At 47.9% G+C, this 60,948-nt stretch overlaps 2 protein-coding genes across 3 annotated transcripts; one reads left to right on the forward strand and one right to left on the reverse strand.

The window, feature by feature from the left end:
• Positions 1 to 20,637: 20,637 nt before the first annotated feature.
• Positions 20,638 to 59,767, forward strand: RSPO4 (R-spondin 4). Of its 2 annotated transcripts, XM_053574038.1 has the most exons (5): positions 20,638 to 20,746; positions 50,303 to 50,491; positions 51,118 to 51,258; positions 54,812 to 54,997; positions 58,029 to 59,767. In XM_053574038.1, exons 1-5 carry the CDS (start codon positions 20,668 to 20,670, stop codon positions 58,136 to 58,138), a joined length of 705 nt encoding a protein of 234 aa, XP_053430013.1. In that variant the 5' UTR covers positions 20,638 to 20,667; the 3' UTR covers positions 58,139 to 59,767. The 2 variants fall into 2 exon arrangements, with proteins under 2 accessions (XP_053430013.1, XP_053430014.1); XM_053574039.1 differs by lacking the exon at positions 54,812 to 54,997.
• On the reverse strand, positions 27,790 to 28,106 carry LOC128573681 (metallothionein-1E-like). The gene has a single exon (XM_053574040.1). The coding sequence runs from the start codon at positions 28,038 to 28,040 to the stop codon at positions 27,855 to 27,857; it is 186 nt and encodes a 61-aa protein (XP_053430015.1). The 5' UTR covers positions 28,041 to 28,106; the 3' UTR covers positions 27,790 to 27,854.
• Positions 59,768 to 60,948: the final 1,181 nt, after the last annotated feature.

The following is a 60,948-nucleotide window of genomic DNA, read 5'->3' on the forward strand; positions in this document are numbered from 1 at the left end:
ATAGGAAGAGATCAAGAGGTACCATTGTCCTAAGAGACATCTGATTTGACCTAAAATACCATTTTATAGGAGTGGCTTAAGGGGCTTCGGGGAGGCTCTTGTTCATTCTGAAAAAAACAAACCACACAATTACATAGTCCCCCAGGTCGTTTGGGAGACTCAGTGTGCAGAGAGATGAGAAGGGAAGGTGGCGAATATCTATTATCTATGTTCCAGCACTGGCAAGGTTTTTATGTGCATGATCTAGGTTAGACTTCTCCAAATCCCTCAGGTAAAGACTAATTTACAGACCAGGGCACTGGTGCTCAGAGAGGTAAAGTAGCTCACGCAAGGTCACACAGCCAGTCACTTGAGAATCAGGATTTGAATTGTCCAACTGTCCTGTCCTCTGTCTGCCCATTCCCTAATAAACACCCCCATTATTAAGTGATGATTCACACTACAGAAATGTCTCCTAATTAAATCTGAAAACAGGAAAAGCATCTGGAATGTACTCTGAGGAGGCTAGCCTTAGTAGAATTACTTCCATACCAAGAATTTGTTCCCCAGTTATGTGGCAGCTGGATTTCTTTGTTCATGTCTTGATGTTCCCAATGAGCAGAATGTAAGATGACCAGTCTCCACACTTCCTTTCCTTCCCAGGCTGCCTCAAACCTTTTGTCCAATTGGGACACAGAAATCAATCGATCGATCCATTAAGAAATAAAATTAATCTTAACCATCCAACATTTGGATTTAGCAGACATCTACAGAGCATTTCATCCCAACAAAACTGAATACACATACTTCTCATCAGCCCATGGAACTTACTCCAAAATCGATCACATCTTAGGTCACAAGTCTAACCTTAGTAAATTTAAAGGAATAGAAATTATTCCATGCATCTTCTCGGACCACCATGGAATAAAACTTGAGCTGAGTAACAACAGGAATCTGCATACTCATACAAAAACATGGAAGTTAAATAACCTTATGTTGAATGATAGCTGGGTCAGAGATGAAATTAAGAAAGAAATCGCCAATTTTTTGGAACAAAACAACAATGAAGACACGAACTATCAGAACCTCTGGGACACCGCAAAGGCAGTTCTAAGAGGGAAATTTATTGCACTACAAGCCTTCCTCAAGAGAACGGAAAGAGAGGAAGTTAACAACTTAATGGGACACCTCAAGCAACTGGAAAAGGAAGAACATTCCAACCCCAAACCCAGTAGAAGAAAAGAAATAACCAAAATTAGAGCAGAACTAAATGAAATTGAAAACAAAAGAATAATACAACAGATCAATAAATCAAAAAGCTGGTTTTTTGAAAAGGTCAATAAAATAGATAAACCTTTGGCCAACCTAATCAGGAAAAAAAGAGTAAAATCTCTAATTTCATCAATCAGAAACAACAAAGATGAAATAACAACAGACTCCTCAGAAATCAAAAAAATCCTTAATGAATATTACAAGAAACTTTATTCTCAGAAATATGAAAATCTGAAGGAAATTGACCAATACTTGGAAGCACGTCACCTTCCAAGACTTAGCCAGAATCAAGTGGAAATGTTGAACAAGCCCATATCAAGTTCGGAAATAGCATCAACCATACAAAACCTGCCTAAAAAAAAAAAGCCCGGGACCAGATGGTTTCACGTCTGAATTCTACCAAACCTTTAAAGAGGAATTAGTACCTATACTACTCAACCTATTCCAAAAGGTAGAAAAAGAAGGAAGACTACCCAACACGTTCTATGAAGCAAACATCACCCTGATCCCCAAACCAGGAAAAGACCCAACAAGAAAAGAAAATTATAGACAGATATCACTAATGAATATAGATGCAAAAATATTCAACAAGATCCTAACAAACAGAATCCAGCAACACATCAAACAAATTATACATCATGACCAAGTTGGTTTTATCCCAGGATCTCAAGGCTGGTTCAATATACGTAAATCTATAAATGTAATCCAGCACATAAACAAATTAAAAAACAAAGACCATATGATTCTCTCAATCGATGCAGAAAAAGCTTTTGATAATATCCAGCATCCCTTCATGATCAGAACACTCAAGAAAATCGGTATAGAAGGGACATTTCTTAAAGTGATAGAGGCCATCTACAGCAAACCCACAGCCAATATCATATTGAATGGAGTTAAATTAGAATCATTTCCACTCAGATCAGGAACCAGACAAGGCTGCCCATTGTCTCCATTGCTTTTTAACATTGTAATGGAAGTTTTAGCCACTGCAATTAGGGAAGAACAGGCGATCAAGGGTATCCATATAGGGTCAGAAGAGATCAAACTTTCGCTCTTCGCAGATGATATGATAGTATATCTGGAAAACACTAGGGACTCTACTACAAAACTTTTAGAAGTGATCAAGGAATACAGCAGCGTCTCAGGTTACAAAATCAACATTCGTAAATCGGTAGCCTTTATATATACCAACAACAGTCAAGTTGAAAAAACAGTTAAGAACTCTATCCCATTCACAGTAGTACCAAAGAAGATGAAATATTTGGGAATTTATTTAACAAAGGACGTGAAAGATCTCTATAAAGAGAACTATGAAACTCTAAGAAAAGAAATAGCTGAAAATATTAACAAATGGAAAAACATACCATGCTCATGGCTGGGAAGAATCAATATTGTTAAAATGTCTATACCACCCAAAGCAATATATAATTTCAATGCAATCCCTATTAAAGCTCCACTGTCATACTTTAAAGATCTTGAAAAAACAATACTTCGTTTTATATGGAATCAGAAAAAACCTTGAATAGCCAAGACATTACTGAGCAATAAAAACAAAGCAGGAGGAATTACGCTACCAGACCTCAGACTATACTACAAATAGATAGTGATCAAAACAGCATGGTATTGGCACAAAAACAGAGAAGTAGATGTCTGGAACAGAATAGAGAACCAAGAGATGAATCCAGCTACTTACCGTTATTTAATCTTTGACAAGCCAATTAAAAACATTCAGTGGGGAAAAGATTCCTTATTTAACAAATGGTGCTGGGTGAACTGGCTGGCAACCTGTAGAAGACTGAAAGTGGACCCACACCTTTCACCATTAACTAAGATAGACTCTCACTGGATCAAAGATTTGAACTTAAGACATGAAACTATAAAAATACTAGAAGAGAGTGCAGGGAAAACCCTTGAAGAAATCGGGCTGGGCGAGTATTTTATGAGGAGGACCCCCCAGGCAATTGAAGCAGCTTCAAAAATACACTACTGGGACTTGATCAAACTAAAAAGCTTCTGCACAGCCAAGAACACAGTAAGTAAAGCAAGCAAACAGCCCTCAGAATGGGAGAAGATATTTGCAGGTTATGTCTCTGACAAAGGTTTAATAACCAGAATCCACAGAGAACTCAAACGCATTAGCAAGAATAGAACAAGGGATCCCATCGCAGGCTGGGCAAGGGATTTGAAGAGAAACTTCTCTGAAGAAGACAGGTATGTGGCCTTCAGACATATGAAAAAATGCTCATCATCTTTAATCATCAGAGAAATGCAAATCAAAACTACTTTGAGATACCATCTAACTCCAGTGAGACTAGCCTATATCACAAAATCCCAAGACCAGAGATGTTGGCGCGGATGTGGAGAAAAGGGAACACTTTTGCACTGCTGGTGGGAATGCAAATTAATACATTCCTTTTGGAAAGAGATATGGAGAACACTTAGAGATCTAAAAATAGATCTGCCATTCAATCCTGTAATCCCTCTACTGGGCATATACCCAGAAGACCAAAAAGCACATCATAACAAAGATATTTGTACCAGAATGCTTATTGCAGCTCAATTCATAATTGCTAAGTCATGGAAGAAGCCCAAGTGCCCATCGATCCATGAATGGATTAATAAATTGTGGTACATGTACACCATGGAATATTATGCAGCCTTAAAGAAAGATGGAGACTTTATCTCTTTCATGTTTACATGGATGGAGCTGGAACATATTCTTCTTAGTAAAGTATCTCAAGAATGAAAGAAAAAGTACCCAATGTACTCAGACCTACTATGAAACTAATTTAGGGTTTGCACATGAAAGCTATAACCCAGTTACAACCTAAGAATAGGGGGAAGGGGGAAAGGGGGGGGGAGTGGGTAGAGGGAAGGGGATTGGTGGGATTACACCAGCGGTGCATCTTACAAGGGTATATGTGAAACTTGGTAAACGGTCTGTAAAGCTAGTGAATGATGCCCCATGATCATATCAATGTACACAGCTATGATTAAAAAAAAAAAAAAAAAAGAGGGTGGCGCCTGTGGCTCAAGGAGTAGGGCGCCAGTCCCATATGCCAGAGGTGGCGGGTTCAAACCTAGCCCCGGCCAAAAATCCAAAAAAAAAAAAAAAAAAAAGAAATAAAATTAATGCAAACCCACTTGTTTGGGGTTAGATATTGACCCACAGTGGACACAGCAAAATCTCAGGCTCCATCTCCACAAACACAGTGACAATCAGAGGGGAAAGTTGATTTGCTTTATAGTCTGAGAACACATCTGTCGTCAGGCCCCACGTCAAGCTACTACAATCCGGGGAGAAAATGTGGGCTCTTTTCCCTTCCCTCTCGTGTAGACTTGTAGCGAAATAAACCGGGCCTAAATATCTCGTCCCCTCTGAGCTGCGTGACCTGAAGGACTCTGCTCCCCTACAGATGGAGCGAGGGGCTGTGAGGGGTGATTGGGATTGTGAAGCCCCCTCTAAAACTGTCCAGGAGTGAATCTGCAACTGCCTCCCATTCTGCGTCCGGCACCTAGCAGGCACGCAAATCACTGTTTGGAAGATTCAATCAGAGCGGATTGAAAAGATAAGGCTGAGTGACTAGAGAGTTGGGTGAATCTGGCGCCACCCCCTGGCCATGGGGCCTCAAGCTGCACCATCTCTCTGAGCCTTAGCTCGCTCTTCTGTGAGATGGACCGGGGATGCCACGGTTGTAGGTGGACTGAGATGATCTGGGCTAAGGTGTGTGACAGGCTTCTTCGTCTGTAACCGCTGGTACACAGGCCTCAGCCTTCTAAACCCCCACCCCAGACCCAGTTTCAATTGCAGTTGTGAAAGCCGCTGGGTGGTTGAAGAAGGAGCAGCCAGGAAGCCCTGCTGTCTGTCTCTCCACTGCTGTCTGGAGCTCTCTAGAGTCACTAGCTCTCTAGAAGTCATTCTACCTCTGGGAGAGACTTTCAGCCAACTCACTTGAAGTATAAACCTGTTACGGTGCCAGACAAAGCCAGTTGTGGTGTGGCCCTGGCTGGCCTCTTCACGTCCTGTCTCCTCCCCACTCTGTCTCATCCATACAGGCCCCCTTATTAATCCTCAGGCCCATCAAGTTGTTTCCACCTCAGGGCCTTTGCACAGCTGTTCTCTCTGCCTGGAATGCTCTTCTCCCAGGTTGTCACAGGGCTCTCTCCTTTACTTCCTTCTGGCTTCTGTTCAAATGTCACCTTGATAGAGAGGACTTTCCTGAGTTACTCCTGAATCATCCTCTGCTTTATTTTTCATTGTAGCACTTATGTCTCACGTATAATGTATATTTATTTGTGTACCGTCTGCCTTCCACAGCCAGAATGTGAGCAACACGGGGTAAGACTCATCTAGCTCAAAGTTATACTTCAGTTCCTAAAATAGTGATTGGTGGATGGCAGGCTCTCAGCAACTGTTGGGTAAATGGGTTGATAGGAGAATAGTGGGTGGGAGGGTTGGTAGACGAGTGGATGGGGAGATGGGAGGGTGGAAGGATGGGAGGGTAGGAGGCTGGCTGGGTAGGTGAGAGGATGGGTCAGTGTGCCGAGTAGAAAGAGTACTGGGTTTTCATTCCAGTGCTGGACTGAACACTTCTTTGCATCATGGTTCTAGCAACTATTATGTACAAAATGTGATGCCAAGTACTTTCCAATACAATGTCTTTGAAGTCTCTCAAGCAATCCTGAGAGGAGGAGGCTGAGGGCAAAGACAGACTGTGACCTGCCCGTAGACATGCGTAAGCAAAGACTAAGCAAGAACTTAAACCAGTTCACTTGACTCCAAGGTCCAGGCATTTGTAAATGTAGCGAGCTAACAAAGCAAATTGTATTATTATTAATTAGCAACAGGGCTTGATCAGAATTGCCATTTGCAGAACTTTGGGTTATGTTTGGGGCCTTCCTATAGCTTTGGGGTCCTCCTTTGCGTGTCCACCTCCCAAGAAGATGGGCAGAGGAGGACTGAGAGTGCACTGGGGGTGCAAAAAAAAATCAAGGCACATCAGCACAAAGCATCACCTCCTCTGTCTCCAGATGGGAGCCCAGATGGCCCAAGGTAAGACTGAAGCAGTGGGCTGGGAAAGAGGAAAAAAGTGGATGGCAGAGCTACTGGGAAGGTGGGCTGGACAGGGCCATTGACTTATTGAGCGAGGATCTGGGAGAATGTGGAGCCCACACATGGAGCTGGGGGGAAAGCAGGACCATGCCCCCAGCAAGGGAAGATCTGAGTCAAACAAAAATGATCCTGGATCCCAGCCACATATCATTTTCAGGTACTCTGTGAAGATTTAGAAGGACAGCCCCATGGTTAGGAGGAGGGCTTTGGAACCTGAGCCACTTGAAGTCCAGACCTAGCTCTGTCCCTGACTTGGGCAAGCTCTCTCCAAGCTCTGGTTTCCTCAGCTGGGAAATGTAGATAATAATCACATCTGTCCCTTAAGGATGTTTGTGAGGATTAAAAGAGGCTGTATACAAAGTGCATAGCATGGAAGCCTTCACTGGGGAAACCAGCTGCTGTGTGGTGATGGGACCCAGACACCCCCTTGGAGAGGCCCACATAGGGAGGAACCGAGACCCCAACAACCAGCACTGGCCTTGCTGGCTGTGTGAGTCACCTTAGAGGCACACCTTCTAGTTCCAGCAATACCTGGACTGAAACATCCTGAGACACCTTGAGTCTGGAGGACCTGGCTAAGCCACGCCCAAATTCCTGGCCCTCCAAATCTGTGTGAAATAACAGACCATGATGGTGTTTTAAGCCAGGGGTCAGTGAACTTTTCCTACAAAGGTCCAGATAACAAATATATTGGTGTTTGCATCCCACAGAGTCTCTTTCACAATTTCTCTGCCATTGTGGTACAAAACCAGCCATAGGTGATACATAAATTAATATGTCTGTGTTCCAGTAAAACTTTATCTATAACAACAGTAATTCAGGCAGGCTGAACTCAGTCTCCGGTTCATAGTTTGCTAACCTCTGTTTAACACTACTAAAATACAGGATTCACGCCTTTCTCATAGTGTACAAAAAAAAAGTTTCTTTCCTCATGGAGTGGACGGTCTTGCCTGGAATGTCCAACTCCACCTCCTGTGGGTTTCTCCCTTGGATGGCTCAGGCCTCAGGGCAGGGTCTGTGTTGACTCATCCCCATGTCCCCAGCTCTCCCAGCTCTCAGTGCCATACACAGAGAAAATGCTAACCTAACCACTTGCTGAGGAACAAACTAAGTTAAAACTCAAGGCACTATCTGCGCCATGGAGAGCAGATTTATGGGGCTATGGGAATTCTCCCAGGATTAATGAAGTCTGGAAGGCTTCCTGCAGGAGGTGAATGTGAGCTGAGTCTTAAAGAGTCGGTACACCTCAGACAAGCATTGCACAAAAGCATAATCATCTCAGGCCAGAGGGAAGGGCACGAACAAGCAAAGCATAAAAAGGTAGAATCTTGATGGGGAGGTCAGTGGTGAGCTAGGGGACTTGCATTCCAGGTAGGAGGCTTGGATGTCATCCTGGGAAATAGGAGTCATAGATGAGCTCTAAGGAGAGCACTGGTGACTTTCATAAAATTCAGTGGCCCAGAGACAATGAGGACACCACAGTAAGACACTGAAACCAAGGATTCGGGCCACTGGGAGATCAACACCCCCCACCCCTGATCCCCTGGAGACAGTGAGGACACATGTTTACCCACCAGTCACTGCCAAGGCTGCTCCAGTACCTCCAGCCTCAGGACTAAAGAGACAGGTATTTGCAAAAAGCTCCTTGGGGCATGGAAAGGTGAGAGCTGAGGGGATGTGGGCAGGACAGTGACAGCATGTGCAAGGGTGGGTTGAAGCAAAACGAGTGACTTAGGAATAGCAACTGAGCAGCTGTATAGGTGGTATGTCGGGGTGGGGAGTGAGGTTGCTGGGGTAAGGAAGGGGGTGTACCCTGGGAGCAAAGCCAGTCTCCACAGACCCAGGGAGGAGGTGTGTGGGTCCTTCCAGAGTCAGAAGCCAGGGGTGGAAATGGCTGAGTTTGGTTCCAATACCCTGGGTGTGAGATGCCCAAAGGACCTGGAGAGACCCTGTCCGGCCAGGTGGACAAAACGTGGTGACGTGTCAGAGCTGGGAAAGAATTTGGGAGAGCTGCAGAGATGCAGGAGGGAGAACAGAGCCACAGATGCCTCAGGAATGCAGCAAAGAGGGGGAGGGGAAAGCAGCTGGCGTGGGAGGAGCAGCAGCACTGAGCTGATGCCTGCGAAGAGATCAGCATTTGATAAGAGCTTAGCACTCCGCGGGAGTATCATTGACTTGGGAGTACTGATTGTGTTACCATTGCTTTTGGAACTGTTTACACAGGTTTACTTAAATGTCTGGTATGTCACAGCTGCAGATAAAACATTTGTTTAATTACTTAGTGGATGTTTTCAATCCCATTTTACAGATTCGGGAATTGAGGCTCAGAGAAGTAAAGCATCCTCATTCCTGCAGGACAGAGGCCCACAGGGAGGCTGGAGAGATATAGAGAGGGCCTGGCCCCTGTTGTGTATGCTACATAACAGAGCAAGGTGTAGAGGCGAGGACAGACTTCAAAGGAGACAGAGAGAAAAGGGCAGAACTTCCAGAATGTTCCTTGATGAGAGGAAGAATTGGAGGGACAACTGGGGCAGGAAGGGCTGGAGAGAATAGATCCTGTAGGAGACAAGAGAGTGGAGATGAGGAGGGAAGGCAGGAACTAACAGAGGGCGTGGGGTCAGGCCCATTCAGGACAGAGGGCAGCCATCTCTCCCTCCACCTTATAAGAAAGGCCCAAGAAATGAATGTGCAGGGGACAGGGGACTGGGGGCTGGTGTTTTTCTGCTAGTGCTTGTGGCTAGCACCTCCAGGCCTATCCCCATATCCAATCTCTCTTTCTCTTGGTTAATATTTCCCTGATTTTTATCTAACCACATGGCTGCACTGTGGAATATTACATTTCCCAACCTCCCTTGCAATTGGGCATGGCAGTGCAGCTGCCACCACCACCACCACCAGCTGGACTATGCGGTGTTGGGAGCATCCTTGGGCAGCTTCCTCGGAGCCATGGAGACATTTCCCCCAAACTGCATGGCTTACCTCTGGGCTGCTGTGGAAGAGAACACACCTACACCTGCACCATATTTCAATCATTCTCACCCCAGGTTGACTCTATGCCAAACCTACCCACCCTAGGGAATGGCACTCCTGCTGCTGCCCATGACCAGGTACCCCGTCTCCCAGTTCTCTTCCTTTGTGGCATTTTCCACTATCTGTCTTCCTTCTTCAGCCCCTGTCCAAATGGACAGTCAACTCCGGGAGGGCAGCCTACCAAAGACCTGATGTCCCCTCATTATGAAAAATCTGTCTTTGTCCTTCCCCCTTCACCCCCAGCCCATTACCAAACGACTAACTTGATTGTGAACATATTTTGGAAGTATTTTCATTGTTGTTTTAAAATTTTTTGCCTTTGTTTGAGAGAGTGTTACAACTCCATCCTCAGGGAGAAGAAAAACCTTACCCCAGCTGACCAAGGCTGCTAATGTAAGACCAGCAACCACTGCATTAAATAATAAAATCTGAAAACCACCCGAACAATAGAACTCCTCAGAGTTCTGGCGTCAGGAGGACTTGGGTCTTTGAGGCTGGCCATACTGGGGAGGGCTTGATGGGGGCAGTTGCAAACACAGGGGCTGAGATGAGGGTCTTGCTTCCTGCAGTGAGTTGTAAATTCTGCTCTTATGCTTAGACCTTCTTCAAAGAGTGCTGAAAGTTTTCTTTTCTACTATTTCCCAGGTGGATGGACTAAAGCCTGGGGACTATGGACAATTGGATTTATATAACAGATCCAGAGTAGGGCTAGAGGCTAACTTTCCAAGTTAGAGGCTCACACAGTTGGCTCAGTCTGAGGCCAAAGTTAGGGCTCAATATGGAGTCAGGATCATGATCAATACGAGGCAAGGATTAGGATTCAGTCTATAACAAGGATCAGTCTGAGACTGGAGTCAGGAGCCTAGTATGAAACAAGATTCAGGGTTCTGCCTGAAACCAAAATTGAAGTTTAGTCTGGGCTTCAGTTTATGATCAAGAATGGAGTCAGAATGGAACCCAGCAGAGACCAGGGTTATTGAACTGGTCTGAGATCACTGGGATCAGTTCAGGTTTTAGGATGTCATGCAGGATCAGGGCTCTGACCTGGTTTCTGTGTGTGACGAGGATCAGGATTCATCCTGTGCCCTCAAGCTACCAAAATGGAGTCCTGGCTCCACCACTTCCCGAGACCATGGGCCAGTCAGTTCACTCACTAGGCCTTAGTTTCCTCTTCTATAAACTGGGGATACTTGGGATAATCATAACCCCTATCCTGAATCCTTCCATAGTTAAAGGTTACATCAAATGAGATAGCAGATGTCAGCAAGCTTTGCAAACTGCAGTCTTGGGCAGACATTTATGTAAACACCCTGGAGGAAACTTCAAAGAAGGCTCATTGTGGGAAAGTCCAAATGTCACCAAGCCTCCTACTGTATCTTCTAGTTTCTCTTCTGCCTGTGAAAGTAATAATACCTAACTCGCAATTATACAGAATGGCTTCGCACCGTGTTCTGAGAGTTTCATGTATATTTAACTAATTTAATCCTCAAACAATCCCATCAAGTAGGTAGGTATCTCTATTTTCAATGAGAGAAACTGAGGCAGTAATAAGTTAACTATCTTGCTTAATTAAAATAACAACAAATAAGTTGAAAATCTCTGATTCAAATCCAGGCTGTTTTGCTCCCAAGTCCATGCTGAGTGTAGAAACTAGGGCAAGGGGACAGAGGATGAGTCTGGGGGATTCTTCATGGAACAGAGAGTCAGGGATGACAAGCACAAGTCAGTCCAAAGGTTTAAGGGGGACTTGTGGCCCCCAGCAGCCTTCCTTTCCCCAGGAAGCCAAATCTTCCAGCCGACCCCACTCCCACATGGGGACATAAAAGGGTTAGGGAGGAATTGGCGGGTGGCATTAAGGCATCTCTTTAAACTTGTTTGTTTATGGAAAGAAACTTCAGGCCAGCTGCTGAAAACCTGTATTTTATGGGTAATTTTTCAATTTATTTCACACTGGTATTAAAGAAAGAACAACCACCCAACCCACCGTGGAGGCTGTGATTCCACGGGGGCTGTGAGGGTGGGGCGGCTGGCTTGAAGCAGCTCCTTTGTCTGCCTGAACATCCCACAGGGACAAGGCTGTTCTCCTTCCCTTGGGAAAAACTAGATGAAATGGAGAATGAAGGTGGAGGTTGCAGGGATTTTGATTTAAGAGGCAAACAGGATCAAGTCCAGAGGAGGAGGGCAGGGGGTTCAATGCCTCTGTTTTATAGATGATAAAACTGGGGCACAGACAATGAAAGTTATTAGTGCGAACTCACTCTGGGTTATGTACTGTTCCATTTCACCTGCACTACCTTAAAGGCAGGAGAATTAGTATGATACTGTCTTGGTTTGGAGTTGCCAGAAGCGGACCCTGAGTCAAAGATTGGAGTTCAAGAAGTTTGGGGGGAAATTGACCCCAAGAAACATGGCATGGAGCATGAGTGAAACAGGGAGGGAAGTCAGCCCGTTAAGGGTGGGTTATCTAGATAGTTAACATCAGAGGCAACTGAAGCTCAGTCCCTGCAGGGAGTTCTGGGAGACATCATAGAACATGCCTTGGGATGTTTATCCATCATCGGACATTCTGCTGTACTCTTGAGTCCATAAGCAAGTCCCCCCTCATTTGTAGCATTTTTCAGTTCTATAATTTCTATTTCATTCCTTTTTTTTATAATTTCTGTTTTCATTTATTTCAAAAGAGCTCATAATTTCTCACTGAAGCATTTCTATAATGGCCACGACAACATCCTTGTTAGGCAATTTCAATATCTGAGTCATCTTGGTATTAGCATTAGCATTAGTTAATTGTCTTTTCTCCTTAAAATTGTGATTTTTCTGATTCTCAGCATGGCAGGTAATTTTCTATTATATCTTGGACATTTTGGCTTTTATATTAGGAAACTTTAGATCCTATTTACTCTTTCATTTTAGAAGGTAATATCAATGTTTAGGTGTGGTATATAGGTTCTCATTGACTCGTGTGGGCTATAGTTCCAATGACAGTTTAGTTGTATTCTGTTCAATTGTATTCTGGTTTGCCTTGATCTTCTGTTGCTATTGAGGCTAGTATTATCCTAATATCAAAACCAGATAAAGGCAGAACAAGAAAGAAATGTAGATCAATATTCTTCATGAATATAGACACAATTAGCAAAATACTAGCAAATAGAATTCAGTAATATAAAAAGAATGGTACACCATGACCAAGTGGTGTTTGTTCCTTCAGAGGAAGGCTGGTTCAATATTTGAAAGTCAAGAAATGTACTACCGGCTCAGTGCCCATAGCTCAGTGAGTAGGACGCCAGCCACATACACCAAAGCTGGCTGGTTTGAGCCCATCCCCGGCCTGCTAAACAACAATGATAACTGCAACCAAAAAATAGCTGGGCGTTGTGGTGGGCACCTATAGTCCCAGCTACTTGGGAGGCTGAGGCAAGAGAACTGCTTAAGCCCAAGAGTTTGAGGTTGCTGTGAGCTGTGATGCCACAGCACTCTACCCAGAGTGATATGGTGAGACTCTGTCTCAAAGAAAAAAAAAGGAAAGAAATATACTACCCTATATCAACTGGCTGAAGAAGAAAAGTTAAGTGGTTGCATCAACATATAGAAAAAAATTAACAAAATTCAACATCCATTCATAATAAAAACTCCCCCAAAAATAGCAACAGAGAGGACCTTTCTCAACTTAATAAAGAGTATCTACAAAAAACCTATAGCTAATATAATACTTAATGATGAAAGACTGCTTTCCTACTAAAACTAAAAACCAGGTATGGATGTCCACTCATATCACTCTTATTCAGCATACTACTGAAAGTTCTGGCTAGTTCGATGAGCAGGAAAAGAAAGGCACAAAGACTAGAAAGAAATAAACTTGTCCCTCCCTATTTGTAGCTGACATGATTGTCTATATTAAGAAACCCAAGTAATCTACAAAAATACTCCTATAATTAATAAGTGAGTTTATCAAGGTGGCAAGATACAATATCCACATACAAAAATTGATCATATTTCTATATAGTAGCAATAAACACATGGACAGCAAAATTAAAGATACAATACCATTTACAATGTCTAAAAGAGAAAAACTAAGTAAATACTTAGGTTTAAATCTAACAAAATGTGTATAGGATTTGTATGATAAAACTGACAAAGCACATTTTAAAATCAAAGAACATCTAAAAGGGAAATATGTTCATTGATTAGAAGACTTGACCTAGTAAAGATGTCAATTCTTCCCAAATTGGTATATTACATACATTTAATGCAATTTGAATCAAATTCCCAGTAGATATAAAAAAGACTATTCTAAAATATATATGGACAGGCAAAGGAACTAGACAAGCTGAAATAATTTTGACAAAGAATGCAATGGGAGGGATAAGTCTACCTAGTTTCAAAACAGTATGATATTGTCAGACAGAAAGGCACCAAGATAACCCCAAAATAAATCCACACAAATATACCCAATTGACAAAGGAGCGAAATCAATTCATTGGAGGTAGAACAACTTTTACATCAAATCATACTACAGCAACTGGACATTTCCAGGCTATAATAAAATAAAATAAAACGAAACTTGACCTTTAATCTCACATCTTACACAAAAATTAATTCTAAATGGAATATGGAGTTAAATGTAAAATGCAAAACTATATAACTTTCAGAAAAAATGGGAGAACATTTTTGAGAGTTGGGTCTATATAATGTTCTTATACTTGACTCCAAAAGCATGATCCATAACAAGAAAAAAATGGATAACGTGGACCTAATCAAAATTATAAAATACCCTAGTAAGATGAAAAGACAGATTACAGGTCAGGAGAAACGACAGTAGAATTCCTATAAGTTGACTGCCCAGCAGACTGTCACGAACTGGTCAACCTATGGAGGCGGTCAACATAAGGAACTAGGTCTACTGTATACTGAATACATGTGGTGCATGTCCAGTCTATGAAAATTAGGTCAAGTTAAGGAGATGGCCAGTGTAGGGAGGTGGTCAGCTATGTAAGTTCTACCGTATTTGCAAATCACATATCCAACACAGAATTTCTATCTAGAGACTCCTGTATATAGAACACTTAAGATACAACATTAACCCCTCCAAAATAACAACCAAAAATATGCAAAAGATATGCGTAGACATTTCACCAAAAAGAATATACAGAAACTTAGACACGAATGTACATAGTAGCTTTATTTCTTAATAATCAAAGCTTGGAAATTGCCCAAGGGTCCTTAAGTGGGTATATGGCCAAACTATCATATATCCATACCATGAAACACCATGCAGTAAAAAGCAACTAATACATGCAAAAACTAGAATGAATCTCAAGAAAAAAAATCTCTGAATGAAGCAAGCCAGTCTCAAAAGGATACAGACTGCAGGATTCAATCTATATGATTTGTGTAACACGTAATTATAGAGATGGAGAACAAATTGGTGATTGCTAGAGGTTAGAGCTGGAAGTGGAGAGGGAGATTGGAGCCATAAAAGAGTAGCACAAGGGAGTCTTGTGATGATGGTATAGTAAATACATTGAGTGTGGTTGTGGTTAGACCTAGCTATACATGAGCTAACATTGCATTCCAGGAAACCCTCAATTCCTGGCAAAGCAGACAGTTGGTCACCATAGTAGATGGTCCCCTAGCAGGGGCCATAATGCAGCCCCATGTCTCTAAGAAGTTTGGGCTTCACTTGGTCAAAAATCCAGGTCCTCTGGCTGCTTAAGAAGAAAACTTACAGGGGCCAGAGCAGATACAAGCTAGAGGTACTGTTCCACTAGGGCAAGGAAGAAAGGTGGCCTGATGTGGTCAATGGGCCAAATGTTCACCAAACTCTTGCTTTTCCTCCAATATGTAGCACAGGCTAGACTACATTCCCCAGCCACTCTTGCAGGAAGGTGGGGCATGTGACCAAATTTTGGCCAATGGGACATGAGGAGACATGCTGTGTCCTTCCCATAAGCCCCACCCCTTCTCGAGAATTTTAAACCACAGAGGGCAGAACACAAGCTGGAAGGATCCTGTATCTTTTTTTTTTTTCACAGACCATTAGCAGTTTATTTATTTATTTTTTTATTGTTAAATCATAGCTGTGTACATTAGTGCAATCGCCTATACCCATTCTAAGATGCACCATAGATGTGGCCCCACCTATTACCCTCCCTCCACCAAAACCTCCCCCCTCCCTTCCCCTTCCTTGGCCCTTTCCCCATAGTCTTGTGCTATAGTTGGGTTATAGTCTCCATGTGAAAGCTATAATTTAGCTTCATAGTAGGGCTGAGTACATTGGATACTTTTTCTTCCATTTCTGAGATACTTTGCTAAGAAGAATATGTTCCAGCTCCATCCATGTAAACATGAAAGAGGTAAAGTCTCCATCTTTCTTTAAGGCTGCATAATATTCCATGGTATACATGTACCACAATTGGCTAGTCTATTCGTGGGTCGATGGGCACTTGGGCTTCTTCCATGACTTAGCAATTATGAATTGGGCTGCAATAAACATTCTGGTACAGATGTCTTTGTTATATTGTGACTTTTGGTCTTCTGGGTATAAACCTAGTAAAGGAATTATAGGATCGAATGGCAGGTCTATTTTTAGGTCTCTAAGTATTCTCCAAACATCCTTCCAGAAGGAACGTATTAGTGTGCATTCCCACCAGCAGTGTAGAAGTGTGCCCTTTCCTCCACATCCACGCCAACATTTCTGGTTTTGTGATTTTGTTATGTGGGCTACTCTTACTGGGGTTAGGTGATATCTCAGACTAGTTTTGATTTGCATTTCTCTGATGATTAAGGATGATGATCTTTTTTTCATGTGTTTGTAGATTGTGCGTCGGTCTTCTTTAGAGAAGTTTCTCTTCAAGTCCCTTGCCCACCCTGAGATGGGGTCACGTGTTCTTTTCTTGTTAATACGTTTGAGTTCTCTGTGGATTCTGGTTATTAGACCTTTATCGGAGGTATAACCTGCAAATATTTTCTCCCATTCTGAGGGCTGTCTGCTTGCTTTACTCACTATGTTCTTGGCTGTGCAGAAGCTTTTTAGTTTGATCAGGTCCCAGTAGTGTATTTTTGATACTGCTTCAATTGCCTGGGGAGTCCTCCTCATAAAATATTCACCCAGGCCGATTCCTTCAAGAGTTTTCCCTGCACTTTCTTTAAGTATTTTTATAGTTTCATGTCTTAAATCTTTTATCCAGTGAGAGTCTATCTTAGTTAATGGTGAAGTGTGTGGGTCCAGTTTCAATCTTCTACAGGTTGCCAGCCAGTTTACCCAGCACCATTTGTTAAACAGGGAATCTTTTCCCCACTGAATGTTTTTAATTGGCTTGTCAAAGATCAAATAACGGTAAGTAGCTGCATCCATTTCTTGGTTCTCTATTCTGTTCCAGACATCGACTTCTCTGCTTTTGTGCCAGTACCATGCTGTTTTGATCACTATGGATTTATAGTATAGTCTCAGGTCTGGTAGCGTGATTCCTCCTGCTTTGTTTTTATTGCTCAGTAATGTTTTGGCTATTCGAGGTTTTTTCTGATTCCATATAAAACAAAGTATTATTTTTTCAAGATCTTTAAAGTATGACAATGGAGCTTTAATAGGAATTGCATTAAAATTATATATTGCTTTGGGCAGTATGGACATTTTAACAATGTTGATTCTTCCCAGCCATGAGCATGGTATGTTTTTCCATCTGTTAACATCTTTGGCTATTTCTTTTCTTAGAGTTTCATAATTCTCTTTGTAGAGATCTTTCACATCCTTTGTTAGACATACTCCCAAATATTTCATCTTCTTTGGCACTACTGTGAAAGGAATAGAGTCCTTGACTGTTTGTTCGGCTTGCTTATTGTTGGTATATATAAAGGCTACAGATTTATGGGTGTTGATTTTGTGGCCTGAGACATTGCTATATTCCTTGATCACTTCTAAAAGTTTTGTAGTAGAATCCCTAGTGTTTTCCAGATATACGATCATATCATCTGCGAAGAGTGAAAGGGATCCTGTACCCTTGCTATACTGTGGAGGATTTTCTGATCAGGAACACATGCTTAGTATGTTGCGGCCATTATGACCTATCTTCATCTATTTATAACAGCATTTCCTTAAGTGACACCCTGGGGTACACAGCTCCTGGGCATACCATCACCATCACTAGCCTTGATGTCCTCCCTTGGACACCCGTGTTGGGGTAAGGGGCTGGATGGCAGACTGAGATGCCTGCGCAGCCCCCTACAGCCTCAAAGAACCCAAGAACTTCTGAGCATCTCAGGGTGGGGAGGGGCCTTCTGTACCTTAGTGAGAGTGGAAATATGGGTCCTTAAGAGAAGAGTCATATCTTGATGTGCTTACATTACTGGAAATAATGATTTAATAAGCTTAAAACCAATATTCAAATGTTTATTATGAGTAGGTTAGGAATTGAATTAAGAAAATAATTATAGGCGGTGCCGGTGGCTCAGTGGGTAGGACTCCAGCCATATACACCAAGGCCGGCAGGTTCGAGCACAGCCTGGACCAGCTAAAGCAACAATGACAATTGAAACAACAACAACAACAACAAAAAATAGCCAGGCATTGTAGCAGGCACCTGCAGTCCCAGCTACCCGGGAGGCTGAGGCAAGAGGATTACATAAGCCCAGGAGTTTAAGGCTGCTGTGAGCTGTGATGCCACTGCACTCTATCCAGGGTGACAGCTTGAGACTCTGCCTCAAAAAAAAAGAAGAAGAAGAAGAAGAAAGAAAGAAAAGAAAAGAATTACAGATAATGGACAAAAGGGAACAGAGACAGGAGAGAAATAGATCAGAGAAACCCAAAATCCAGTGCAAATGCATAGCCTGGAAGCCTTAGAACCCTAGTAATATCAGATTCTGGAAGGACTGAGAAGGCTGTCACAGAACCCCAAATCCCATCTGTGTCATTCAACAAATGGGGACACTGAGCTCATGGGAATAGGAAGTACATGAGGTCCCACGTAATCAAGGGATGAGTGAAGGAACGCCTATTTTTTCTTTCTTCTATTCATTCACAAATATTTATTAATCACTTAATGTATCAAGGTTCCATCAGAGGATTCACAAGTTAGCAAGTTACGAATATGAACAAGCTGGAGGTGCTTGGTACCATGGAGGGCAAAGCAGGACATGTGGATATAGGGAATGGTGCTCTGTCTTATCTGGAGTGGGCAGAGAGGACCCCTCTGGGGAGGCCACATAGAGCTGAAACAAGCCCTAGGATACACAGGGAAGGATCTTCCGGGCAAAGGGAACAGCACAAAGCCCCACAGAGGACACATAACAGCAGTTTGAGAAACAAGAGGTGGCCTGGGTAGCTGGAGCAGAGGTGGACAGTGAAGGAGAAGAGGTGAAAAGCCACATCCTGCCGACTTGCTTGGCTGTCAGTAGCCCTGGCCTCTGCATGACCCACAGTGCACACGGCTCCTCTCCAGCCCTGCTCATGTGCCCTTGGGACTTTGGAGACCCCGGGGGATGACTACCCGCCTTCCTAAGTCTTGATTTTCTGGTGTACTTACATGTGATGGACATTGGACATCTATCTCAGCTTTGTTCTTGACTTGCTGGACTACCTAATGGAGGCACCCCTCCCTACTCCTGACACCTCAATGGCCCCACATGTGAAAGGGCACTGTTAGGATGGGCTGGCTCTGATGTTCCACTGAGATGCCCAGGGTGTTCTCTGCCCATGTTCGTAGAGCCCCCCAGAAAGAACAGTCAGGCCAGGACTTCAGCTGCCACACTCGCTGTGTCTTACTCCTGCCCTTGACGTGCCTTTGGTTGACCCTCATTGCGCTAGGGAAAGGAGCTGGAGGAGACATCAGCATTTACCTTCCATTTCTTTAGGAACAAGACATACACAGAGGAAAAAGGAAGGAGAATTGTTCAGAAAGAGAATACCAAGGGTGATTTCTCTGGGACTCTAAGACTCCTTTCCTTCTGATGAGACTGTGCCTGAGTAGCAGCTAAGAGGGGCAGAGTCACTGACCTGCTGTGTGGCCTTAGGCAAGTCACATAGCCTCTCTGAGCTTCCACTTTCTCCCCTGAAAAGTGGGGTTAATCAGAATGGCAACACTGAGTGGACAGTTAGATTTTGTGTGAAGTTCTTAACAATGCTGAGCACATACGCCTCAAAAACGATAGCCATCCTCATCAACCTCATTGTTATTACTTTTTTAGGTGGACAGGGCGACAGGAGGTGGCCGTGTGCTTTTGGATTCAGGAAGGATTTGGCTCTGAAAGGGTTAAAATCGAGCCATCTGCTCCCAGTCTGGTGATAAGGTTGGAGGAAACACAGTCCAGGTCCCTAGCCCTGTCACACGCGAATTTATGAGGTGCTGGTCACTTTGAGTCAAAGAGTAGCTCCCCCCAGGCTGCACAGGAAGCCTTCAGAGTTATCAAGACACTCTGGAAAAAAAGAGACAGACCAGAGAGAAAAAGTGAGAGCCAGGCAGCTGGGAGCCCCCTCATCACCGCGCCCTGCAGGAGGAGAGAAAGGGGGAAACGGGCGAAGATAGAGAAAAGGAAGAGTCAGAGGGCGAGCCGGGTGAATACGGAGACAGTGCGGCGGAGATAGAACGGGAATGGCAGCTCCAGGACAGTGACGAAGGCACAGACGGGACAGGGGTCCAGGGGAGAGGAGCAGAGCCGGGAGGCGCGCAGAAAGACTGAGGAGACCCGGAAGGAAGGAGCGGTCCTTAAGGGCCAGGAGAAAGAAACAGAAAGGGAGGTGTGGAGAGAGGAAAAAAAAAAACAAAACACAGGCGGGGAGTGGGCGCAGGACACGGGGGAGGGTCCCTGGGTGTCACACGCCTGCACCTGAGTGTGCGCGCGTGTGCATTCCTCGGGCTGCCCGGCCGCGGTGGGTCTGTGCACGTGCGTAGGCCGGTGTAGGGGGCGGGAACGTCGCGAGGCCGCGGGCTGCCGGGCAGACTGACCTCCGGGACCCCAGCCCCGGCGACCCCCGCTCCCACCCCGGCGTGAGCCCAGGCCCCGAGGGGGTTAACGCGCCGCCCCCGCCGCGCCGGCTCCTCCCCGCCAGGGCAGTGCCCAGGCTCCGCCGACGCCCTCACTCGACCTGGCGGCGGGCCCCTGGGCTGACGGCAGGTCCCTGGCGGCCGGACGGACCCGTGCCCAGCGGATGCGCCCGCCGCGCCCAGAGCAGCCCTCGCGCCCGCCGCGTCGCCGCCGGGCCGTCGGGCCGCCCGGGGAGCCCCTGCAGCGCCACCCGGGTGCCAGGAGCCCTGCGTGCCCGCCCAGACCAGGCTGCCCAGATGCGGGCGCCACTTTGCCTGCTGCTGCTCGTCACCCACACCGTGGACATGCTCGCCCTGAATCGAAGGAAAAAGCAAGGTACGTGGCGAAGTCGGGCAGGGTGGTCAGGCAGGCGCTGTGGGCAAACCGGGGATGGCCCCTGCCCTCGGAGCCACTGGCTCCTCCAGATAAGCAGGCGTCAGTCCCGCTTCACAGATGGGGAGACCGAGGCTCTGGGGCACCCAGTGAGAGAACCGTTGAGCTAGCTGGACCAAGGAGGCTTTCCGCGGAGGGAAGGGACTAGCAGGGATCTCCCGAAGTCCCTGCCCCATCACTGACTCTGACTCAGGCGTCACCTTCCAGAGGGCAGTGGTCCTCGATGGGGTCTCCTCTGGTGAGCTCAGGCAGACTTGAGATCTGAGTTCAAGTTCACTTATTGTGGGGATGACTTGGAAGAACTCCAGCCCCTCAGAGAGCCTCAGTTTTTCCATTTTGACCTCTTAAGGCCAATGGGAAGGTGAACCAAGTTTCAGATTATAAACATACCAGTGGCCCCATGCACCCTCACCTCAGGGGCCTATGCTGCAAGAGGCAGGATGTCCTCAGGAGGTGAGTTTGAGTCTATCTCCATAGAGTCTGTGTGGCCGAGGAGGGCAAGCTGGTGGGCAGGTGTCCTGGCTGAGCAAGCCCTTTGCAGCCCTTTGGCCTCTGGGTGCCAGTCTGTGAATAGGGGTTCCCACACACTGTCTTGTTGAATCCCCACTGTGTCCTCATGACATAGAGGCATCCCATTTATTAAAGCCGGGGCTTCCAAGGTTCAAACAGGTTGTCACTTTGCTAAATTGTCCAGCAGATGAATAGGAGACATAGTGTCTTCCCTTTTTCTAGCTCTGATGTTGGGTCTGAGCAGGGCTTGCCCTCTGGGGAGTTTTAGCCCATTGATGTGAAAAGCCCAGTGTGGACACAGTAGCTCCTGGAGGGACCAGGATGAAGAGAGAGGCTTTGGGAGGTGGGATTGAATGGGATTGGGGGCGATGTGGCACCAAGGGCCCCAATCCCTGTAACAGAGGGACCACAGGAGTAGAGAGGTGAGTGGGCTTTTGCTGAGCTGGGGCCAGTTTGGGATTCCATGGGGGTGCTCCTCGGTGAAAAGCCTTTGTTTAGTGGTTAAAGGCATGGCCTCTGAAACCAGCCCACTTGAGTTCAAATCCCAGGTTCCCCACACACCAGCTCAGGGAAGTTACTTTGCCTCTCTAATCCTCAGTTTATCCATCTGAGAGTCTTTTAGAAATCTCTAAAATCCTTCTCAGTTCTAAAAAGACTCCCTCTCCAAAACCATCTTTCCTCACATTGATTCATCTTTCAAATGGGAATAATGCTCTTAAGCATCCAAGTCGTAAGCAAGATTATAGGCAAGACTGAATGAGCCAGTGTGTATGGTAAATAAGTAGCTGAGTGCACAGGCTCCTGGTGGGTGCTTATAAGCTTTCATCATTCTCACTTCCTGTGCACTATCCTTAGCTCCTCATAATAGCCTCGTGGAGGGAGGGAGAGAGATGTTTATTTTCAAGGTAATTTTTTTGTTTTTTTTTGGCCGGGGCTGGATTTGAACCTGCCACCTCTGGCATATGGGGCTGGTGCCCTACTCGTTTGAGCCACAGGTGCCGCCAGAGATGTTTATTTTCTAGATGAGGAAACAGGTAGAACGGGGCACTGATTGTCCAAGGTTGCACAGCAGGTAAGGGAAAAAGTAGATTTGAATCTTAATTTGTCTCCACACGATGGTGAGATCTCTCTTGATCTGTATTGGTCTTCCTTCTCTGTTTCTCTATCTGAAGAAGAGCTAGTTTGGAAGATCTTTAAAATGTTTCTCAGTTCTAAAAACAAGTGTGGGGAAGAAAAATAAAGAAAAATGAAAAATTCCAACTCCTCCCCCCATCTGCAGTGCAGCACACCGTCCCCCTCCCCCGACTCCCAGGAGCTTGGTAAAGAGGTGAGGAGACAGCTGCTCCTTACACTGCCCCAGTTTGGTGAGGGGCTCTCAGCAGCCTTTGTCCCAGCAGCTGATCTCTTGTCTCTGGGACCCAATCTGCCCAGCATCTTCAGAAGAGAGGCTCGGAGCTCCATTTATTAGTGGGATACAGTGGAGATAGACTTGGATTTCAGTCCTATTCCTGACTGAGTTGTGCTGTGTGGCCTTGGTGTGGCTTCAGGTGGGCAGATTTCCTTCCTTTCCCCAGCCACAGCCACAGTTTCCCCATTGGCACGGGGGTGGGGAGCAGGGACTAGATAAATCCTTCCTAGAGCATATTTTGCAAGGCAGCCATAGGAGTCCTGGCTACATAGATTGGAGAATGCTGGGGTTTGTAGATTTCTTGACTGCAGGACTTCTCAGAGCATGATGTGGAGGTGGAGACAGAAGAAAGCCTTTCCCACATGTATTGCCCATTGGACATCATTTCCTCTAGGGCATCTGCTTGGAGAACACTGCATGCAATCCCCCAGGGTCCTACTATCTTAGACTTTCTCGTCTAACTTTGGCAGAAGAATGTGCCCTGAAGACACCTGGGTATTGTCAGTGCTTCATTCATTCATTCACTTGTTCATTTAACAACTGTCACAGGGCAGCCTATGTGTCAGGCTCTGTGTTGAGGACCTTGGGGATACCGGAGTGACCAGACCTGGGCCTGTCCTTTGAAGAGCCGCTGGTATGGAGGGAAGACCCTTCCCTGCCCTTCCCCAGCTCTTCCCATGCCTAGGACCTTGGCCTCAGCCTTCAGTCTCGTCTGCAAGGTCAGGAGGAACAATTTACCAGGCCCGGCAGCTGCCCAGTCTGAGCCGTCACCCTTGGGGCCTGGCTCCCACAGAACCATGTTTCCTGAGGCTTTAGCGTCACTGTTTTTTGATGAAACCCAATTTTTCTATTTCTGAGAAAGAACGAAAGAAAAAGCTTGAGAAAGTTTCTTGGATCTCAAGTGTCTCTTACAAAACAGCATTTTGATTAATTGAGTATAAATGAATCAGAACCAGATGGGGGCATTTCTTTTGAAACATGCTGGGGTGTCCTGGTAATGGGACAGACAGGAAGAAGAGGGGGCTCTGCTTCGCATCCCCCACCCCTGGATCTGGAACTGCATTTAGGCAATGACTTTCCCTGACATTCAAGGGGGTTGGGGGCTCCCCTCAGTCACATGGAACTCCTAGATCCTTCTAGACCCAAGATAACAAGGGGCAGAGCAAGGAGCCCTGGAATTCAGGTAGGCCCAGATTCAACTCCTGAGCCCTCTTCTGTCCCAGAATGTGACCTTGGGTAGGCCATGCGCCTTCTCTGACCCGTGGTTTCCATGTGTGTGACATGGGAACAGGTGTACTTGCCTCTGTCGGATGCTGGAAAGATTGACCACAGCTCTAGAGAGAAGGTGCCCAAAGTTACACAGTAGGGTCTTCATAAGGACTCACCCTCTTTCCCTTCCCATTTTACATCAGAGTGGGATGTGCTGTGGATTCGGGGGAGGGAGTCTCATGTGGGGTGAGTCTCACCTCTGCTTTATGCTTGCTGTACATCCCAAGCAAAACGTCTGCCCTCTCCAAAGGCAGAATTGCCCATTTTATTGCCTCGCTTTATTGTAAAATGACTGCAGCAGTGCCCATGCCAGACGCTATGTTATATGGATTGAATGTAATGCTTCTATGTAGATTGTAAAGCCTGTCCCTTGTACACAGACAGAGATGCTGAGACCTGGGCAAGCAGGGACAGAGATAGGTAAGGACCATGAATGCTGGCATCCAGGTGAAGCCAGGCTCAGATGACAGGGCAGTTCTGAAAGGGAGAATAGATTCCTGCAGAGCAGAGTAAGGGTAATAATTGGGCACTGAGGGCTGAGGGATAGTGCTATGTCTCAGGAGAAGGCCATCTTGGGCCTCTGGGCCAGGGTTCCTTCATCTTAGGGGGGCTGATTGAGACATGGAAGGCAGAATACTTGGCACATAGTAGGTGATCATTCAACCGAGCTCCACACACCCTCCCTCTTCCTCTCAGCAGTTCTGAAGCCATCATGGCTGCAAAGATGTTACTTTCAACTCACACTGCCTCATTTCCCTCTCCCATGGATGGAAACCATCCACCCTAGCCTGGCCACTGGAGGGGTTTCTGGAGGCCACTGGGGGAGGCCTAGACCCTTGCTGGGAGCTCTGCATGTGGGGATGTGAGTCCTCACTCTGCCACTGCTGTGTGTTACACCCATTTTCCCAGACAAGAGAACTAAGGCTCAGAAAGGATCAACGGCCTATGTTGAAACTCACAGCACCTGAACTACAATGCAGATTCAGAGTTCTGGAGGCTCGAAAGCCTGTGCATAGAAATAGAAATGAGCCCTGTCAGGATTTGCTGAGGGCTACAAGGCGGAGGCATTTGAGAGGAGCCTCATCAGAGGGGTAGGATTTAGGATTTTATTAGGCAAAGGTGGCAGTAGGTTGGGGACTCCTGCAAGAAGAAAGGGGAGTCTTGCCGGGTGGGAAGGGCATGAAGGACCATGGGGCCAGGGGAAGTGAAGATCTGATTGTGTCATAAACAGGGCCAGAGAGCAGTCATGGAGGGCCTTGGGTGCCAATCAGCTGTTATGAAGAAATATTTATTGAGTCCTTCCTTGGGGGCCAGTGCCCGGGCTAGGCGTTGAGATGAGTGCTCCACCATCCCTGCCATCAGAGGGTCCAGTGTCTCCTTGAAATTCCTCAGCGAGAACATCATGGACAGGACCCCTGATGTTGCTCCTCAACACAGCCTTGAGAAGCAGGCCAGGGCTGGCCCCCATCTCCCCTGAGGAACTGGACACTCAGCGAGGGGATGTTGCTTGGTTAAGGTGTCACATGGCTAAGATTTATCCATCCATCCTTCCCTCTAGTGAAAAACTGAAGCTCATAGGAATCTGAAGCTTTTCAAACTGTGGTTTGAAGTCCATTGGCAGATCAGAGCAATACATTTAGTAAATTGTAGCCAGCAGTTTTGAATGAAATGGAATGGAATGGAAAAGAACAGAAAAGAATTGAATAAAATAGGGTCACACCAGCAAACTTTTTTGTAAAGGGCCAGACACTAAATATTTAAGGCTTTGTGGGTCACAGATGACCTGCCACATAATTCCTTTATTCTTAGCTCACAAGCCACACAGAAATAGCCAGATTTGGTCCACAGGCTTCAGTTTGCCTCTTTTTTAGAAGGTATCAGAGTGCATTGCGAGCATTAAGATTAGTATTTTGGGCCAGGCGCAGTGGCTCACGCCTGTAATCCTAGCACTCTGGGAGGTCAAGGCAGGTGGATTGCTTGAATTCAGAAGTTTGAAACCAGCCTTGGGGGGTGGGGGGAGAAGAGTGAGAGCCCATCTCTATTAAAAATAGAAAAATTAGCCAGGTGTTGGAGTGGACACCTATAGTCCCAGCTACTCAGGAGGCTGAGGCAATAGGATCACTTGAGCCCAAGAGTTTGAGGTTGCCGTGAATTATGACATCACGGCACTCTATCCAGGGCATCAAGGTGAGACTGTCTCAAGAAAAAAGAAAAAGATTAGTATTTTGAGCAATGTGTTTCAGTTTACATCTATGCATAAATGTGTGTACAAATGGGTGGCATGTATGCACATGGGGGGCTATGCACATAAATGTGGATGTGTGCGTGTGAATGAGTATGTGTACCATTGTGTGCACTCTGTGTGCTATGTGTGTACTTACATAGAAATGTATTTCTTACCATTGTAAGTGGCCTCTCTTCCGTGCTTAGTCATTTTCAGTCGTGACCTCATGCAGGCCCTCCTGACAGCTGTAAGAGGCAGGTTTCAGGGGGATCCCTGTTCTGATCTCCAGATGAGGAGACTGAACCCCAGTGGTTCGCAGGAAAGCTGGGCTGGGAACCCAGGGTGTCTGACTTTGGAGCTCCAACCACTTCTCTCCAGAATTGCCCAGTAAGCCACAGCCACTCCATACACACTTTGCAGGTCCTTAGTTTAGACCCTTGTTTCTGATCGCCCTCAATCTGGCAACCATGTCTTTCCCCAGTGTGTGGGTTTTGGTCCCTGGAAGGTGAATGACCCGTCAGAGCCCTAAATAGCCTCCCTCCTTAGGCACCCCTGAACAGCCAGCGTGGGCCTTTTGCTTACTCCTTTCTCATGAGTCCTCACCCCAGCCCCACCTGGTGCACATGGGCGCCCCCACCCTCCTCTCTTACAGAAGAGGAAAGCTGGTTCAGAGATGGGGACAAGCTTATCTAAGGTCACGTAGCAAATATGTGTGTGACCTGGGTCTTCCTGATTCCAAAACCCACAGGAGCAAATCCTGCCTACTGTAGACTTCTCCAGAAAACCTATCTAATGCTGCTGTTGACCACCCTCGTTTGTATGGCACTGTATAGTTTGCATAGCAGTTTAACTTTCATTTCCTCCCTTGAGTTTTGGAGAAAGGTTATAGAACAGTGGCGTATTAGAGCTAAAAAGAGACTAATGCTTGTAAAATTGGAGGCTTGAGCAGGAAAGCACCCCACCCACGGCGACCCAGCTGTGGATGGAAGTAAGGGGGGGGTGATGAATGCAGCTTTGAATAAGTGGAGGAAGGCAGCCTACTCCCGGGCCTGACAGGTCTGGTTTAGAGCCTTTCAGAGCCTCAGTTTCCCCTCTGTGACTTGGGAGTGCTGTCTGCTTTGCCTTTTCCCCAGAGCTGGGATAAATGTCACCAGGGGAGATGGAATCTAGGAGACTTTCCCAGACTGAGGGCTGTCTGCAGAGCTTTCTTAATAACCAGAGGCCAGCCCAGGGCTGGGTGCCTCTTAAAGGCCACCACGTAGGATCTGTGTCTTGGCTATGTGGTTCCATGGGAGGGACTGTGAAAGGCCTAGGCCAGACATGGAGCCATCGTAGCCTTGAGCCCAGTATTTCCCTCAGAGCCATTGGCTCTGGGCACCACCAGGACAGAAGGGCCCTGGGCATGATGGGCACCCAGGAGCACCCCCTACCTATATCGCTAATGCACATATATGTTCCTACAAACATAAGAAAAAAGATAAGTTTAAGTTTTTGTTTTTTTTTTCAAGTCAAAAGTATTTTATTATCATTCACATGTTTCATGGGGAAAGGAAAGCAGCAAACAGGTCAGGGTTGTATAAAAAAAAAATCCAGGTTTGTACACGCATCTATTTACATCTGGGAGCAGGGCTATTTTGAAATCAGGCACAGCAGCTGCACTTCTCCAATGCCCCTTTGCAGATGCAACCCTGGGCACACTTGGCACAGCCTGCAGGGCAGCAGGAGCAGCAGCTCTTCTTGCAGGACGTGCATTTGCAATCTTTGCATTTGCAGGAGCCAGCACAGCTGCAGGAGCCACCAGTAGCGCAGGAGCAGTTGGGGTCCATTTTGAGCCTGGGTGAGGCCGCAGTTCTGAGGCGACAGGCAAAGAGTTGGTGAGAAGGGCGGGAGGCGCGGTGATAAGTTTAAGTTTTTATTTAACTTTCACTGGCATCAGTTTTAAAAAGTCTTTTTTCAATTTGGTTTTGTGATGGAGCATTTACTCTATGCCAGATGTTACCTGCATTCTTTTGTTTAACAATGTCAGGCTCCATTCAAAGTACTTTATAGATTAAAGATAGAATCTCTTATAGATTCTCTTAATAAACTGTAAGTTTATTTGATTAAGTTCTCTTAATAAACCTGTGAGGTGGGTAGGGGTATTATCTCTATTTTGCAGATGAGAAACTGAGGCACAGAGAGGCTAAGTAACTTGCTCGGGACCACCCAGCCAAAGTTCAGATCCTTCCTAGTCCCAGAGCCCAGGGCTAACTGCAGAGCTCAGTTGCCTCCAGCCTTATTTAATCTTCACACAACCCTGTGAGAGCGCTGTTGTCACATTTTACAGAGGAGAAAACTGAATTGAGAGAGAGGAATGTTACATGTAGTATATGAAATTGCCATTATTTGTAAGTTGAAAACAGATAAATATTAGCAATTTGCTAATGTATTGGCTTGAGACATTATGAAATCCAATACATTAGCAGAGTAAATGTGGCAAAAACCAGGATTTAAATCTGGCCAGTTGATTCCAAAGCTTGGGTCATAACCACCATGCCAGGCCTTCTCCCAATTCATCCATATTATGGCGCAATGTAGTCGTATGATCCTATTTTCGCCTTTCTACAGATGAGACCCTACCCTCTCAAAGAGGGAGATCAACTTGTTGAGGAGACACAGCCAGGACAAGGAGAGGTTTGGGTGTCTCCCCAGGTCTCTGTGGGCTGGGGTGTCCTTTCTTAGCCCTGTGCGACATTCACACGTGCCCTCGGCTCCACCCTTGGAGATTCTTCCAGATCTCTTAGGGAATGGTCTGGTTACCATCTCCTGAAGGGTGAGGCTAATTTCTCCAGGGCAGTGCTGTGCCAGGCTAGACCCCCACCACCTGCCCTGGAATAATTTCTTGTACTAATGCTGGTGACTCATAAGGCCCCTGCTCTGTGGCTCGTGGGGGCTCTGATGTGCCATTGTGGGTGGGGGTTTCTGTTTTTTCTGTTTTCCCCCAGCTGGAAAGAAGGGTATTCCCAAGCCCAGGGGACCCAGTCCACATGGGGAAACCACTCCCTTTCATCAGAAATCTCCACTTTCCCTGGAGCCCAACAGTGGTGCCCACATCCTTGAGGCTGGAGACCTGAAGAAAAGGAATGTCATAACTGCCCTTCCAAGGCCTTTATGGTGTGGGCAAGTGGGAACAGCTGTCTCTAGCAAGTCCCAGATGAGCACAGCTGTCTCTAGCAAGTCCCACAGGCTGTCACAAAGGCCATGGGCTCTGCCACTCACTAGCTGAGTGACCTTGGGCAGGTCACTTCTCCTTCTGTGCCCCTGTTGACTGTCAGCAAAATGGGGAATGAAACTCAGACAAGGCATTCCTAGCACACAGGGAGTACTCGGTCAGTGACTATTTAAAGTGTCTGGTGCCAGGCATGGAGTGTGATATTGGGAACGTGACAGGCCTGGGCTCAGCTCCCAGTTCAGCCTCAGCAAGCCTGGGATGACAACATTTCACTCTTGAATCTCAGTGTTGTCTGTCAGTACAATGGGGACAATAATATCATCTATACTGTACAGTTTTCATGAAGGTCAAGATGACTATGCATGTGACCCACCTGAAACACAGTTGGTGCTCAGTTAATGGTAATCTTGGGCATGCATCATTGGGGGGGGGGGCAGGGGCTCTTTTCTGGTATACAGAGTGTTCAAGCCTGATGTCAGGAATGGCCCTGCCTCTGTCTGAAACGTCCTCAGCAGACCTAACTTGTCAAAAGGTCATTTTGAGGAGGCCACAGAGGATAGGGTGGTCCTAAGCTCCGTGTGACTATGGCACAGTGACCCACCCTATCTCAGCCTCTGTCCTTTATGAACACGCCTTAGCGAATGGCAGGGAAGATGGAATGCTGTGACGTGTGTGTATGTGTGTGTGACATCAGCACATCACAGACCGTAGATGATATGATGAGTATCTATGGATGAGGCAGCGGTGGAGCCTGACATCCTGCCCTCTGCCCACAGCAAGCTGGAAAAATCCAGTCAGATGCTGCCTTTGGACAATACTTTCCTCCCTCCTCCTCCTCCTCCTGCTCCCTCACTCTCCATCCCCTCAGGCATTTGAGCCAAAGGGACACCTTAATTTATAGCACTTTATCAGCATCAATCTTGCGAGACCCTGCTGTCATTGTGTGTGTTTCCTTTATTTTTCTTTCTTCCTTTTTAAAACTGTTAGAAATTGCTGCTTTCTTATTTTACTCGTAAGGGCTGGGCAGGGACGTTCATGCTTGTAATCCTAGCGTTATGGGAGGATCACTTGAGTTCGGGAGTTCGAGACCAGCTTGAGCCAAAACAAGACCCCCATCTATAGTGAAAATAGAAAAACTTAGCCAGGCATGGCAGGTGCCTATAGTCTCAGCTATCCAGGGAAGCCGAGACAGGAGGATTGCTTGAGCCCAGAAGTGTGAGGTTGCAGTGAGCTATGATGGCATCACTGCATTCTAACTTGGGCAAGAGAGTGAAACCCTGTCTCAAAAAAATTTTTTTCTTCCATTTATTTTTAACTTTTAAATTTTATTTTATTTAAACATTTAATTTCGTTTCTTAAGATTCTATTTTTATGAATTTAGTTAATTTAGTTTACAAATGTATTGTTTATTTTAATGAATTCTCACATATTATTATGTTTTTGTTTTTGAATTTTTATTTTATTATTTCCTTTTGTTTTCGAATGTTATTTTGTTTTAAAACTTTTTATTTATCTTTATTTTGCAGTTTTTATTCATAGGGCTTCCTTGTACTAATCACGTATGAATGCCCTGTTGACTTGGACATTTAAAGTATCTTTTTTGAGGCCAGGCATGGTGCGTCAAGCCTGTAATCCCAGCACTCTAGGAGGCCTAGGCAGGTGAATCTCCTGAGCTCAGGAGTTCAAGACCAGCCTGAGCTAGAGCGAGACCCCATCTCTAAAAGTAGCCAGGTGTGGCGGGCGCCTGTAGTCCCAGCTCCTCAGGAGGCTGAGGCAAGAGGATTACTTGAGCCCAAGTGTTTGAGGTTGCTGTGAGCTATGATGCTACGGCACTCTAACTGGGGTGACAAAGTGAGACACTGCCTCAAAAAAGTCTTTCTCAGTCTGACACTCATCCACTAACTTTGTTTAGCACTCACCTTTGGGGAGTAGAACTTGTTAACTTAGCATACTGTTAAAATGGTCAAATCCATGGGCAGCACCTATGGCTCAAAGGAGTAGGGTGCCGGCCCCATATCCTGGAGGTGGTGGGTTCAAACCCAGCCCCGGCCAAAAACTGCACAAAAAAAAAAAAAAAGTCAAATCCACTGTCTCTGGGGGGAGGAAAAGAGAATTGTTCTGCCTCATGGTCTAGGTTTTTTAATCTTATAAAAAGTCCACATAAGAAGGTCTTGTAAGAAGCCACACCCCAAGATGTGGCTATTCCTCGCATGGATGGCCCTTCCCATGAGCAATTCTTCCAGCAAGCGTTACTTGATGGAGCAATCCTCCGGCCTTCCTAAGGACACTACTGGAACTTGTCAAGGCGGGTGACGCTTCTCCTCATCCTCGTTCCTGACCGTCCCCTGGGATCACTGCACGCAGTCAGCACACATCTGCGCAACACTTGCTGTAAGCCGCATCCTGTAGCAGGCTCAACACCAGGGGGGTTTAATGCAAAAGAGATTTCAGGTGGGGACTTCCTACCCCTAGAGCCAGTGACTTTGGTTTGAAGGACACCCTGACACTCCACAGGGGCTCGAGGGGCTGGAATATCTATCCCCAGCCAGCAGCTCGTACATTTCCCGCTCACCTCGGGCTGAGGGCTGCTTGGCTGAATCACTTCAGTGTGTGGACCATTTTACTTTTCTGCACCAACAACCCCCCACCCCTGGGGGTGGGGAAAAAGAAAGAAAAGAAATATGAATGTTTGTGTGCAAAGCAGACTTTACTGAAGGGCTGGGAGGTGCTGCTAAAGGCTCCATCCCTGCAGTGCCACCAGTTCCAGACTATAGATGGCTTTGAGCTGGTCCCTGTATCTTCCCCTCTCCCTCCTGCCTTGACGTGGCTCATATAACTCCTTCACCTCTGCCCCCACAGACAGTATAGGGTCCATCCTGGTGGGCCTCAGACTCTGGGAGAGGCATGGCTTTAAATGACATTTGTCTGTTTGGGGAGGACCACAAGGCAAGCTCCACTGTAACAGGAAGTTAGGAGCTCTGGCTCCAGTTTGAAGCCTGCGTGACCCCTCACTGCAAGTGCTTGGACCAACCTCCTCACCCTCTAGCCTCAGTTTTCACATCTGTGAAATGGACTAAGTATAGCCCATCTTGTAGGGCTGTGGGCTATGGTGGGTTTAAAGAGACTTAACCCAATGACCTAGGAAACACAGGACCTGGAGCACTACACACACTTAGCCAGCATTATCCTGGTTCTACTATTTGCAGTTCTGGTCTCTTCAAAAATCTGCCAGAGTTCACAGCAGCCAGCATATCTGATTGGGTGAGGGTAGGACAGCTGTGGCTGCCCATCTTTGTTTTTAGCCCTAAATCCTGGTTATAACTGAGCAAGAAGTATTATGGTTCCCATTTTGCTGATGGGTAAACTGAGGCCCTCTGAGAGTGGGTACAGAATTTCCAGACCTGTGCAAACCCAGATTTCTTTAGCTTCCTGAGTTTGGATTTGGTGGAGATGGTACCCCAGGATCAGGAAAGTTCTTCAAGGTGGAGCCCCGGCAAAGCCCCCAATCCCTCTGTTCCTCCCACCCCCACCACACAATGGGCCTCTTTCCCCTTGTGAACTAAAAACAAAATCCCACTAACTGAAGGGATGCCTGTCAGCCAAGGAGATCCCAGGAAAAAACCTTAAAACTGCGTTCCCATCCCTGAGGGGATGGGAAGTGTAAAGCACAGTTACACGTGTGTTTCTCTTCATAAATATTCATGACTCCTATCGTTTGTTGAATGTGTATATTTAGCTACCCTGCTCTGTATGAAATGTTCTCTTGAAAGACGAGCTCCTGGCTTGTGGCTGGAGTAGTTTCCCAACCTATCAGAGTGGTTGCTGCAGGTTGAGATCTCTTTGTGAAAAATAAAGCTCTCCTTTTTTAAAAATATAAATCTTGGGTTTTTTAAATCAACACACTTCCTCCCTCCAGCTCCTCCCCACTGGCATCATATGATTTTTTGAGCACTCGCTGTGTGCCAGCTGCTTTGTGTGCATTGTGCACAATCTTAGGGGATTGGTACCCTTTTCACAGGAGAGGAAAGTAGGACCCAGGTGGGTGAAGTCAATTGCCCAGGTCCCCACAGCACCCCCAGAGTCCTGGCTTTGAAGCTGGAGTTCTTGTTCACTGAGCCAGAGTGGGTGAACCCAGGGCAGAGCACGAGGATACAGCTGGTTCCCCTTTGGCGAGTACTTGGCAAATGAGCGAGGTACACTAGGTGCTCCCAGGTTATCCCCTTACTCTGCCCCCAGGCAACCCTTTGATACATCATCATGTTTTGCAGATGAGGTACAAAGGCTCAGAGAGGTCACAGGGCCTGCCCAGTGTCAAGACGGCAGAGCTGGGACTCAGACCTTTGTCTATGACCTGGGTTCCATCCAGCCTGGCACTGCCTCCTGTCGCCCCATTGCCTGGGGCGGTTGTTTGGGGGCCTGGCCTGAGCAGATGTCACTGTGACTTATACCTGTTCTCAACTTTGAGAGTGAATTAGGGAGCCACCCAGATACCAGCCACCACGGGTTTCACCCCAGCTTGAGGGACAAAAGGTGCACAATCTGCCTAAAAACAACCAGAGGGAGCCCCGAACAAGCACCTCACCCCAGCCATTTATGAAAGTGAAGAGAGAACAACAGGTCAAGGAGACAGGACTTAAACCAATGACGGGGAGAAGTGGAAACCATTGGGCATTTATGGAGGAGCTTCTGGGGTAGGCACAGTCATGGGGTTCTAGGATTAGGTCTCTGTAAAGCTCAGGACAAATGACCAAGACCTGCCTAGCACCCCCTGCATGATACGCTGAAAACTAGGCCACACCCCCTTTCATTCTCATAGTAACCCACAAGCAAGGCTTGTCTGTCCTCCTTCCCTGGGTCTGCTTCTCACAGCCTCCAGCCTCACACAGGCTGCTGGGATGACCCCAACACCTTTCTCCAGACTCCCAGCTGGCGCTCTTGCCCCACAGTCATTCCCTCAGTGCCAAAGGCAGCTCTCAAGGTGGCGGATGCTTCAAGACTTGTCCTTCACAGTGGCTTCCAAGCCTCCTTCCAGGATCCAACACCTCTAAACTTCCTGAGCTCATATGCCTTTGGGGTCTGGGCCCTCTACCTTCAGATCTCACTGCCCACTATGGCCTCACTGCCCTCTTCCACCAAGCTCTGTAACTTGCTGGTCCCTCTGCCAAGAGTGCTTTTCCTGTATATCTCAGAGAGGCCCTTCCTGCCATAATTCTCTTCACTCTAATTCAATTCCCCTGCCGTTGTCTGAAATCGTCTGTTTCCCCTTTGAAACATCAACTTTGTAAGGGAAGGATGGCCTTGATCACTGGCATATCCCCAGTGCCTGAAACAGAGTTCTGACACATAGTAGGCCCTCAATAAATATTCATGGAAACAACAAGCTTCCAGTGGTTTGGGGATCGTCTCCATTTTACATATAAGCAAACTGGGATTTAGTAATTGTCCTGGGAAAGAAAGTGTGGAGCTGGGACTTGAGAGCAGGTTTATCTGATCCTAAACCTTGGGTTCCTACCTCTACCCTTCACAGCTTCTTGCTGACTGGGCTGATTCGGACCTTCATGAATGGGGAAGAACAAGGTGACAACAGGATATGTTTCCTTTGGAGTAACAGGGCCCCAGCCGTCCTTAGCTCCAGAGCAGGGTGCAGTGATGGATATAGCAGACCTGGCTGTCCAGTCAAGGGCCGGGTGCTAGGCTATACAAGCCAGACGGGGAGGACCAGCTGGCTGAAGATAAACCTTCAAAGACACCTATCCAGTGACCTGGGCTCTAGTTCCTGCCCTTCAGTGACTCACTGTGTGGCTCCAAAAAATGCCTACCCCCCTCTGAACCTAAGGGCACCATCTGTAAAATGCTGCTATTACCTGCCCCCCTTTGCTACTGATTATAAACTCCCTTCTCAAAAGAAAATGCTGGATTCCATCAGCCACTTCCAGTTTGCCTGTCTTGTAGGTCATAGTAATCTTCATTTTGAAAATTATTAAGGAGGTGAAGCAGTTTTTCACGTGGTTTCTGGCCCATGTGCCTTTCTTTTTTTTTTATTGTTGGGGATTCATTGAGGGTACAATAAGCCAGGTTACACTGATTGCAATTGTTAGGTAAAGTCCCTCTTGCAATCATGTCTTGCCCCCATAAAGTGTGACACACACCAAGGCCCCACCCCCCTCCCTCCGTCCCTCTTTTTTGAATTACTTTTAATATCTTTGCTCATTCCTCCTCCCCTTGAGTTGTTCCTCAAGAGTAAGGTTATCCCCTTACTCTGCTCCAGGCAACCCTTTGACATCATCCTGTTTTGCAGATGAGGTGCAGAGTGATTTGTAAGAGCTCTTTGTATATTAAGGATAGTTATCCTTTGCCTGCTTTATGTGTCACTGACTTAATGATGAGACTGAACATGTAACAGAGGGTTATACATGTGATACTTGCTTCCCCCCCATAATACACTGGCGTATCTCCAAAACTCAATCCTTTATAACTTTGAATAGATCTCAGAGCTTTCTGGTAATGTTCAGGTATTGAGAATCTTGGTCCAGTGCTAAAGTTTTAAAGCATAGGTCTGACTCAAAGCCTTCTTCTTCCTGGTCACTGACTCAGTCCTGACTCCATTGATCGGCCCTGTGGGGAGATTTATCATGCTCTGTCACTCCCTCTAGGGCGAGGAGGCTCCCTCTCAATTTATTTCCTCCTTGTGTGTTGGGAAGCAATAGAAGGAATGGTGATAGAGACAGCTGTCACTTTCCTGGTGCTGCTGTGGCCTCCAAAATTCCCAGCATTGGAAGTTGGAAAACTCAAGACTTATCGCCAATGAGCTACAGGAAAGGAGCCAGGAGCCAGAGTGTTCCTGTGCCCCTATTCATCCTCCCTGTGTGGCAGGCACCGTAATTGGGGCACAGGTGTAATTATTGGGGGAGGAGCATGGGCTTGACCTCTTCTCATCACCCTGTCTCCCCTACCACCCCATAGCACCCCCACAGCCTCATGCCCTTTGGGCTGGGAATCCGTAGCTTGGATCAGGCTCAGTTGCCTCCTTCAATGACCACTTGATCAGGACAGGAAGTTGACAGCAAATTGGCCAGCTGGGGCAGTGCAGGCTCCCCATGACCAGCCCCGCCCCTTTTGCATTTCTCATTCATTCTCCACTCACCCTCATTAGACAGGGACAGACCAACCAGTGTGTGTTCAGCCAGGGGATGAAATGCAGGTTCTCTATCCTTCATAGTTTCTTCCCTCTCAACTCTGATCCCCCAGGCTAGGGAGGTGGGGAAGTGGTCCTGCTCTGCCGCAGCCACTGCTGCACAATCCTCCCTAATCCTCTTTAGACGCCAGCTTACATGGGCTGGGGAGGCACTAGGGGGTGAGGGTATCAGTGGTGGTTAATTCTCTCTCAATAAGTCTTGGAGGGGTATCTGGTCCCAATCTGAGACTCATGAGACTCTATAGCAGTGGTTCCCAACCTGTGGGTCGCAACCCACAGGAACTGTATTAAAGGGCCACGGCATTAGGAAGGTTGAGAACCACTGCTCTACAGAGTAGTGAGATAAGTCCTGTTCATTCATTCATTCATTCAACAAACATTTACAGAGCACCCTGTATACCCTGTGCACTGGGCATGGTGCTGGAAAGTTGGTGAATTAAACCAAGTCCCTGCGAAATGTGCATTTCCAATCTAGTATTATTTTGTATATCTTTCTAAAATGTTTCTACAGGTCTCTAATTTGTCTATTAACTTCATTTAGTAAAACAAATTAGAGGTTTTTGTTTCTTATCCTCACTGCTATTCTCCTGGAGTCTAGAAAAGAGCCTGGCCCATAGTTGGTATTCAAGAAACATCTGCCAGATGGATGGTGGATGGATAAGCAATATGGGGCCCTTAGAAACACAGAGTTTAACTGTCTACTTAACAGATGGAGAAACTGAGGCCAGAGATGGGAAGACACTTGCCTGAGAACCCACAGAATGGACAAGACTCCAAATCTAGGGCTCCCAGAATAGGTTCCCCAAAGATGCTCGCCCTGTGCTGGGTGTGGCTGGAGGCCCAAAATGTATTTCTGACAATCTGCAACCCCTGAGAGCCTCCAGGTCCCAAGGGTGCTGGCTGAGAGGGACTGAGGCTATCCCTGGAACACCAACAGGGCCCAGTGCCAAGGCCCACGCTGACTGAGGACCTGCCTAAGTCAGCCCCAGCTTCTAGACCTGGCTCCTTCCCTGATGCCCTCGAGCAGTGGTACCCTAAGTTTTCCCAGCAGTAGGAGCCAATTGTATTCCAAAGCTCTCTTAGGGCAATTAAGCCTGAGGGGCCTGTTTTTATTGGAACTATTCTGGGGGCTAGGTTCTCCCCAGTACTTAAAAGTATTATAATAAAAACTACCAGTCACTCAGACTGCCTCGCTTTGAGTTCCAGCTTGCCACTTACCAGCTATGTGACCCAGGGCAACTTGCTTAACTTCTCTGTGCCTGAGCTTCCTGCCTGTAAGACAAGATAATCAGACCCATCTTGTCACAACAGTCTGGCCCATGTCAGTGCCCCACAGCTGCTCACAGCTCTCACACTGCTGTGTACCTGTCGCCTGCCAAACCCTCTTCAGAACACGAAGATGGTTATTCCCATTTTACAGATGGGAAAACTGAGGCCAAGAGAGATTATGCTGGGAATTGAACCCAAGCTATCTGTCCCCAGAGCCAGAGTGCTTAACTGCCCCATGATACTAACCACCTCTCCCACTGTGATTAGCGCTCTGGGACATTTGGGCCTCAGGGGGGTCCTTAGAAAGAAAGACAAAGGGAACCAAAAGAACTGGTCTTGAGACCATCCTCACCCTGGTCTTAGCCACACCCCCTCGATTCTTATCCATTTTATGAATTAAGCCCCCATATCACATTTCATCTTAGGGAAAAGGAGGCTTTCTTGACTGAGAAAATGTTCATGCTAATATTTTGTTTTCTGAATATGGGGAAACTGAGGCATGAGGTGATGAGGTACTTTGCCAAAGGTCACAAAAGGAGTCTGAGTCCAGACTGTGACAGGAACCCAGGTCCTAATTCCTCCCTGAGCTCTGTTGATCATAGGACTTCAGCATGAAAAAGTGGAGAAGGTCATTTGTAGAGCAGACTATGAAACCTGGTCACTTTCTCAGTTCTTTCTGGGTTCTTAGGAATCATGAGCCTTCAGATCCCCAGAGAAAGTTTCTCCCACCTTTCCTGGAGCTTGCATACTCCCCAAGGCTCATGAGAGTCTCCTGGGTTTGAAGCAGTGTCCCCCACCTTGTCACAGGGAGCATTCTGATTAGCCAGAGGTGTCCTGGCAGGGTCCTCACATCCTGCTCAGCCAAAACTAAAGCCTTCACAGCATCCCCAAGAGCCACGAGAGGCCTCCACAGTCATAAAGAGCCCTGAGAATCATAAATTTCCCAGGTCCTGGGTATTTTACAGCAACCAGGGTAGGCTCAGAGAGGGTTTCAGAGGCTACGGACCTACCTGAGGTCACACACCAGACCACTTCACAGTGGGACGGAGCTAGGACTGGAAAGAGCCAGAACCTGTCTGAGTCCATTCCCAGCCCTGAAAAATCATTCAACAAGTACTCATTGAGCACCAACTGTGTACCAGATACAGTTACCTGAAGCATGGAGCATTTCAGCAGCTGGTTCAAGGTCACATACAGTAAACCTATCCCCATCACATGAGAAGAAAAGGAACTATTTCCCAATATTTTTTCAAATGAGTGGCAACTTTTTGGCAACTACATACCTGACAACTTCATGCCAGTTTTGCCTATAGGGCTATCTCAAGACAGTTTCTTACACAGTGTCACATACTTGACAGCATTGTGACACTTTCACACACAAGACAGTTTTGTGCCAATTCCACAGACAGATTGGTTTTGTGACAGTTCATGCTCAGGACAGCTTCCTGACAATTCTGTGCTCGTGGCTAACAGGGTGCTGAGCTCTGGGGAGATGGGCCTGGGGGAGCCGGCTGGAGGGGATGACCCCCTTCCCTGTCCCTATCTCAGCTGTTTCTACCTCTGTGCAGCTTGCTTGCCAAATGATGAGGAATCCAATAACAATCCTTTTTTAAAAATATGATCTTTCTGAAGGTCACTGGTGGCTGCTCTGAGCTGCTTAGTGCCCTGGGGGCTCCCACTAAGAACACAAATGTAACTTCTCCTACTGAGTAGCTAACAGAGGGCAGAATGCACAGTCCTTGAGGGATGCGAAAGCGGAGGTTTGGTTTGGTGTGAGAAGAATGCCTGGCACAGACAGCCTGCTCTAGGACAGGGACTTTCTCCACACTGCCACTTGGGGACCTTCTAACCTTTAGAGGTGGGTCTCACCTGTCTGCGCACAAATGCTCAGGCACATCCAGCTCCTCTACTTCCTGTCATGCTGAGTTTGGCAGGGACTGTCCCCAACTTGGACCACTTGGGGAAATATCTGTCCTGTGAGCGGTGAGAGGATTCAGGTTGCCCCTTCCAAATATCACCCCCAATCTCCCCCATTCATCATCAGGCCACCAGGGCAAGGTATCGTGTCCCAGGGAAAGTATTGATGGCCCGAGTCAGCTGTGGGGGTAACTATAGATCTACCACTAGGATGCTAGTTAGCATCCCGCCCTCTGAGGGATACTAACAGCACCTTCCTCCTTGCTACTCAGCTGAGGTCTGGGGCCAGCACCTCCAGATTCCCAGGGGAGCTTGTTAGAAAAGCAGAAGCCCAAGCCCAGCCCAGCCCTTTGGTATCAAAATCGTTTCAACCCCATAGCCCGGGGCACTTGTTGTGCACATTCCAGATTAGGAAGCCGGGGCTGAGCCCATGAGTAGTTTTTGGAGATCTCGCGAGTTCATGCACATGTAACACTGGGCACACGGTAAGCATTAAACCAGCAGCCGGTATTGAAAGGTGATGATGTCACTTGTTTTCAATAAGCAGCCTCAGGTAATCCTGATGCAGGTTTAAATTTGGAGATTACCACTGGCTGTGAAATCAACACATGTGAGTTTGAACCCTGGCTCCGCCACTACCTACAAAGGATTCCAGCCAATTGTCCAGCAGCGGCTGACTTAGGGCATTTCCCTGCCTCTCTGAGCTCAAGTGAGGTGGTCAGAGAATGACTCCTAGAGAGTTTGGAAGGGACCTGATCTGAAAAACAGGGAACACACACCTGCCGATGGGCTTCCTATCAGGCTTGGCTCTGAGCCCCTGAGCAGAGGTCATCAGCTTTCTCTACATTTATACAAGCCTGGTCCTTCCAACCAGACTGATTTCCCTGAGAGCAGTCTTTGAGGGCATCCATTAAGCTACCATTCATTCATTCATTTAAAAAAGAGTTAGTGGGCACCTCCAATGTGCAAGGCGAGGGGATTTGAAGGGGAACAAGCCAAGCTGGGCCCCAGCTCTCAAGGCAGCATCGCTCGTGGATAAAGTAATAACAGCACTCACTCCTCTGCCGTTCGCTGTGCTAAGCACTTGGCATGGATGAGCGCATGTCCTCCTCACAGGTGCCTGGGAGGCACTTGCTACCGTCGTCCCCATTTTACAGAAGGGGAAACTGAGGCTCAGAGTGGTGAAGCCACTTATCTAAGATCACCCAGCCAGAAAGTGGTGGTTTTCCAGACCCTAAAGCCAAGACCACCTCAGGTTCTGCTGAACATGAGGCCCTGTACGTCCCCCTCTCTCCTTCCTACCCTTCCCTTACTGAGAAGTGTCCAGTGCACTGGAGACCTCTAGCGCCACACCCTGGGGAGTCTCCTAGCCAGAAGTCAGGACCCAGAGGGATGGTGCAATCTACCCCCCAGGCAGGAATGTGCCGGGGGCTCTTCTGAGCCGGCTCCAGTGGTGGCAACTGCCTCCCATATGTGGCAGCCCGAGTGGGCAGGCGGACGCCCAGATGTTGTTTATTTCCTTTGGTCATCGATGACATGCATCCCCCACTGGCAGGCAGGGATTGGAGGATGGGCTGCCTGGCGCTTTCTATGTGGGGCTCCCTTACCTTGCTCTGGCTTCTTCCCAAAGACAGAGCAGGAACCAGGGCAGGGCCTAGCCCCCAGAGGCTCTCTGCCTTGGGGCAGGGAGCAGTGAGTGGTGTCTTTCTCTCCGTCCCCATCCTTCTTACCCCCAGGGAGTCCTCAGGACAGCTGTATTAAATCCTTAGTCTACCATGACACGCAATGTTCTCATGCAAGACGCACTTCCCTGGGCACTCCCTAATTATGAAGAAACTCTACCTCCAAAAATGTTAGCATCAAAATAGAAAGCTCTGGACTGATTGTCAAAGCAAGTCCAGGATCACAAATACCAGTGGAAGCAAGGCAGGTGTTGACAGTAATAGTAGTTAGCAGGGATACTATGGAGACCCACTTAAGGGCCAGGCCCTGTCCAGCTCTTCACAACATACCTCTGAGGTCAGCCAGTAGGATTCTGGTTGTACAGATGGGAAAACTGAAGCACAGAGAGGGCAGGGCACCAGTTCAAGGTCACACAAGCAAGCTGGAATTTGAACCTGACCCCTCTGGCTCTTAACCCCTGTTCTACACTAGTGATTCTCAAAGTGTGGGCCCAGAACCATCACCTGGGAACTTGTTAGCAGTGTAGATTTCAAGGCCCCACCCAACCCTACTGAATCAGCAACTGTGAGGTGAGGCCCAGCGTTCTCTGTTTTTAATAAGCCCTCTAGGTAAACATGGTGCCTGCCCAAGTTTGAGAACCTCTGCTCTGCCTTGTCTTTTAATGTCAGTGAGTAAAGTGGGTATAAGGTGCAGCTCTAGGATGACAGTATATGGCAGTCATCCTCTGCCCTCAGCATCAGGGACTATAATAGGGAGTTGTAGGAACTGCACCAAACTGGAGAGCATATGCCCCATTTACTCCAGCCCACTGACTGCCCTGAGAATGCAGGCCCAGTGTTGACAGATGTCCTGACTTCTTCCAGAGAAGTCCAAATGCTGCTGGCTTCTTAATATGAAATCTCTTAATTTTTAAAATTTTGGCAACCTATCCAAATTATTATTTTTTTTTAAAGTGCAGGACTAGAGTTGTTCTTGGCTTGGATATTGAGGATATTTCAGAGACAGAGACTGCTAAGGAGATGAACTTGTGTCCAGGAGAACATGTCATTTTCAGGGACCCAGATGTCACCCCATGCTTTGTGACCCTCTTAAGGAAAGCCCTGCAGAGTGAAGGTAGATGGGAGGCATGATATTGCAGAGATGACCCTGAATTCATTCAAAATCTCCAAATGGAAGAAAAGACAGATCACTTGAAAATGTTGAGCCATTGACTTGTGATGAAATAAGGACTGGGGGCTGCTCTCAGGATGTGGGTGACCCTGACCCTGAGCTTGGAAATTCTTCCTTGAAGAGCACAGGCTATTCTCTGTTCCCAACAGAAAGAATAAACCTGCCCTTCATCCAGGACCTCAGCTGCCTCCTAATGTCTCTGCCCCGAGCTTTTCACCCACCAGAGACCCAAGGACCCTGTCCCTGAACTCTGCTGACCACCTTCTAACCTCAACAACATCTCTGGCCCCTGTTTGTTCACCTGTGAAAGAAGAGGAGGGTCCAAATGTTGGTTGACAGACCCACTGTGCATCATGATAGTGAGGGAACAGGAAGGGAACTTACTTTTAGAGATGAACGCCTACTATGTGCCAGGCACTTGCTGGATTGTTTGCACGGCCCTCATAATAAGGCTCATGGGGGTAGGAATTACTGCCACAATTTTTCAGAAGGGGAAACTGAGGTCCATAAGATGAAGGCACTTGTCCAAGGTCACACAATGAGTGACGCACCTGCAACGTAACACATGACCGTAGAGTTTTAAGTCCCTTGAGGGCAGAAAATACATCATCCTCTTTATCAGATACCTGCTGTGTGCTGAGGTCTGAGCTAAGCGTTTTCATGCACCATCTCTTTAAATCACAACAACCCTGCAATAAAAGCATCATTACTCCCATTTTATAGCTAGAAAAACTGAGTCTCAGAGAGGTAAAGTACCTTGCCCGTGATCACACAGCTGTTCCCAAAGCTTATAACCATTGAGTCCCTCTGGATCTGACACAGAGTAGGAGCTCAGTAATTATTTATTGAATGAATGAATGAATCATTCAACCCTGGGTTAATGCATGCTTCAGAGCTGTCATGAGCCTTCATCACTCTGTAAACTGTCAAGCCTAGTGTGTTTAATTCTACTATCATTCCACGTAAAATGGACATTCAAGTCTCAACTTGTCCCTTGGATCCTTGGAGAAAGACTGACTCAGATGTCATTCTAAGCCTCTCCAGCTGCTGGGGTAACACAGGGCCATACTTCGAGGGCCGACTGGCAGTTTGACTAGGGTAGGGATGGTCTTGATTATGGGAGACAGTTGTTAAGGGAAATTACATGGGGTGCCTACCATCTGCTCTGATGTATGTCCCAGGAAAACTTGGGGAGGTTGCAATTAGAGCTCAAATGCTCTTAATTAGAAATACACATCTGAGCTAGAAAAGGGCAGCATTGAAGCCACGATCCACGTGAGGTGCAGAAGGACCCAGGGGGTTTCAAAGTGTGCTCCCTAGAACAAACACTGGGGTCCTCTGGGGCATCAGAGTGGTCAGGCTCAGGGGTGAGCCTCACCTTGAAGCAGAGCTGCTGCCCAGGATCTGTTTCCTAACTAGCATGCCACATCCCTTTTGATTGCAAATTGACAGAAAAGAACTAGCCAAAGCGAAAAAGTGACTTTCTTTGGAACAATGGGACAAGCCAAGCCTTGTGGGGGACTGGAAGGCTGTCAGAAACTTTGCCTGTCTGTGGAGCCCATGATGTTTCTGTTTGCTGCTTTTCTCTCTGCAGCTGATTTGTTTAATTTCTCTCTCTTTGCTTCTGTATTATTCAGGAGTCATTTGGTGTAAGTGGCAGAAAACTCAAAGTGGCTTGTGGAAAGAAGAGAATTTTTGGTTCCCCCAGGGGTAGATCCAGGTGCACAGATGACTCTTTTTGGAATTTGTCTGTATCTCTTAGCAGTGGTCTGCTCTGTGGCCTCCAATCTCAGGAGGTTCTTCCCTAAGGTGGCAGCCATCATCTCTGGCCTTTACCCTCCTAGATCCAAAGAGTAGAAAAGAAAACACACACACACACACACACACACACACACACACACACACACATTCAATCAAAAAAAAATCCAAGACTAGCTCCTGTTTAGACCTGTGCCCATGCCTGAACCAACTACCACTGAAGTCAAGGAACCTGATCCTATGATTGGCCACGGCCTGGTTAAGTGCATGTGAGTGAAGATAGCACCACATGAACTTCAAAGTCTGAGAATGCAGAGGGGTCTGCTAGCTACCTCCCACCAAGGTTACTCACACATGCACCGGAACAGGCCACCGTCCCCACCTGCAAGGTCCTTAGGTCAAGAGGCTAGCCCAGAACATCGTCTGTCAGCCCAGAGTCGAAATTCTCAAGAGACATGGTCTATTTGGCCCAGCCTGATGAGCTGCTGGCTGCTGTTTGAAACCACCATTGGCCAGGATCAGGACCGTGCAGTGCAAACACGGCTGCCAAGGCCACTTCTCAGAAGATGTGATTGGGAAAGATGCTTCCAAAATGCCTGTTACATGTATTTTGGACTTGTTAAAATTCGTATTCCTGAGCCCAAACCAAGAATCTGTGGGATTCTTACAGTCAAGCTTAGGAACCATCACGTTTGAATCCGTCTAGATGCAAACTCTAATTGTCATTACTTATTATTCATAAAATCAGCATTCAAGTGCCTCATCTCGTCACCATGGAGGTGGGGTCTGGGGAGGGGAAATAACATTTCTCTTTCTAATGAGTTCTAGAGATGTGATGAAATGCCATTGAGACCATGAATATTCAAAAAGTAGAGGAGCCACCAACCACATACAGGCACTAGAGGGCACTCTAGCCAACTGCCAGGGCCAAGGATGCAGATGCAGACCGAGCTGCCACCCTTCAAAGACCTGAGGTTGAATAATATTATTTAAGATCCATTCTTTGGGCCAACACTTTCCGTGATCAGGGAGGATTCTTCTTGGGTTCTTTTGCTTAGACAAATTGAGACATCGTTCTACAAGGAGTGCTGTAGCTCTAACAGCAGCTTCTTGGCAGTTTGGCTGTCTTGACCTTGGGGAAGGCCCCACTCCTTTTGGCCTTAGGGTCCCCACTGAGACTGTAGGGGTCCAGCTCTTTTGAGAATGGTGAGACTTTTGCTTTGTCTCTAACTTGGAACACTCAAGGCGTCCTACTTTGCTATCACTTCCATGGGCTTTACTCTCTACCATCAGGCTGTGAGTCCCATAGGAACAGGTTCTGCCTGACACAGGAAGCTCTGAACAAATGCTGTCAGAAGCAGTGTAGGGAAGATGGACATGGGTCTGTCCCTACTGATTCTGTGTGACTCGGTACATATCATTTCACCTTTTTGAGCCTCCAATTCCTCTGCTGCAAAATGGGCAACACCCATGTCTGTGTGAGTCTTTGTCCACAAATTCAATTTGTAGGGAATCCCACTTTGTTTTTGTGTAACTGAACATATTTGTAATTGGAACTCCTTTACTTTATATTTATTTATTTATTTATTTAGAGACAGAATCTCACTCTGTTGCCTTGGGGTTGAGTGCTGTAGCATCAAAGCTCACAGCAACCTCAAACTCTTGGGCTCAAGCGAACCTCTTGCCTCAGCCTCCTAAGTAGCTGGGACTATTAAGCACCCAGCTATTTTTTTAGACACAGAGTTTTACTCTTGCTCAGGCTGATCTAGAACTCTTGAGCTCAAGAGATTCACTCCTCTTGGCTACCCTGAGTGCTAGGATTACAGGTGTGAGCCACTGCACCAGCCCCCCAAATGGCAGAGATCACCTCAAATAAGTTGAGGGTGCCCTCATCCCTTGGCGATGGGGTCGCATCTCAGGTCCAGTGGACTTATGTAGTGCTGAGGTACAGAGGACGGCACCCTGATCTCCACTGACATCACCCTGTACTGACCCACATAGCTGAAGACTCAACATCATCAGTCATTATCTGTATCAGAAAGATGGACGACTCTTTCCTCCCTCTCCCATAAAAGAAGATCTTCATTGACAGTCCTGGGTTAGTAAGGCTGGGTTAATAAGGCCTGGGTTAGTATGGTGCCTTTCTATACAACCCTCAGCCACCTATACCCGTGGGGTTCCACGCTATCAAGCCTGCAATCTTGCAGGCGGAAAAGAGAAGGGGAGGAAAATTGCTCAGGCACTTCCGGGGGCGGCACAGAGACACGTCCACTCACATACCATTGGTCAGCGCTTAGACACATGACCACATGTGGCTGCAAAGGTGCCTGGTAAATGTAGTCTTATTAGAAGACGCGAACAGCGCTTAAAATTAGGGTTCCATAAAGAGTGGACCTGGGGGTCAACTAGTACAGTGATCAGGGACGCTGGCCTCCACTGCTCTCCAAACCCACGTGCCACGTACCTAGTATTTATTACCTTCTCCTGACCAAGACCTCAGCTTGAGGATAGGACAGGCCTTGAGGATAGGACAAGGGGAGAGAAGAAGGAGAAAGGATAAATTGTGCACAACTGGCCAGGACACAGTAGAGAATAAACTCTTTTTTCTTTAAATGTATTTTTAGTGTGTGGTGCCTCATGCCTGTAATCCTAGCACTCTGGGAAGCCAAGGTGGGTGGATTGCTTTAGCTCAGGAGTTCCAGACCAGCCTGAGCAAGAGTGAGACACGTCTCTACTAAAATAAAAAAAAATTAGCTGGGCGTTGTGGCGGGCATCTGTAGTCCCAGCTACTTGGGAGGCTGAGACAAGAAGATCTCTTGAGCCCAAAAGTTTGGGGTTGCTGTGAGCTATGATGATGCCACAGCACTATACCCAGGGCAACAGAGAGAGGCTATTTCAAAAATTAAAAAAAATTACAAATAAATCAATGTTGTGTGCCACCATCCAGAATTTAGTATTTATTAGTCTCTTCTGTCTTTTACTTTCTTTTTTTTTTTTTGAGACTCAAGCTGTTGCCCTGGGTAGGGTGCTGTGGTATCACAGCTCACAGCAACCTCAAACTCTTGGGCTTAAGTGATTCTCTTGCCTCAGCCTCCCAAATAGCTTGGACTGCAGACACCCACCACAATGCCCGGCTATTTTGTTGTAGTTGTTCTCATTGTTTGGCAAGCCCAGACTGGATTCGAGCCCACCAGCTCTGGTGTATGTGGCTGGTGCCCTACCTGCTTAGCTACTGGTACCACACCTGTCCTTTACTTTTAATATACCTTTATGTGTCATAAATGCTACAAAGTATTGTTTTGCAGGTTACTGAACTTTATATAACTGGTTCCCTCTCAGCACTGTTTTGGAGATACCTGGTAACTCTGCCTCAGCCATTTGGCTGTGGTGTATGCTTATCTATTCTTTTGACAGAGAGTTAGCTTTCTGCAATTTTTTGCTATTGAATGATGCTACAAGTAAACACTTTTGTACATTTCCTTTTGTGCATATACAAGAGTTCCTGTAGGCCAGGGGTTCTCAAAGTGTGGTCTCTGGACTGGCAACATCAGCATCACCTGGGAACCTGTTCAAAGTGCAAATTCTCGAACCTAATGAATCAGATCCTCTAGGGTGGAACCCAGCAGTCTCTATAGTAACAGGCTCTCTAGCAGCTGCTGGTGTGTGCTGGAGTTTGAGAACTGCTGCACTAGGGTTTATACCAGAAATCAAATTGCTGATTTTTCTTCAAAGTTTATACTTCTATCAGAAGTGGAAGTTTTCTCTCATGTTTGCTAGCCCTTGGTCATATCAGAATTTAATTCCTTTTACCAAGTGGATGAGAAGTCTAGACTCTGCTAAATTCTCAGTCGATATTCTTTCTCTGGCCTGGGAATTCCTCTTACAACATCACCCTTTGTCTTTTCCTTTGGGTCCCTGCCATGTATATAGCTTTGAAAGCACAAAACACCTTTATTCTCCTTTCCTGTTGCAATTTCCCTTCCCAGGGCAAGATCATTGTGGGCATTGTCACCCTTCTCTGGGGGGGGGGCAAGATCCCCAGATATGACTTAGTTACCATGTACTCCATATGAGCCTGCCCAAATGAGTCAGGCTAGTTGTAAGCAACAGAAATGGGTTTATGAGCAGGACGTGCAGGGTCACAGAATCCAGGGAGCTGAAAATGAAGTTTGGGGAAGGGACAGTTCTCATCTGAGAGCTGAAGGCAAGGAAGAAGGAATGGAGGGACTGAGGGAGGGAGGGGAGGCAGAAAGGCCCCAGCCAGAGCTGAGCAGAGAGTCTTCTCTGCCACCACACGAACCCCATTCCTATGTGTCCCCTATCTCTTGTGTCAAGGGAGTGTCTATCTGGCCACGTTTTAGTCAAGGCCTACCCATGGCCAACATGAAGAAGGACCAGGCCTTTTTGCTTTCTGTTCCAGGGGAAGGCACCAGGATTTGGCCTTCACCAGGACCTCATGCAACAGGAATTCCTCTACACAGGAGCTGGGGCACCAGTAGGAACAGGGAGGGACTAGGAGCTGGAAAGGCAAGAATGTCCCCTGTTGGGTAGCTGTGGGGCCCAGGGGAGCCAAAGTGTGTAACTGGTTCATTAAACAGTCTGACATTAATGGGGTATAAACATGAAACAGTTTAATGTTTCCCCAATTGCTGCCTCCAGGAAGCTGCCCTGTCCTTTCCTGTCCCTTAATGACGCCTGGTCACTTTCTGACCCTCCCCCGCCTCCTACCCCAAAGGTTTACCCTGCTGCCTTTTACTGCTGTCTCTGCCCTTCTGTCTCCTGATCTCCTTTCTTTGTTTAAGGAGATGTGGGAAGGGCTGGGAACACAAGTTTATGTCCAACTGGGACATGTGATGCTGGTCCTTCTTGTGAGCACCCCTTTCTTTGTAAGCGTTCCCTTGCATCTCCTCACTTGGCCTGGAGGTTTGGGAACAGGGGGAAAGCCACAACACCACCTGCTTCCCCAGTCTGACAGTTCCTAATTCCCATGAGTGGTCAGCTTAATCAGGGATCCTCAGGTGATGGGGTGACACAGACTCCCTGTGAACCTCAGAGAGGCTCTTTAAGGTCCTAGAGTATTTTTCATCTCTTCTTCCTCAGCCTTCAACTTGCTATCCCTGACGATGGTGGGAGCCCCAATGCTGGTGACAGTAAAGAATGGAGGGAGCAATGTTCAGAAACCAAGCAGGAGGTTGAAGGTCTCGCCCAGCCCCAGCCATCGTGCATGTGCGCCCCTATATGCTCAAACGCACACACTACTGGGAGGCGCCTTTGGCTCAGTGGGTAGGGCGCCGGCCCTATGTACCAAGGGTGGAGGATTCAAACCCAGCCCTGGCCAAACGGCAACAAAAAAATAGCCGGGCGTTGTGGCGGGCGCCTGTAGTCCCAGCTACTCCGGAGGCTGAGGCAAGAGAATCACCTAAGCCCACCTAAGTAGAGGTTGTTGTGAGCTGTGACACCATGGCACTCTACCGAGGGTGACAAAGCAAGACTCTGTCTCTAAAAAAAATACACATTACTTTTGTAAAGATTATATTGGCCTATAACAGGGAACTCCAACGTACAGTAGTTTAAGCAAAATAGATGCTGATTACTCTCTCACATAACACTCTACACCAGCAATTTTCAACCTATGGGTTGCGACCCCTTTTTAACAATGAAAATACATTGCGGCATTAGGAAGGTTGAGAACCACTGCTTTACATCTCATTGGCCAGATTTTGGTTCCATGACCTTATCTAGTTGTACGGGAAGTTGGGAAATGTAGGCTTTTGTCTGAGCAGCAGTGTGCCCAGTTAATATACCAATGAGACAGTAGGAGTTGCTCGCACACGTAGTTTGACCATCTCTCTCTTTTTTCCCTTCCGCCCCGGTCTGGCTGGCAGTGAGCACTGGCCTGGGAGGCAACTGCACAGGCTGTGTCACCTGCTCAGAGGAGAACGGCTGCTCCACCTGCCAGCAGAGGCTCTTCCTGTTTATTCGCCGGGAAGGTATCCGCCAGTACGGCAAGTGTGTGCACGACTGTCCCTCTGGCTACTTCGGCATTCGTGGCCAGGAGATCAACAGGTGCAAAAGTATGTGGCTTCTCCCTTGGGCTGTGCTAGTGCTGGGCTCCTGGACACTGCAGGCTCAGATCCCACCTTCTCACTCCAACACAGCCAAAGGGCATGGGCCTAAGCCAGCTCTGAGATACCAGCTTCATTCCAGGCTGCCTCTGTGGCCATAGGCCGTAGGCCAGTCCCCTCTCAGCTTTAATCAGCACTTATGGGACACAGAACTTTCACTTCTACCCAAGTTTGCTGTGTGGGCTTGGGCATGTAAGCTCTCTGGTCTTAGCTCAAATGGGAAAAGGAGTCCAAACTCCTAACTTTAATTTTCACTGTGACCCGGGACAAGGCATTACTGTCTCTGACCCTTGGTGGAAAAGAAGCAGGGAGTCCTCACTTTCAGCTTAGACTGGCTGTGTAACTTCAAGAAAGTCACTTGTTTTCTCTGAGCCTCAGCTCAAATGAGAACAGCAACTCCTTCATTTGCAGCCCAGTTTGACCTTGACCAAGTGTGGGCCTCAAAGGAGACACTGAGTCCTGACCCTAGTGCTGCAGAGCCTGGCGCTGCTTAGAGGCCCTCCCACCCAAGGCAGACCCAGAGGGCCCCCCTTTGCAGTAGCTGCCCTCACCCAGGTGTCCCGGCTTTATTACAGAATGTGGGGCCACTTGCGAGAGCTGCTTCAGCCAGGACTTCTGCATCCGGTGCAAGAGGCGGTTTTACTTGTATAAGGGGAAGTGTCTGCCCACCTGCCCGCTGGGCACCTTGGCCCACCAGAACACACAGGAGTGCCAGGGTGAGTGGGGACCTCCTTGCTCTGCCCCTTCCTCTCCCTCCCTAGAGCAAGGGCTTGGTGAGAGGTGTCAGGAGACCCGAAAGAAATCAGTCAAATGCCATGTGGTGATGGGAGCGCCAACAACACCATGTCAGGTATGCTGGACACCTACACGTGTTAATACCGCAGCACACCAGCAGGACCACCACTGATATGGCCAAGATTGGCGTCATTATTTTTATTACCAAGGGAAGCAGCAGGGAACAAAAGAAGAGCACTGATAGTGGAATAAGACAGACCTGGAATCCAATCCTAGTAATTATCTTAAGTCACATCAGATCTCTGTCCCTCCATTTCTGTAAAGAGCAAAAGAAAAAGTTAGAATAGAACCCAGAACCTATCTCGTGGGGAAGGCTTGTTGTGAGGATTGAATGAATTAAAACAGTTTGAAAAGCTCAATACAGCAGCCAGCATGCAATAAATGCTCGCTACATGTCAAGATCATTATTATTACCACTCAGATTGTCTCCTGACAGCTCCTTGTCTGTGAGTGCTCTTCCGTGGGCTATTCTTACACAAGGATGTTCCTTGAATCTTCACCTGAACCACGTATCTCTGCCCACACATCCTCTCTGGACTCACGTTCATGGTCATTGTAGCAGCTGACTCACCACGTCTTGCCCTGAGCAGCAGACTTACATCCTCACCTGCCTTCTGGGTGCCTCCCTTCCACCCCCAGCCCCAGCCCCAGCCTGATGCATCCTCTGGGATTCCTCTGTCAATAACCAGTTCTGCTAACCCTGGGTGGCCATGCTCGAGATGCAGGCATCATTGTTCTCTCTTCTCCCTCCCTGACCCTACATCCAGTCCAATCTCTTCACGCATTCACTTTAAAAATATTTACTAGATGGGCGGCACCTGTGGCTCAAGGAGTGGGGCACCAGCCCATATACCAGAGGTGGCAGGTTCAAACCCGGCCCCAGCCAAAAACTGCAAAAACTGCTTACTAGAGCATCCACTATGACCCAGCACTTTCCTAGGTGTTGGGAACATGGTAGAGAAAGCCTCTGCTCTCAAGGATATGACATTTCAGTGGGGAGACAGAAGAAGAAGAGATGGGTGAAAATAAATGCATAATGATTGGTTGGCAGATAGAACTTTGGGGGGTAAAAAATGAAACAGCACAATGCCCTCAAGCCCACCACACCCCCAGCCCTCTTTTCCCCACTCCCCATGGCCTTCTTGCCACCCTCTGGCTGTCACTAGGATTCTGAGTACAGCTTCCTGCCCTTACTTCAGATCTGACTCCCTCCAGCCCATGCTCCACCCAGCAGTCTTATTTCAAAACGACAGTCTGCTCAGGCTTCTCTTCTGCCCAAGGCCCTTCCCGGCTCCCATTGCCCTCAGGCAGAGCCGACCCAGCCCTGGGCAGTCTGGTGCCCCTCTGCTGGCCTCTTCACCCCCAGCGTCTTTGAGGTCATGCTCCAGCTTAACCAGTTCCAGGTGGTTCTCACAGGCTCAGTGCCCCTGAGCACTTTGCTGGGGTTATTCCATCCACCTGGAGCACATCCTGCCCCCTCCATGAACCTGGCTAACCTTCCCTTCTCCTCATCTCACCCCCTCTTCCAGACTCAGCTCAGGAGTCTCCTCCTCCATGACCCAGGCTTCTCTGGGATCCTGCCACACCTCTCACTGTACTGACCACCCTTGCCTCCCAGCCTGGTCTCTAGGAGGTGAATTCCAGAAGGCAAGCCCAGGCCTGTCCTGTCTGCTGCCCCTCAACACACAGAATGGCTCCTGGCACAGAGCAGGCGCTCAGCCTTTACTGGTCAACGAATGCACCTAGTGACAAGGCCATAGTTACGAGCTCTGGACCCCAGGCCTCTCCTACTTGCTCTATCCATTCCTTGGTCCATTGTGTGAGCCCCAGGCTGTGTTCCCTTAGCAAACCCTTCACCTGCTCTAAGCCTCAGGATCCTGAGCTGCAAAATGGGCATATTCATAGTTACCCCTATTCTGTGCCTACTTCTCAGGGACTCTTAAAAGAAGCAATGTGAAACATATATATACTCATGGTCTGACAATAAAGTTCAAGAACTCGCCCTAGAAAAAGTGCTACATACCTCATTGCTGAATATCGCTGTGGTCCCCTTGGAGGTACTTCCCTTGGGAAGCGCTGCACCCATGCCCAGTGCCTGGTCCGCCCTTGAGAATAATTTTGGAGCTCTTTTTCTGGAATGACCATTAGAGCTGTCATTGTCAAAAATGCACAGTAACAATAATGAACTCCACTCAACAAGACACTGCCCCCCATCAACGTGAACACAGCTGTGAGACACCCACGCGCGCAGGCTAGGAAGCCTTATCAAGTTGTTTGTTCAGTGCTGCCGCCATAAGTACACAGCGGCATGTTCTCAAACTAAATTGTCATACAATGACAGCTCTGATAACCATTCCAGAAAAAGAGCTCCAAAATTGCTTTGAAGAGTGGATTAGGCGCTTGCATTGGTACATAGATTACCAAGGGGAATACCTCAAAGGTGACCATGATGATCTTCAGCAATGAGGTATGTAGCACTTTTCCTAGCATGTGTTAACAAACTTAATTGTCAGACCATGTCTGCACATGCACTTTATATATGTAAATATATATGTGCATTTATTTTATTTACATATATTTTTAATTCCCTCCATAAGAGCTTTTATGTCCATGATTTCCTTCTTACTCACAGCGGTACTGCGTAGCTTCTGCTTTCTGAGGTTAATCAAAGGCACACAGTTTTGATCAAGTTCAGAATGCATGTCCTGGCCAGGCACAGTGGCTCACACCTGTAATCCTTGCACTTTGGAAGACTGAGGTGAAAGGATCACCTGAGGCCAGGTGTCTGAGACCAGCGTCAGCACCATAGCAACACCCCATCTCTACAGATTAGCTGGGCCTGGTGGTGCCTGCTTATAGTCCCTCCCAACTAATCAGGAGGCTGAGGCAGGAGGATAGCTCAAGCCCAGGAGTTTGAGGTCACTGTGATCTGTGACAATGCCACTGCACTCTAGTCCAGGCAACAGAGAGGGACCTGAACTCGAAAATAAATAAATACCTGTGTTTTGGTCCTGAGCATTTCCCAGACAACCATCCAGCCTCTTCCCCTGTTCTCCCCTCCAGAACCTTCACCCCCACTCAAGCTTCCCCTTCTCTCAGACATGTTGGCTGGGCTCTCAAGGCTCTGTACCCTGTGTAAAGAATCTGCTTCATCCTCTACCTGAGAGCTGCTCTCTTTCCCTTTATGTCATGTGTCACCTCACTCAGGAAGCCTTCCCCTTTAAAGCCAGACAGTCAGTCGCTCTGGCTTCTGGCCCACAGCAGTCTATGCTTTAGTACAGCTCTTACCCCAGGCTCTTAGAAGTAGCTTTGTAAATGTCTCCCCTCTGATCCTAGCTATAGACTGAGTCTGGTGCAAGTGGAGATAGTGTCTTTAGGGGCCTGACCCGGGCAGGCCTTGCCCTTGATTTGAAGGACCTTCAATGCCAGCTGACTCCATCTATCTGTCTGTTTATCTCTCCCTTCAACCCACAGAGGAGTGTGAACAGAGCCCCTGGGGCAGCTGGAGCCCCTGCACACACAACGGGAAGATGTGTGGTTCAGCCTGGGGCATGGAGACCCGGGTCCGAGAGGCCAGTCAGACAGGGCGGGAGGAGGCAGCCACCTGCCAGGTGCTGTCTGAGTCAAGGAAATGTCCCATCCAGAGGCGCTGCCATGGAGGTGAGCACCAGGACAAGTATGTGGGGCTGCAGACGGCAGGGCCCACAGGTGACTTGAGTGGCATCAGGACCCTGTCCCCCTGTCTCCTAATGTAGGCTGCCTGAAAGGCCACCATTAGCCATATCATTGTGTATGCATCACTCTCCCAGTGTCCTTTCAAAGGAGGGTCTTTGTTGCTGGGATCAGTCCTGAATGCATTAGGAAGATAGAGCCATCAGGTGTTCTTAACCCTCTCACCTGTCAGGCAGTACCCCGTCCCTGTCCACTAAATGTCACTGCAGCCCCCAAGACACAGATTTCCCATGCACCTGGGGGCCGTTGAAAACCATTGATTTAAATAGAAGAGAGGCCACAGAGCATGGCTGGTAAGAGGCGAATGGTGAACAGTAATAACATGGAACCAGCAGTGCTAACCGTGCAGGTGCTATATGCCAGGTTCTGTGCTAAGTTCCTACAGTCATCAACTCATTTAATCTGCATGATCTCACTATGAGGAAGGTATTACTATTATTAACTTCATTTTATACATAAGGAGGCTCAGAAAGGTGGAGTCACTCAGCAAAGGGTCACACAGCCAGGGAGATGTGGACTTGGCATTCAAACATAGGTAGATGTGCAAAGAGGAATCTAAAGTCATGCGGAAGGAGCAGAGGCCTGCAGCCCAGCCACCTGGAATACACTGCTGATATGTGGCGGAGCCAGGGTTTGAACCTAGAGACTCCTTTGGTTTCAGAATATATAGTATCTGGGTTGGAAGTGCAGAGAGCAGAGATAGGGGCCTTCAGGAGCCATAGTGGGCAGTTGGGGACAGAGAGTGAAATTGAGATGGGACCAGAAAAACCAAGAGACCGCAGACCCAGGGAAGCACCTCCACAGGCAGGCAAACAATTTCTACAGCCTTCATTGCTGTGGCCACACTGCTCACAGCATCTGAGAGCTGGTAGTTGACTGGCTGTTGAAAGACCAAGAAAAATAATAATTATTATTATTGATTGTAATGATAATCAAGAATAATTATAATGATAATGATGTAATAATTATAATAGCAGGAACCATTGGTAAAGCACTTATCATGTGCTGGCGCTGTGCTAAGTGCTTTGTAAATATGACTCCAATTTTAACAGCAACCCCACAGATGCTCCTTGCATCATCTGGGGCTCAGCTCAAATTCTCCTCCTCAGAGCGGCTTTCCAGAAGTTCCCCCTCCTGTGTCATTTTCCATCGTGTATGGAAAATGTCACAGCACTTACATCTTTCTGAAGCCGTCTTGCTCTTGCTTGCGTTTGCTGGTCTAGGGTCTGTTTCCTTTACGGGAGTGCGGTCTCTGCCTTGTTCATGGCTGTCTCTGTGGAGCCTCGAGCAGGCCCGAAATGAGCAGGCATCCGGGTGACATCTGTTGGATGAGTGGATGGATGGGAGCGTGCGAGGGTAGCTGGCTGGGTGGTTAGGTGGGTGGAGGGATGGGTGGGTGACTGGAGGGGTGTATGGGCAGCGACCAGGCATTCCCTGGGACAGGATGTAAAGACATGTACCCCCACACCCCCACCTTCAGAGCTGGCAGGGGCCCATCAGGCAGCACCTACACCCCATCCCCACCTGAGGGCTGCACACGCAGTCAGCCCCAGAGCTTAGGGTGGGAGCTGGCTTCAGGGTGGGCATGGGGGGAGCCCCAGAAGTTGGCAGCCTGGTCTGGGAGGCTGACTCTGGCCCTGCCCTGCAGAGGGAGGAGCCAGGACTAGTGCTGCAGTGCTGACTCCTAGGGACACAAGCACACAGTTGACACTTGAGAAAGGAAACTGCTGCCCCTTGCCACTGGCTCTGAGGTTTCTAACTGCCTCGCTGTGTGCCCTCAGTTGCAACGCGTTCAGCTGGGCACACAGCTCCCTTTGGGGGACTCAGTGGGCATCAAATCATGTGCAAATGGCCTGAGTGGGGAGACACTCCATAAAGCAGAAATCTATCTGGGGCTGGCCTGGCTCCCAGCCACACCTCTCTTTTTCACATCAATAATAATAATGACAAACAACTGCTAGGAAGAACATTCCAGGTGGCCGGCACAGCCAGTGTAAGGTGTGGAGGACTGGGGCTGAAGCCAGTGGCTGAAGCAGAGTGAGCCAGGAGGAAGCAGGCTGCTGAGAGGATAGGCAGGAGCCCGGGACGGGCAGGCCAAGGCGAGGACTCGCTCCTTTCGCCACATGAGCTGGAGCCCTTGGAGAAGTTTGAGCACAGGGATGACCAGACCTCTTTGCTCTTACAGAGAGCTTGCTGGGGCTCCATCCACTCCTCCCAGCCGGCTGGGCTGGACTCTAGAAACTCCAGTGCAGGTTGTAACACTGAGCAGGTCATCCCCTGGCTGAGCCTCAGACTCCTCATCTGGGCAATGGGGCTACTCAGATGTTTGTGTTAGACCCCAGCTCCATCCTAGCCCACAGTGGGTACTGGGGGGTGGGGGGTGAGACCCCTCCATTCCTGTCAAATGAGACAACGGGGCTGTCCCTGCCCTTCTCTGCTGTTGTGAGTTTAGCACTTGGTGCTGTGACCAGCAATAGCTAAATGCTCAGTTACTGTCACTCTTGCTATTGTGTTAGTTGAAGGGCAGAGCCTTTAGCAGGGAGGTGAGTGGAGAAGTTGGCGTAGAGACCCCAGTAAAAAGCTTTGAATTTCCAGCAAAGAGCCTGGTAAACTGCAAAGTGAATGCACCTGGGAGGGTCACCGCCCACCATGAGGCCACTTAAGTCCTGACCTGGTTCCCATATGGACCTTCAGGCCTGGCCAGGGCAGATGCCCAGTACAGGGGTCCTTAGTGAGTGAGTGCTCTTCTCCCCCTAAAGAACTAGAAGCAAGGGGCATTCAATCTGGGGTAACCCAGCCTGCAAACTCTACAAAGGAGGGGTTGAAGGTCCACACCCAGATGTCCTGGGCCCCGTTGTGAGGGGGTGGGTGGGGCACCCTCGTCTTACAGAACTGGGGAGCCTGCCGGGACCTTGCTGGCCCTGCAGCCTCAGACACAGCCCCTGTGCTCTCACTGCAGAGAGAAGCCCCAGCCAGAAGAAGGGCCGGAAGGACCGGCGCCCGCGCAAGGACAGGAAGCTGGACCGCAGGCCGCAGGCCCAGCCCCGGCCGGCCGGCCGGCAGCCCTGACTGTGCCTGCCCTCTGCCCCTTCTTCCTCTGCCTCGTCCTCTGCTCTCTCTCCCTCCCTCTTTTTTCTGGCACTCTACCTTTTCTTTCTTCTGCTTTATTTCCTTTATTCCTTCCATCTCTATTTTGCTCTTTCCTTCCTCCCTCCCTTCCATCCTCTTCTTTTTTTCTTTCCTTTTATTTGTCTCTTTCCCTTTGCCCCTGTGTTTCTTTCTACCCTTCATGTCCGCCACCAACACCCCCACACTCACTAAGGCAGAGACCACGAGCCAGGTCCTCCCTGCAGCTCTCTCTGTCTACTCCTTAAGAAAGCAAACGTCTTTTCTGGGCCTTTCCCTTAGCCTGTTCTAGGGTGAGGCCACAGCACAGCAGAGCTCTTTGAGTCTTCAGCGCTCTGCTTCTGCTCCAGAGGGGACCCCAGAACCCAGGCTGCAAGTGCCTCATCCTCTGGCCAATCCCTGGAGGCCACATCCACAGCCCTCAGCCACCAGCTCCCCCAAGAGCCCACCAGAAGAGGTTCCAAGGCCCCCCACGGCCTAGCTCAGACAGCTGTCCATAGTAGGCCGTAGAGGAGCCATGACAGGTCTTTTGGCTGGACTGCCAGCCCTGTGCCTGTGGCTCCATCCTCCTGAAACTGCCTGCTGCACCCTCATCCACATTCCCCACCAGCCTGCCTCTCATGGTTTCTCCCCGAAGCTAACAGATTCCCTAGGCCTTTGGGGACCCCAGGGGTCAGGTGGTGCTGTCACCCCCGGGGAAACCACCAGCCCAACCCAGAAGAGGCCATCAAAGCTGATAGGAGTGCTGAGATTATCCAGCCACTCTGTTCCCCACCCCAGCACCTCTTGCCTATTGTTCCTATAGAGAAACTGAGGCCTGAGAAGGAAGAGACTTGCCTGTGGTCACACAGGGAACCCTCACTTTCTGCCTCTGCCTGATGGTTGGCCACTCAGCACATCCACTGCTAACAGACTCTGGGAGCCTCCTGGGGAGAGGATGAAGGAAATTGTTGGAACAGGAGCAAGGGATGAGCCCCCCACTCACTCGCATCCACCTCCGATACCCTGAGCATTTGTATTTCACTGTGATCCCCTTCCCCCAGGCAGGAAGAACACTTGGCAGACTCCCCAGCTTGGACTGAGCTTAGAAGCAAGTTTGTTCTCACTGCCATCATAATACCCTCTTCCTCCTTTGTTCTCCAGAACCCCCAGGATGGGGCATGCCCGATTTGTACATGCCACTACCTGCTGGCCTGAACTCATGAGATTTCATTGGCCAGGAGCAGCAGTGGGCACCAGAAGCGAGTATCTGAGCCCTAAGGGGCCCTAGGGTTGTCTGGGAGGGAAGACGGTTAGGAGGCTAGGGAGAGAAGCTCTAGGTGACCAAATGTCACATACCTAATCCCAGGAGAATGCCACCCTCACACCTGCCCTCACCTAACAGATGGGGATCCCCGGCACTGCTTCTACTGGCCACTGGGAGGCCTGGCCCCCAAGGCCCACCCTCACTCTCACTTCTTCCCTCCCAGTTCCCTGAGGACACTAGAGCCACTCCAAGTGTGGCCAGGCCACCAGTTTCCCTTCTGCAAAAGTTTGTGCCTCTGAAATGCTCTGTTGTTTCAAGAATCCAACTTTTTTTTTAAATAAAGAGAAAAGAAAAAGAAATTTGCAAATGCCTCTTGTGTTACAAAACCATGATGTTGATGAGTTTCGAGTAGCAGAATCTGAAATATGCAGCATGGTTTTCACTGGAATGCTCAAGGCTGAGAGGGGTAAGGGTGCATTGCGGACAGGGTAGATTTTCAGCTGGGGGGTCACTGAGAAAAGAGGAGAGACCCCCCCAAGACTCCCCAGGTCCCTCTCAAAGAAGTGGTTCAGCCAGAGGCAGAAGTGGGCAATCCTGGCCAGGTGCCATGGATCACGCCTACAATCCTAGCACTGTGGAAGGCCGAGACAGGAGGATTGTTTGAGCTCAGAAGTGAAGACCTGCCTGAGCAAGAGCAAGAGCAAGACCCCATCTCTACTAAAAATAGAAAAAACTAGCCAGGCACCGTAGTGGGCGCCTCTAGCTCCAGTTGTTGAGGAGGCTGAGGCTGTGGGATTGCTTAAGCCCAGGAGATTGAGGTTGCTCTGAGCTATGATGATGCCATGGGACTCTACCCAGGGGGACAGAGTGATTCTGTCTCAAAGAAAAAAGAGGGCAACACCATGCCCCCCGGCACCTCTCAGTGGCCCCAGGAACCCATCTGTGCTCTATATGCCATGTCTCAGTGACCAGTCACCTAGGACACTGACAATCCCATGAAGCCATCTAAATGCCTTGGGCTCCTGATGAGAGAGGCCTTGGCATTGAGAAGACAAGGATTGAATTCCAGGCTGTCATTGATTTTCCACTGGGTCCAGGCCAAGTCATTCCCCCTTTCTGGGCCTGAGTTTACCCATCTGATAGACGAAGAGGAAGCATGGCTGGATTAAACCTACTGCCCAAATCAGGGAGGCCTGAGGGCATCAGTTGGGAAGCTTAAAACTTCAGATTTCAGGGCCCCAGCCAACTGTGAACAAACTTATTCATTGCAGGATAATCCGGAGGGCAAGGGGGAGGATGGGACTCAGATGACTGAAATGCTAGAATGCTGGGAGTTAAGGTTTGAAGTGCAATCATCTATAAAGTTTATATATTCTATATAGAGTTTTCTGCTAATATTTAAATTATAGGGACGGCACCTGTGGCTCAGTGGGCAGGGCACCGGCCCCATATACCAAGGGTGGCAGGTTCAAACCTGGCCCCGGCCAAACTGCAACAAAACAATAGC

The sequence above is a fragment of the Nycticebus coucang genome, chromosome 21, assembly GCF_027406575.1.
Source record: "Nycticebus coucang isolate mNycCou1 chromosome 21, mNycCou1.pri, whole genome shotgun sequence".
NCBI classification, from domain to species: domain Eukaryota; kingdom Metazoa; phylum Chordata; class Mammalia; order Primates; family Lorisidae; genus Nycticebus; species Nycticebus coucang.

What these genes read in the sequence shown, in the direction of transcription:
- LOC128573681 (XM_053574040.1), bottom strand. Translation starts at nt 28,040, where the DNA reads ATGGACCCCAACTGCTCCTGCGCTACTGGTGGCTCCTGCAGCTGTGCT.
- RSPO4 (XM_053574038.1), top strand. Translation starts at nt 20,668, where the DNA reads ATGCGGGCGCCACTTTGCCTGCTGCTGCTCGTCACCCACACCGTGGAC. An exon ending in GAATCGAAGGAAAAAGCAAG is followed by an intron (nt 20,747 to 50,302) that starts GTACGTGGCGAA and finishes TCTGGCTGGCAG; the next exon opens with TGAGCACTGGCCTGGGAGGC. An exon ending in GGAGATCAACAGGTGCAAAA is followed by an intron (nt 50,492 to 51,117) that starts GTATGTGGCTTC and finishes GCTTTATTACAG; the next exon opens with AATGTGGGGCCACTTGCGAG.